The sequence below is a fragment of the Cynocephalus volans genome, chromosome 17, assembly GCF_027409185.1.
Source record: "Cynocephalus volans isolate mCynVol1 chromosome 17, mCynVol1.pri, whole genome shotgun sequence".
Classification (NCBI taxonomy): Eukaryota; Metazoa; Chordata; class Mammalia; order Dermoptera; family Cynocephalidae; genus Cynocephalus; species Cynocephalus volans.
This window is the reverse complement of record NC_084476.1, coordinates 14310351-14382439: the sequence shown is the minus strand read 5'-3', so window position 1 is coordinate 14382439 and position 72089 is coordinate 14310351. Positions and strand designations below refer to the sequence as shown.

The 72089-nt window shown below is 39.0% G+C and overlaps 2 protein-coding genes and 1 pseudogene across 2 annotated transcripts; 2 read left to right on the top strand and 1 right to left on the bottom strand.

The window, feature by feature from the left end:
* The first annotated feature begins 17097 nt into the window (after nt 1-17097).
* On the top strand, nt 17098-18030 carry LOC134365954 (olfactory receptor 1361-like). Its single transcript, XM_063082339.1, has one exon. It carries the CDS (start codon nt 17098-17100, stop codon nt 18028-18030), a length of 933 nt encoding a protein of 310 aa, XP_062938409.1.
* Nucleotides 18031-30047: 12017 nt separating this feature from the next.
* Nucleotides 30048-30974, top strand: LOC134365439 (olfactory receptor 1Q1). The gene has a single exon (XM_063081536.1). The coding sequence runs from the start codon at nt 30048-30050 to the stop codon at nt 30972-30974; it is 927 nt and encodes a 308-aa protein (XP_062937606.1).
* Nucleotides 30975-49474: 18500 nt separating this feature from the next.
* LOC134365538 (olfactory receptor 1M1-like) lies at nt 49475-50463 on the bottom strand (annotated as a pseudogene).
* Between the last annotated feature and the right edge of the window lie 21626 nt (nt 50464-72089).

The following is a 72089-nucleotide window of genomic DNA, read 5'->3' as shown; positions in this document are numbered from 1 at the left end:
CAGCTTATAGCACCCACATAGTGCAAATGCTATAGCTTGAACTTCTGGATCTTCATAGCCTGGCTAAGCCTACTTTGAATAATAACCTAGGCCTAGCACACCACATGCCATTGGCTAGACCCCACCTGGCAGGTATCACCCATGTGACAGCTGTTAGGGTATATTTCAGCTACACTGAAATATATTTCATCATACTTATTTAGGCTCTTCAATACCACTGCCATAGCCAGTCATTAGATGATTCCATAATTGTGGTCCCAATTCACTGGCAAATTTTTCTACTGTTTAAAGCAGACCCTATCAGTCATTTTGTATACACAAAGGCGTGACATCAGACAGGAGGCAGCACATATTGTTGTTGCGTGCCCCCTTGTTAAGCCTCTTGAATTAATGCTCCTATGCCCAGACTTCACCTCTCTCAATACATGTCAGACCACTAGTGAAAGCACACGGGAAGCCTACTGTGGAGGTGTATGCAGCGAGCTCCTTTGGAACTACAATATCCCTAACATGATGCCAATATAGAAGCATCTTTTCTGGCTCATTGAATCCCTCATTTTTCAACTACATTTATACATCTGTACATTTCTGTGACTCCCTGACCAATAAGGTTTTTTTGCCTGACTGTCCTAAATTCAGCCCATTATTATTACGAACCCAGTGAGGTTCATGACCTCACCCTCAACCAACACCGTGATCGCCTGATGGGCCGTCAGATGACATCAGATCCACAGCTGACCTTGATCCATCCACTGAACGCATCCCAGGTGGAAGCACCTACAATCTCAAGCCCTCTATTACTCCCATCCAATGCTTCCCTCCACCCCTAAATCCCTTTCTCCTCTAATACAACCCCCACCACCACAAGCTACTCTCCCTCTCTTTCCATCCTTGCATTTCCTGCTCCTTTCCAGACCTGTGCACTTCTAGCCCCACTCCCTGATATACCACTGCCTCCCAAGGATGCGTTACAAAATAATTTTTATTTAAACCTCACTGAGTGAACAGCCTGTTTTAAAGCACACCATTGTTGGGTATGTCATAAGACACCCTCTCAACTGCCTAGCCATATTATAGCCTGTCCAACCAATCTTGAAATAGTCTCAGTACCACGACCCACTACCTATCCATCTATCCAGCAGGCCATATCTCTAAACTTAAAACCTGGTTTTTCTCCTGAACTTCCCTTTAAAATATTAAGTTCAAATGTCCATAATGGCCCTATATTTTGTCCTGATCAAATTCTTACCAGAAACATATTAATTTTTAGTTGTCTATGCCAAAGGCTAAGTCCAAGATTTTAGCCCATGCAAGTTATTCTTTTATTGCCCTAAATATCCCTTAGTCCTGTATTAATTTATCCCTCTAACTCAGGCTTCTCTCACTTTGACTTGCACTATCTGCATTTTGAGGTTAAATGTAACCTTCTGGGCTCCTGCCCCAAATCAAAGCTCACCAACTTTATTTTTACCAAAAACATGCTATATTCTTGCCTATTGCCTTGATTCTGCTGATCACATTGTAGGTCACTGGTGCTGACTTATTATACAACAAATATTATAGGCCGCAACATTATACAACAAAATAAATTAATTGTTGCCAATCAGGAAATGTCCAAAATAACATCCAAATATATGATTCAAATTGCTACAACCTTCAAAGTGTTGAAGAAGAGGCAATGCTCCCTGAAAGATATGGTTTCTGATAATCACCTAACCTTAGACTACCTGCTAGACAGGCAAGGGGACACTTGTTCCCTTACAAGAACTTATTGCTACATGTGAATAAGCAACACAGGCAAAATTGCTCAGATAGCACAACAAATGGGCTGTTTCTCTGGTGGAAACATTCCCCAGTTCCACCTCTTAACCACTAGAAAGTCCCAAATCCACTCCGTCCGCTTTGCCAAAGCCAACTCCAACCTGCTTGCATCCACCCACCTCTCCCTGGGATTTCCATATGTGAGTAATAAACTTTTAAATTCTCCTGGTGTGTGAAGAGTCATTAGCCTCTGATCTCTGAACCAAATCATGTGCTTTCTGGTAATATGCATTGTGGTATACCTATCAAAGATCTATAGTCTGAATCTTCCATATATACATACATACATACACACACACACACACACACACACACTTACATTATGCATAATAAAGCAAACATAGTAAAATATTAGCCTTTGGAGAATCAGGGTGAAGGACATACAGAAATTCATTGATCATTTTTACAGCTCTAAGTCTGAAATCATTTGAAAATAAAAATTTTTTAAAATCCTGACTCCCAGCTGGAACCATGCCCAAGAAAAGTGTGAGTTTGAAAACATGCCCAAGAAGAAAGGAGTGCAAGGCATCCCTTACATCACGGACACTGTCCCCTGTGACTCCAGTGGTTCAGTCCTTTTGGCTCTTGGACACACAGTTCCCCAAAAGGCAATAAGAAATAGGCCAATTAGTTCATCACAGCTCCTCCCTTACTATGAAGAAAAGCCAAGGATGGATTTGGGCAACAGTCTGGAGCAGAAGGTGTCTGAGCTCAGCGAGGACAAGCACAGGTCAGAGGGAGCTGAAAATCTCTTGCAATAGATCTGCTTGTGTCCTTATGGGCATGCGGGCCTTTGTGTTCATAGGTGTGTGTGTGTGTGTGCATGCATGTATGCGTCTCTGTGTGTGTACTATGTATCTGACTCACCGACTGATCTTTTTCCTGAGTTTGACCCAATCTGGGCCCTGTTTTAGCACGTGTACACCTACTTATCACCCTCCTGAGAGTGTGATTTAGGGACTCCTAATTCATGCCTGTGATCTTAAATATTTGCTTCATTGTTGTTCCAACACTGGCATTTCCCCCACGTGCGGGCATCACAGCTGAGTGGATGAGATCTCAGCTAAGTGTTGTGCTCCTCTTCTGGAAGAAGATGCCTGAACTCAACAAGGAACCAAGGTTGTGGGGGGGACTCAAATCTCTGCTCAGCCATGTGTGCTAGTGTGCGTGAGTTGTGTTTTCGGGTGATGCACTCATGCGTGAGAGTGGAAATGTGAATTGTCTGCTTTTGTTTTGTGTGTATGTTACCGTGTGCACTGGTTGTTGTTGGTGGGCTTAACTCGCACACTGACTGCCTTCATCCAATAAGGGTGTGAATCAGAAGAGGCTGACAAACCCCTCTCAGTAATGGGAGTGTGTATGTGTGTGCGCGTGTGTGTGTACATGCACGCTTCCTGTTGCAGTGAGCGTGTGGCTAGGTGCTCATATGTGTTGGTGGTATGTGTTCCCTGTGAAATTTTTTAATTGTGTGTGGCTTTGTGTGGTTTTGATAATGGGTATGTATAGTGTTTGAGCTGAGCGTATGTGGTATGTGAGTTGCGTGTTTTACCAGGTATGTCATGGCTGTGTGTCAGTAGTGCACTGTATTTTGGGGTAGTACATCATCATGTATTGTGTGTTTTACCTTGCACGTTTTGCACGTTATTTATAACCTATATGTACATGAGTTGAAGATGAACCCTCTTTGACCTCATATCTATAAAAGGGACACTTACAGGCTCTCAACAAATATTTATGGCTTGAACAGAACTTAATGGGAGAGGGTTTTGTCAACTGGAAACTACACAACTAGGAATAAAGGAAATTACACATGGCATTTTAAAAAATCTGAACAGCTCCAGCTTCCTTACAGACCTAAAATATCATGGGGTATCCGGCACCACAACTAACAAAAAGGTAAACTTCATGAGTTTTGCTTAAAGCATGGGCTCTGATCACACAAATATTAGATCAAACTACATGAATTAACCAATATTTAATCACTTTTAACCTACAGAAAATGGTAATTATATCTAATATATAAATATATTAGATAAACTTTCAAAACAAATAAAAAAGAGAACAGAACTGTGGTTATTAGAGGTGGGAAAAGGGAAGAAGAGGGGGGGTTGGCAAGAAACTAGTTAAGGGTCACAAAGATAGATTATGTTTTATAAATATGAGTATACTAATTATCCTGATTTGATCACCACATGTTGTACACGTGTATTGATATTCGATTCTGTACTCACATGTATATATATAATCAATCAATCAATAAATAAAAATAAAATAAATATATTTGATACAGATGATATACAGATACAGAGAAACGTAGATGTGGATATAGATTAGGTATAGGTATCAGTACACTTATATCCCATATAGGAAAGCTACTGCTGTATGCCTATGGAATTTATATTATTCATCTTTCTATTTCCTAAGAGCTTAAATAGGTAAATAGCACTAATTCTTAGTGCAGCCATAAAGATTTTATCTGGAATGTAAGGTCAGTGTGTGGATTTAATCAGGAAATGTAAGTAAGGCCATTGGCATGGTGCCCGGCACATAGTATAATCCCCAAACTATTCACCATTATTATGAAAGATAGTTTGTGGGCTCTTCTGGTTTGGGAGATATTCTGGCAACAGGGGGGTTTAAATTACCACCTGTATTAGTCCATTTCTGTTGCTTCTAACAAAATACTTGGAACTGGGTGCTTTATAAAGAAAGTGAAATTTATTGCTTACAGTTTCTGAGGCTGGGAAGCCCAAAGTCCGTCTGGTGGTGGCAACCGTGACACAGGAGTTTCACATGACAAGATGGTGGAAGCAGAAAGAGCAGAGAGAGAGCAAGACAGACTCCTCTTCTTTTAAAGCCCTCAGAACCACGCCCCTGACCACCATTTTTAATCCATTCACTACTGCATGGTCCTACGATCCAATCAGCTCTTCAAGGCTCCACCTTCCAATTACCATAATAGGATTTCCCACCCCCTTAACAGTCACAGTGGGGGCTGTTTCTAATACATAAAACTTGGAGGGACACAATTCAATCTTTGGGGAGTTTTGGAGGGACATAATTCAATCTGCTACACCAACCATTTCTGGAGTGTCAATGAATTTACAGTTTTCGGTCAATAGGATACAGCCTAGTTCACAGGAAGAGTGTGACAATGTTTAGTAAACAACGCTGCCTCCATACTGGGAGTTTTACATTCTTTTAGGGAATAAACAATTGACACCTGTTTGCTATGGCCCATCTTATATTTATGCCACAACGAATTATTACAGTTTGACTCTGTCACGGTGTCATAAATTATCCCATTTTGCTCATAAAAAAAATCTATACTCATAGAAAGGAGGGACCTTGTTTTTCTTGTACTCTGTGCCATTCTCAGTTCTTAGTAAATATTAAGGTTCAGAGTCAATGTTCAATAAATAATAGTTAAATGAAGCAGTGAAAACTCTCTTGTTCCTGTGCGATGAGATCCTGTGGGTTGTTTTGGGGTGTGATGTTTTCCTGGATCCAGGCTGGAACAGAGTGAAGATGCATGCATCCACAGGTGTGAGAATTAATAGGAGTATAGCTAAAAATGCATTGTTTTCCCAGAGAATTGCAGTGTGGAATGTATTTCTATCATCCTTTCTGATATTTCCAACCCTCTTTCACCCCGTGCAGAAGAGCAGGATGAGGCCTGAAAACCAGAGCATTACGTCTGAATTCCTCCTCCTGGGGCTCCCCATCCTGCCGGAGTAGCAGGGCGTGTTCTTCGCCCTGTTCCTGGGCATGTACCTGACCACGGTGCTGGGGAACCTGCTCATCATGCTGCTCATCAGGCTGGACTCTCGCCTCCACACCCCCATGTCCTTCTTCCTCAGCCACCTGGCCCTCACTGATGTCTCCTTTTCATCTGTCATTGTCCCTAAGATCTTGATCAATCCATCCCCTGATGCAGGGTGCATTTCACAGGTGTATTTCATTATAGTGTTTGATTGCCTTGACAGCTTTCTTCTCACAGTGATGGCATATGACAGGTATGTGGCCACCTGTCACCCTCTCCACTACACCAGCATCGGGAGGGATGAGCTTTGTATCATCCTAGTGGCTGTGTCCTGGTTCCTCTCTGGTGCCCATACTCTGGCAGGCGAGTTGTCCTTCTGCACAGGGACTATCCACACTCCTTTTGTGATCTTGCTGTTGTGTTCAAGTCCTCCTGCTCAGACACTTCCCTCAATGAGCTGCTGATCCTCACTGAGGAAGGGTTGTTTTTCATCCTGCCTTTGTGTGGTATTTGGGGCTCATATATTCTCATGGCATTCACCATCCAACTGATTTGTCTATTGAAAAGTATCTATCACAAGTGGCATTAATTAAGCATTTGATAATAATATTTTTTATTTTTTTAATGAAAATTGGGTTGTTTTAGATCATTTATTATACATACATGTGGGGTACAATGTTGATTTTCAGTAATTGTGTACAATGTGTGGTGGATAAATCAGTATACTTAGTTTATTCATCATTACAGTATGCAATCATTCTTTGCGTCCGTTGACCAATTCCTCATTAGCCTCCCTCCCTCCTTTCTCCTCTCCCCTTTTCCACCTCTAGTTTTCTAAAAGTTCAACATATTACTGTGATTGTTGTTTGTTGCTTTCTTTCTCTCTGTCTCTCATATTGTTAATTTGTTTGCTTATGGATTCAGTTCCCTGTTATGAGTGAGAACATGTGGTATTTCTCTTTCTGTACCTGGGTTGTTTCACTTAGAATAATTTTTTCTAGGCTCATCCACATTGCTGCAAATGGTAGAAATTTCATTCTTTTTTATGGCTGAGTAGTATTCCATTGTGTATATATACCGCAGTTTCCTTATCCAGTCATCTATCAATGGACATTTAAATTGGTTCCATCACCTAGCTATTGTAAATAGAGCTCCAATAAGTATGCAAGTGCAGATATCCCATCAACCTGATGTTTTCCAATCCTCTGGATATCCCCAGTAGTGGGATTGCTGGGTCATACGGAAATTCTATCTGTAGTTGTTTAAGGAACTTCCATACTGTTCTCCATAATGGCTGTGCTACTTTACAGTCCCACTAACAGTGCAAGAGGGTTCCTCTTTCTCCACATCCTTGCTATAAATCAACCCACATATTTATAGCCAACTGATCTTCGACAAGGGCACCAAGAACATACATTGAGGAAAAGATTGCCTCTTCAATAAATGATGCTGGGAAAACTGGATATCCATTTGTATAAAAATGAAACTTGATCCATACCTCTCACCATATACCAAAATCAACTCAAAATGGGTTAGAGACTTAAATATAAGGCCTGAAACTTTGAAACTCCTAGAAGAAAACATAGGGGAAACACTTCAGGAAGTAGGAATGGGTAATGACTTTATGAATAAACCCCAAAAGCACAGGCAACAAAAGAAAAAATAAACAAATGGGATTATATCCAACTAAAAAGCCTCTGCACAGCAAAGGAAACAACAGTGTAAAAGACAGCCTATGGAATGGGAGAAAATATTCGCAAACTATGCATCCAACAAGGGATTAATATCCAGAATATACAAAGAGCTCAGACAACTTCACAACAAAAAAACAAATAATCCAATTTAAAAATGGGCAAAGGAGCTGAATAGACATTTCTCAAAAGAAGACATACAAATGGCCAACAGGTACATGAAAAAATGTTCAACATCACTAATCACCAGGGAAGTGAAAATCAAAACACACTGAGATATCATCTACCACAGTTAGATTGTCTATTATGAAAAAGACTGAGAATTACAAATTCTGGCTAAGAAGTGGAGAAAAGAGAACTCTTCTACACTGTTGATGGGACTGTAAATTAGTGCAGCCATTATGAAAAACAGTATGAATTTTTCTCAAACAACTACAGATTGAACTACCATATGATCCATCAATCCCACTGATGGTTATATAGTCAAAGGAATGGAAATCATCATGTCAAAGGGATACCTGCACTCCCATATTCATCACAGCTCCATCTACAATGACCAAGATATGCAACCAACCTAAATGTCCATTGATGGATTACTGGATAAGGAAAATGTGATATATTTACACAATGGAATACTACTCAGCCATAAAAAAAAAAAGAAATTCTTCCACTCGCAGGAACATGGATGAGTTTGGAGAAAATTATGGTAAGGGAAATAAGCCAGGCAGAGAAAGAGAAATACCACATGTCCTCACTCATAAGTGGGAGCTAAAAAAGAAAGAAAAGACCACAATAAAATGGTGAACTTTCAGAAAGAGAGAACAGACCTGTAGTTACTAGAAGTGGGAAAGGGGAAGTGAGGGGGTGTTACAGAGCAATCAGGTAATGGACACAAAGAATAATTACGATTTGTAAGGATGAATGTGCTAATAATATTAATCTGCTCATCGCACCCTATACACAAATGTTGATAGTCAACTCCGTGCTCCATAAATATGTATAATCAGTTATGTCTCCATTCAAAAAATAAATTTTAAAAAATCAGGCAAATATCAGGCAAAAATTCCACCAATATAGCCATGTTAATATCAAACAAAAAGCATCAATGGTAACAGAGTCTAACTCACCAGGAAGATATAACAATTCTAAATATGAATGCACACAGTAAAATACCACAACATATTTTGAAATTTGTAAACACAAAGAAACTGAAAACTACATCATCAATAGGGGAGACTTCAACATACCTATCTCAATTATTGATAGGCCAATCAGACAAGTCATCAAAGGTGTAAATGATTGGAACAACTCAATGAGCAAATGTAATTTAAAGAATATCTATGTAAATATGTATGCAACAAATATAGAACCACATTCTCTTCAAGCATACGTAGAATATTTACAAAAATTCATGAAATACTGGGCCATAAAGTAAGTCTTTCCAAATTTTCTGCCTCTAATGTAATTAAGTTGAAAGGTAATTTTAAAAGATAAATTAAAAATCCCAATGCATTTAGAATTTTGTTTTTAAAATGGACAAATTATCCTTGGGGGGGGATAAAAAGAAATCCTAACAGAAATTGATAATTACTTAGAAATTAATGTTGATGAAAATATTGTATATCAGGACTTGTGGAATACAACAAAAGTTGTGTGTATCAAAGAGTATTTTATAGCTTTAAATATTTATTTTAAAGAAGAAGCAAGGCTGAAAATAAATCAGATAAACTTTAAATCTTTTAGTAAAAATATGGGTGAATATCTTTCTTGGCTTGAGATAAGAGATGATCTCTTAAACAAAACATAAAACACTATCACCATTGATTAAAAATGTATAAATTTTATTATATCAAAATTGAAAACACAAGCGTATGAAGAGACATCTAAAAGGAAACAGAAAGATGAAATACAAACAGAAATATAGAATAATAGATAAATAAATCATAGTATATTCACACAATAAAATTTTATCTGGTATTTGAATAAATCAAATTAATCTAGGTTATGTTATTGAGGTAAATCCCTAAAACTTCAGTAATTTAATACAAATTTTATGTAAGAAATAAACTTCAATTTAGCAAGCAAGCCACTGAATTTGAGTGATTTACCTGTCATAGCAGCCAATAAATTTTACCTTGATGAACTTAATGTATATTTTATTAACCAATGAAATCATAAAAATATACTAAAGCTTATTAATAATCAGAAGAATGCTAGAGTGATATCAGAACAGTGGCAAAGTAGGAGTTCTCTGGCTTTTCTTCCCTCCACAGAAGTTCACCTAGCAACTATCCAGTGGCACATTCACCACTCTGAATATTCCAGAACTCAGGAGTGAAGCTGTGATGTCCCCTTGGACCACAGAGCCTAGAAAAACCACAATTAGAAGATACAGGAAATGGTGTTGGGTAACTGTGGTGCTTCTCCTTCAAGCTCACAGAGTGCCACAACAGACACGTTCCCTGGATGCGTGGTGGCTACAGTGGGAAAAGTGAGTGGGAGATGGGCATCTGGCTTCCCCCTCATTGTGAGATTCTTTGCAGGAGGATTCTGCTGTTTTTTTCCCATGAGAAGCACTGTAAATTCTAGTCTGATTAGCCCGCCAAGGATCAATTAGAAACAAAAAATGAAGGTCTAGCACACAGCAACCACAAGTGAATCATGGTGCAGGCTACAGCAAATCTGGGATTAGGGCACCCTCCAGTACTGCAATGGCTGCAGCACTCATGGGCTTGGAGACCAAAATGGTCTTCTCAGAATTTCTGGAAAGACCTACTACACAATGACAGGTCATGGACAAAGCCATACTGAGAAGACTGGAATATGTACCTACTTCTTTGATGCAAAGACATCGATGCACAACCATAAGGATGGAAAACAATCAGGCAAACATGATGTCATTAAATGAACAAAATAAGGTGCCAGCGACTGACTATAAAAAGACAGGGATGTATGATCTTCCTGATAAAGAATGTAAAATTGCTGTTTTAAAGAACCTCAGCAAACTTCAAGAAAATACAGAGATACAGTTCAGAAATTTATGAGTTTTGGGGGGTGTGAGATAAATAACTTTAAGAGAGAGACTGAAATAATGATAAACAGATTAAAGAGAAATCCTGTAGCTAAAAAATATAACGAATGATATAAAAATTGAAATATCATCAAAAGCATAATTGATCAAGCAGAAAAAAGATTCAGTGAGCTCAAGGACAGGCTATTTGAAAATATACTGTCAGAGGGGAAAAAGAAAAATGAAAAGGAACAAAGAAAGTTTACAGGATTCGTAGGAAAAAATTAAAAGAGCAAATGTTTGGGTCATCATTATTTAAGAGGGAGTTGGTACGTGAAGGTCAAAGGTCACCAATTTTTCTCAATCCAAGTAAAACTACCCCAAGACATGTTAGAATCAAACTGTCAATAGTCAAAGACAAGGAGAAAATTCTGAAAGCAGCAAGAGAGAAAAAGCAAATAACACATAAGGAGGTCGCAGTACACCTGGCTGCAGACTTCTCAGCAGAACCTTATCAGTCAGAAGGAAATGAGATGATATATTGAAAGTGCTAAAGAAAAAAAAAACTGCCAAGCAAGAGCACTGTACCCAGTAAAGTTATTCTTCAGAAATAAAAGAGAGATAAAGACTTTCCCAAACAAACAAAAGCTGAGGGAGTTCATCACTACCAGATCTGTCTCCTACAAAAAATGCTGAAAGGAGTTCTCCAAACTGAAACAAAAGGATGTCAAAAAGTAACATGAAAACATCTAAAGGTAAAAAATTTACTGGCAAAAGTAAGTATACAGTTAAATTCAGAATATCCTAATACCATAATTATGATATGTAAACCACTTATATCTTTAATATGAGGATTAAAAGATAAAACCGTTAAAAATAATAATAACTACAACAATTCGTCATGGAATATGGTATAAAAAGGTATAAACTTTGACTTCAAAATTTCTAAATGCGGGCAAAAGTTAAAGTGTAGAGTTGCTTGGATTTTTTTCACTTTTTTAGCAATAAAAGTTAAGTTGTTATCAGTTTTAAATAGCCTGTTATAATTATAAGGTATTTTTTGTAAGCCTCACAGTAACCACAAAGCAGAAACCTATAATAGATACACTAAAAATAAAAAGCAAGGAATTAAAACATACGCTAAGGAAAACTACTTAACCCCAAAGGAAGACAGTAAAGAACTAGAAAACAACTAACAAAATGGTAGTAGTAAATTCTTATCAGTAATCACCATGAATGTGAATGGATTAAATTGTCCAATTTAAAAACACAGAGTGGCTGAATAGATTAAAAAAAGAAAGAAAGAAAAAAAAAGAAAGAAGGCCCAATAATATGTTGCCTACAAGAGACTCACCTCATCTGTAAGGACACAGACTGAAAGCAAAGGAATGGAAAAAGATATACCACGTAAATGGAAACCAAAAGAGAGCAGGAGTACCTTATTTATATCTCATAAAATAGACTTTTAGTCAAAAACTGTAAAAAGAGACAGAGAAGGTCATTATGCAATGATAAAGGGGTCAATTTAGCAGGAGGATATAACAATTGAAAATATAGGTGCAACCAACATCAGAGCACCTAAATATATGAAGCAATATTAATGGATCTAAAGGGAGAGATACAATGCAATACAATAATAGTAGGGGATTTAACATCCCACTTTCATCAATGGACAGATTGGACAGAAAATCCACAAAGAAACATCAGATTTAAACTGTACTCCATACCAAATGTATGCAACAGACACTTACAGAACATTTCACCCAGCAGCTGCAGAATACACATTCTTCTCAGCTACACATCGATCCATTCTCTGGGATGAACCATATGTTAGGCCAGAAAATAAGTTTTAACAAATTTACAAAGATTAAAATTATATCAAGCATCTCTTCTGACCACAATGGTATAAAACTGGAAATCAAAACAGAAGGAACTTCAGAAATTATACAAATATACAAAAATTAAACAACATGCTCCTGAACAATCAATGGATTAATGCATACATTAAAAAGTTTCTTGAGACAAATGAAGATGGAAACACAACATATTAAAACCTATGCAATGCAACAAATGCAATTCTGACCAAGAAGATGATAGCAGTAAATGCCTTCATTAAAAAGAAGAAAGATTTCAAGTAAACAATGTAACATTCTACCTCAAGGAACTAGGAAAAAAGAATCATGCCACAGATTACAAGAAAATATTTATAATACATATAGCTGATGAAGGATTTATATACAGAACATATGAATTAAAAATTCCTAAAAATCTTTATTAAAAGACAGCCCGATAAAAACAGGCAGACAACTCTACTTAAAAAAATATGCAAATAAGTACATGAAAAGGTGCTCAACACCATTAGTCATTGAAGAAATGCAAATTAAAGCCACAATGAGATACTACTTCATATGCTCTAGGATGGCAAAAATGTTAGATGTAAGATTTCTACTGCAAGAGAATATATGTTGTTATTTATTTACCTGAAGAAACCAAAGCCCAGAGAGGATAAGTGAACTTTAAAAGTCACAGAGCAGTTCATTTAGAGTTTCAGGACTGGGATTGGACCGGACTTTTCCCACAATGAACTGGGACTTTTCCCACAATGAATACTTCAGAGACTGATGTTCCCAAATGTCTCTGCAACTTCCATCGGGGAGCCCTGGGGATTGTGCCAGAAACTGCATGTACATAACTCCTCTTTTCCTGGGTTTCTAATCCGTCTGGCTGACTCAGGACCTGGGGTGGTCTGCTCTCATTTCTCCTTCCTTGGAGCAGATGAGGGGTCCATGTCCCAGAAGTCCCTCCTACCTTAAGCATAGAGGAAGATGCTATCTTTGCATCTGGATCTCAAGCATGCCTTGTCCACTCTTAACAAGTTAGAACCAAGAGAACCAAATCTCTACCTTAACACGAAGAACTGAGTAACTCTTCTTGGCTCATTTCGGGACTAACAGTAAGTAAGTCCTTGGTCACACATGTCCCTATTTGGTCAGGCAAGAGAAGCAGAATGGTCCACTAGAAATAGTTTTTGAAACCTTGTTTTGGGTTATCAGTTATAGAGCTAATTTTGGATAGATCACAGCATCTCTTTGACATTGTTTGTCATTCATAAAATAAGAGGGTTGTATTAGATGGTTTAGCATCCTTTAGTCCCTAAAGGGTGAAGTGGGAAGGCAGCTTTGATCCAGAGGACTATTTTATTGGGTTGCGAGTTGAACCTCTAGTCCCTGAAACTACCCTGAAATCTCCATATACCCCTGAGAGGGGATTGATATGTGGATGGAATATGTCAGGTCAAGTTGGTTGAGTTTTCAAATGTGGAAAAGCAAAAGATTTGGTGGAACATTTATCAGCATTGGTAAGGGTCACAAAAAGGCAGATTCAGACCTACAAGCAGATATGTTCATATTAAATCTGAATCCTAAGCATTAATTTTCCCTGTATCCTATTTTTAATTAAAATGAAACCATATTTAATTCAAAAGTAAAATATAAATAAGCCATACACTCATCACACATGCAGCCAATTAGACTTACTAATTCAACATTCAGCAATGCTTTTTTCCATTTTTGCAAACAATTTTGAATACGTTCTATGTACTAGAACCCATGCTAGACAAACTAAGATCTCCATTAAGGACCATCTTAATGTTATATTAACCATCTCTATAAGTAAAAGGCCATGCTGGGAGCTAAATAATTATACCATACAATTTATCATAGCTGAAAAAATCATTTTACTGTATTTTGTTCATATGTAATTACCAAGTCCACACTCAGAAGCAATAAGATGAATAAAAATGAGTCCCTCATTCAAAGGGACACATAGTCTAATGGGAATAAATGACCAAGTATAAGGCAATATGTCAAGTGTTCTACCAGAGACCTATAGAAAGAGCTGTGGGAGCACAGAGGATAAGATGATACACTCCAACAGGAGAATATAAAATCTTCCTGGAAGTTGACATCTGAACTCTTGCCTGCTGGAGAGGAGGAGGCGACATCCAGGCATGTGCAATAGCAGTAGCAGATCACAGAGTCAGGAAGTTGAATTGTGTGGGGACTGTGAGTGGCTTCATGGCTGTGAAGTGGTCTGGTATGAGGGGGAGTGTTGTTGTATAGACAGATGGAGTCTGATCGAAAAGGGCTGATTCTGTCATGATAAGAGATAGCTTGGACAGTTTCCTGATGGCAATAAGGAGCTTCACAACAGCCTGTGACATGTATTTAGTTATTCCTCTTCACAGAGAGGGGAACCAAGCTTCAGAGAACTCGAATGAATTCTTCGAACCCATTTTACTAGGCTTGATGAAGAAGGCTAAACAATATTTTTTTAGTGCAAACAAGTCTTTTTCTTGAGTCTATGCAACCTAAATATTCTCCTCAGAAATAAATAAATAAGTTGAAGCAGTGGTTTTAAGTGCATATATACAGTGGGGATCACATTTGGAGGAGGAGTATAAGAAATGTTCCCCAGGTAATTGTGATACATACCTTTAGCTTGGACCCACTGGCCAGGGTATTAGAGCATTTATCATAATAATAAAGTTGAAACCAAATGATGTATCTTTTTCCCAAAAGTCAATTGTTTAAAGTTTTATTAGTTTATTGGGCCAGAATATCATAAAAATTTAGAATATGAATTCATTTTTATAAAATTTTCATTTAGAATCAATGTAATTGTTTATATTAGGCTGCGTGTTTCTATCAAATAGTGAAATTCCTGAATGTTAATTACCTTTGAGCATGAAAAGTGCAAACTGGAATAAATTTTCACTTCTAATACTTATTGTAAAAGTTATGTAATTGAATGCGTATAACAAAACACATCACTGTACATCCTGCCATCTGCTTAGCTTCTGAATCTGGACTTGGTTGCAATGGAGGGGAGAGAAGGTAGAGATACCAGACAGGAAGGAGACTGGGACTTTCAGGACAGCTTCACCTCAGAATAGAAATCATGGTCCTAGCCCACTAGCTTTCAAGTACAGAAACCAGATTTTATCCAGACACTGGATTGGACCAAAGTGGACTGACTCACATCAATCACTTTTACCAAAGATTGAAGCATAAGCCAAAAATATCCACATTCTCATTTGCGATGAGAACTATAAGTGCCAAATTGAGTGGATATTTAAATTCCCTGATGGTGCATCCTCTTCTTGTGTAAAATATGCAGAAGGCTGAGCTAGAGTCAGAAAATGGTTTTGTGAACATTGAAAAGCAGCATAGCAGTGTGGTTAAGCACTTAGACTTTTCACTCGGACACATTTCACTTCAGTATCTTGTAAACTTCAGCAAGTTGTTTCACCACTCAGAACCTCAGTTTCTACATCTTTAAATAAAGAAAATCATCCTACTAGTACACAGGGTTATCATTTAATGGAATCCAGTGCCTGGCAAGGGTAGTGCTCAGCCAGTGTTAGCTATTATTGTCACTCTGACTTTTTTTTGTTAAGTCAGAGAAAGGGCAGTGAATAGAATAAACTTAAAGCCCAATATTATCTATTTATGAGATTCTGGTGTATCCTCACTGTAGCTGCTATGGGGGGAAAAGATATGCAAGTCTCAAATCAGGACATCCTCTTGTCCCAGCAGAGCCAGAGAAAAACTAAGGTGTGGCTTTGGAAGGCAAACTAGATATTTGACATCTTCTATTTAGATTTGAAATACATTCATCTAATACATAAATGTAAAAGGCCATCTTAGAGCAAAGAAGGGCTCAGGAGCTGAAACAGACCATTTAAAACTTAGGTTTTTAAATCCAAGGAGCCAAACTGGACAGAGAAGCACCTGTAAGTGACAAGCATCAAGGTTGTCAGAGAAAAAGCACAAGTAATTCCCGGCCACGCTGGGAGAAATTGGAGCAGTATTTTATACATTTGCTATAGCTTTTCTTAGGGAAAGCTGGGAACATTAAAAAGGGCCCAAATAGAGTAGACTATGATAAAAAAAAAAAATTCTTGCTGTATAACGTTTTTAAATATTAACTTACATGTTCTAATCATACATAGTTAGGGCTACAATCTAATGTTTTGATACATATATAGGTTTTTCTTCACACAGAGTCAAAGTCATTTGGTTTTTGTTCTGTTTACTCCTCAGAGCTATATTTTAGAGATGACACCCTGGTTAACTTGTCAGAACTCTGGGTATCCCAAAATTTCCATAATGTCTTCTGGATCATAACTTGAGTTAATTCCGTCGCACTTAAAAATAATCTTTTAATTACAAAAATAATGCATGCTGGTAAAAATATAAGTTATGCAGAAGTTGATATCCAGCACCCATCAACCCACACTCACTCCGCAGAAGTAAACACTGTCAACCTTAGGTGTGGGTTCTTTCAGACAGGTTCTTACTCATATGCAAGCATTTATTTATTTTTTTACTAAAATGGAATTATATATATACACGCTTCTGGTATTTTACCTTTCTACTTATTAGAAACATCTTATTTACTTAATTATATTCTTACTAAGTGTTAAACATTAGTGTATACTGATAGGATATGTACGATCAATAGCACACTTTTATCTGGTGCCTGACCTGTGTATCATGCAGACACTGAAATAGTTTGAAGGAGCCTTGGATAGCTGATCAAGCACTGACAGCCACCTATAACTTTACAAATGATCTGATCCAAACTGTCTTTTTTTAACATGCACAATTATAAATGCAAGCTTTGCTAAAACAGAATTGTTGAAACCACAGAATTTTTTAACAAGAGTTTGAAGTACTTTCAACATAGCGTTATTTTACTTTTTTGCTATTTATGCTATAATAAAATTTATTTCACACAGAATTCCAGACATGGACAGAAGAAACCAGACCAGCATCTCTGAATTTCTTCTCATGGGCTTCTCTGAGCACCCGGAGCAGCAGCTTCTCCTGTTCTGGCTCTTCTTGGGCATGTACCTGGTCACTGTGTTGGGAAACCTGCTCATCATCCTGGCCATTGGCTCTGACCTGCACCTCCATACCCCCATGTACTTCTTCCTGGCCAATCTGTCCTTTTCTGATATTGGCTTCATCTCTACCATAATTCCTAAGATGCTAGATAATATTAGCTCAGGAATTAAACTAATTTCTTACAGTGCGTGTCTGACACAACTCTACTTCTTTGGCCTATTTGCAGATCTGGACAACTTTCTCCTGGCTGTGATGGCACTTGACCGCTATGTGGCCATAAGCCACCCCCTTCATTATGCCATGACCATGAACTCCCAACGCTGTGTCTTGCTGGTGGCAGGGTCATGGGTAATCACTACCTTCCATGCCCTAGTGCACACCCTCCTCATGACCAGGCTTTCCTTCTGTGGTCCCAATATCATCCCCCACTTCTTCTGTGATCTGGTCCCACTCCTGAAGCTGGCCTGTACCAGTACCTATGTCAATGACCTGGTGCTCACCCTTGTGGCAGGAACATTGCTGATCGGACCCTTTGTCTGCATCCTCACATCTTATTTTTACATTGCATTGACTATCCTGAGAATTGATGCCCCAAACGGTAAGCAAAAAGCCTTCTCCAACTGCACCTCCCACCTCTCTGTGGTCTCTCTGTTCTACAGCACAGCTATTGGGGTCTATTTATGTCCTCCATCATCCCAATCAGATGGGAAGGACAGAGTCTTCTCAGTAATGTACTCGGTGGTGACTCCCATGTTGAACCCCTTCATCTACAGCATCAGAAACAAGGATATGAAAGGGGCACTAGAGAAACTACTCAGAATAAAAACATCCTAACATTCTTTCTCAGGACCTTAGGGTCCTGACTCCTAGATGTAGAGCTGAGGGTTGAAAATTAGTCTCCTGAGAGCCCAATCCCTGTAGCTTCCCTGAATCTGAGACGTCTCTGTTTTTGTGTTTACATTCTGAAATACAGGTTGATAACTGAGGACAGGGAGGGAACTAGTGATATCAGTAACCTCTAGTCATCTTCATAAAGGGCCCATGCTCCAAGCAGTTTACTACCCACTGTCAGAATGGTTCTTGTTCTTTTTTGCTGGGTGCCTAACAGAAGTCCACAATGTGGGAGATGTGTATGCATATAAAATGAAAATGAACATCTAAATTTTTGCTTAGCTCAAGTTATAAAGGAAATATAAAAGATACTTCTAGCCCAAGAATATGGGATTAATTGTCTCTGGTAGAATTAAATACAAAGGAAACATTCTGCTGTGTAATGATTGAATTGTGTCCCCCAAAGTCCATATATTAGAAGTTTAATTCCCACTGTGACAGTGTTGAGGGGGTGGGAAATCCTATTAAGGAGGCTTGAAGAGGTGATCAGATTGTAGGACCATGCCGTAGTGAAAGGATTAATAATGGTGGTAAGAGGCATGGTTCTTGGTGCTTTAAAAAGAAGAGCACATATGATACAGAACTTGAGAAAGGGATTTAAGTTCAAGTAGTTGCTTTAGGAAGTAGTTATATCAAAAAGAACGCCAGCAGTAAAGTGAGACAGAAAAGGAAAGATAGCCAAAAAGAGTATATTATCAAAAAAATTACCACTGTGATAACCAGTGTTTAATCATACTAGAAAATTCTAGGAGTCAGTATAGAAATAAGAACGTGAATGTTATTCCATCCACAAGGTATCTGGGAATTTCATCTACAAAATATATTCAGTCATTGGTTGAAGGTTTCTCTTTGTGGGAGGTTAATTCTTTGGGACCTCTGGCCTCCTGCTCTGCGCACTAACAGAGACGCTCTGGCTGCCAGAGAAAGCCCTCAGGCAAAGAGATACAGATGCTGGAAAATGAGAATAGGACATTGTGTGCACTGCAGTGGTGAGGTATAGGGGAACATGAGCAGAACACTGATAGAATAAGCTCCAGAATATTTTCTCTGGCATCCTTCCAATGTCAGTCACCATGGAAGCCCACGTGATAAAATGGACAAGGGCAAAAGAGGTTCCTACATAACCTTGTTCAAAAACTTTATATTCCGTGGTATGCCATATTTTATTACAACACCATTAAGATCAACATTATGCTATGAAAACACAAAATTACCAGAGTTTTCTTAGTCAACAAAGTTGATTCCTGACAGACAGAATGTTAAAAATAACAGAAAAAAATTGTAAAACAATTAACAGGAGGTGAAAGAAATAGAAAAACAATGAAGAAAATTTCTAACCATTCATAGTTATTCAGCTTTTAGTAACTATTACAAAGAGTGAAAGGAGAGGGAGGTGGTGATTTTCTAAATTTTACTTTTTAAATTTTAAGTTTTAAATTTCATTGTTTACATCAGGTTTCTGTGTTATTTTTAGTATTTCTCAATAATTTCAATTTGCATTACCAAACACTTAATTTTTAGTATGCATGACAGTTTTATCAATGAATTGAAATAGGATAAGCATGATTTTGACAACTTTTAGGTAACATGAAACTGGGAGGAGTATTGAATACACTACATAAAAGAATCAAGTTTCAAATAAGTCTCTTAAGATTGGAATGATGAACCAATTCTATAGGAAAATGTAAAATGAATGTGTGTAACATTCTACACTGGATTTCAAAAATGGCTCCATACATATGGCACTGGGAAGAGAAGACAGAGAAAATGGTAGCATGAAAGCAGCACGTATGAGTCAACCCTAGAGTTTTCATGGATTCAAGTTTATTCATAGCTGCTGAAAAAAATAAGTGTGAAAAAAAAATCTTTATAATCAGAGGCACAGACCAAAGGAAGTAAAAGACTTCTAGTCAGTCCTGATTAAGACCGTAAATTTGGGTACTATCTTGACGTTCTTATCTCCCTCATCCCCTCCGTCTACTCCACCATCACATATTATCAAGTCTTATCTCCAGAACCTCTTGTGAATCTGCTCACTTCTCTCCATCCATGTGCTATTGCCCAGGTCTAATCACCATCCACGTTTTCCTGGGTAACTAAAATAACCTCCTAACTGGTCTCTTTGCCCCCAGTTTTATGTGCCCACCTCAGTCTTCCAGATTGCTCTTCACATAGAAACCAAGAGAATTTACAGAAATGCAGATCTTTGTGTTCTATGCTGTTATTTATAACTAATCCTTCAGAGGTTTTCCCCATTGCTGCTAGAATAAAGAGCAAACATGGTTATATGGATTACAAGGCCCTGGATGGTCCAGACTCTGCATCTTCTTTAGCCTCACCTCACAACACTTACTGTTTTTCTCTTGTGATCTTTAACCATGCTGATCTCTTTCCACAAGTATACCAAGCTCCTTCTGGCCTCAGGGATTTCACATAGATTCCTTCTGCCTGAAATGTTTCTTCATTGTCTTCTAACTCCCACATATTGTTTAGATCTCAGGTGTATGGCCTGAATATTTGTGTTCCCCCAAAACTTATATGTTGAAACCTACTCACCAACATGATGGTTTTAGGAAGTAGGGCCCTTGGGAGGTTATTAGATCATGAAGGCCAGGCCCTCATGAATGGGATTAGTGCCCTTGCAAAAGAGGTGCCAGAGAACTGCCTTGCCCTTTCCACCATGTGAGGACAGAGTGAAAAGACACCATATAGGAGCCAGAAAGCAGCCCTTCACCAAAAACAGAATCTGCTGACACCTTGACCTTGAAATTTCTAGCCTCTAGAACTGTTAGAAATAAATTTCTATTGTTAATAAGCTACTCAACTTATGTTATTTTGTTATAACATCCCAAATTGACTAAGACAAAAGTTCATACTGGAAGTAGGATGCTACTGTAAGAAATACCTAAAATGTGGAAGTAGGATGCTACTGGGTAATGGGTAAAGGCTGGAATAGTTTGGGGATGCATGCTAGAAAAATACCATATTGCTGTGAATGGATGGTAAAGCGCAATTCTGGTGAGGGGCCAGAAGGAGAGAAAGGCTACAGAAAATGCCTCAATCTTCTTAGAGAATATCTAAGTGGTTGTGAACAAAATGTTAGTAGGAAAATGGATGAAAAGGGCTATTCTGGTGAGGTCTCAGATGAAAATGAGGAACATATTATTGGAAACTGAAGAAATTTTTAAGCAAAGTTTTGAAGGTGTAGCTTGGCTCCTCTTGAATGCTTATAGTAAAATGCAAAAAGTGAGAAACAATTTCAAGAAGGAATTTTGAACCAAAAGAGAAAGAGAACTTAAAGATTTGGAAAATTCTAAGCCGGTCCATATTGTAAAAAATGAGAAAGATGTTTGGGAAAGAACACAGAGGGGGGTAGCCAAGCAATCATTTGATAAGATTAGTATTGATCCACCAGGTGCTATTCATCAAGACAATGGAAAAATGACCCTTAAAGACATTTCAGAGATTACTAGGACTGCTGCTCTCATCCCAGGAACAGAGTTCAACGGCCTGGAAGACAGAACCATTTCAAAGGTGGGGCTGTAGGCACCTGTGGGTACTGGCACTCACTGCCTGGTGCCACCTGAAGACTCTGCTACCTGCACTTCATTTTAGTTGTCCCAAGTTTAGCTCTAGTTGCCCAAGTGCTGCATGGGCCACAGTTGCTGCCCCTCCAGAGGCACAAGTAGTAAACTTTGGGGAGTCTGCACAGTACCATCTCCCCCAGTGGGCAGAGTACACAAGCCATGGGAGCATGGCTGCCTCCACTTGGATTTCAAAAGATGTCCCAAACAGCCATGGGGCCCAAGAAGAGAACTGCTACAGGGCTGAGGCCACCACAGAGATCTCCCACTAGAAAAATGTTCAGCAGAGCCATGGGGTAAGGTCTGACCCCACGATACCAGACTGGTAGAGCCACTGGCATGTGACTCTAACCCATGAAAGCTATAGCGTAGCATGCACTCAGCAGAGCCATGGGAGTAGAGCTGCCCAAAGCTGTGGGGACAAGGCTTCCCAGAGCTTTTGATGACTTAACCCTAGCCTATCAAAGCTTTAGAGGTAGGACCTCTACCCCAGTGGGCCTGGAAGGCAAAGCCTCAAGGCAAAGAACATTATTCTTGAGTCTTAAGATTTTGGACTTACATAGGACCTGCTACCTCTTTTTTTTTTTTTTTTTTTTTTCCTATTTTTCCCTTTTGGAATGGGAGTGTTGATCCTATGCCTGTCCCACTATTGTATTTTGGAAGCACATAACATGTTTGATTTCACAGCTGGAGAACAATTTGCCTCAGGATAAATCATGCCTTGAGTCTCACCCATATCTGATTTAGGTAGTATTTGGGTGACATCCTGGACTTTAGAATTTTGAATTGATTCTGGAACAAGCTAGGACTTTGGGGGCTCCTGGGATGAAATAAATGTAATGTATTTTGCATGCTAGAAGGACACGAATTTGGAGGCCAGGGGCAGAATGTTATGGTCTAAATGTTTGTGTTCCCCCAAAATTCATATGCTAAAACCTAATCACCAATGTGATGGTTTTAGGAGGTGGAGCCTTTGGGAGGTGATTAGGTCATGAAGGTGGATCCTTCATCAATGGAATTTGTGCCCTCAAAAGAGGCCTCAAAGAACTGCCTTGCCACTTAAACGATGTGAGGACACAGCAAGAAAGCACCATCTAAGAACCAAAAAGCAGTCCCTCACCAGATACAGAATCTGCCAGCACCTTGATCTTGAACTTCGCAGTCTCCAGAACTGTGAGAACTAAATTTCTGTTTTTAATAATCTACCCAGTTTATAGTATTTTGTTTTACAAGCATGAATGGACTAAAACTCTCAGGAAGGTTAGGTTAGATCTCTGCGATTTACATTTTCTAAACTCCCAGTGTTTCTCTTTCAATGCACTTATCTTAATGATATTTCAATAAGTAATTTCCTAAGCAGCTATTTAATTTATTCTTCCATTTATTCTACAAGTATTTACTAAGTTCTTATTATGTGCCTGGCACTCTGCTAGATTCTAGAGCTATTTGTGGAGAACAAAACATACTTGGCCCTGTCTTCATGGAGCTTATAGTCTAGTGTATAACATCTTTTATGATGTACTGTAAGTTCCATGAAAGCAGGAATTCTGTCTCATTCACTATAATATCCCCTCAACCCATATGATTTATCTAAATAAATAAAGAAATATACAGACTAATGAGTAAGTGATGGCATTCTATTACGAATGTTTATTTTAAAAGGGTCCACATCCAAAATGCTTATCACTCTGCCATGCTGATCTTCTTTCTGTAGAGAATCATTGCACCAAAGCATTGAGGTCATCGTTATGACAGTATTTGCAGAAAGGCTATGTGATATATTAGAATAAAGCCCCAACCTTGTAGCAAGAAGATCTGGTTTTAAATTCTCCCAAATACTTATTCAATGTGATGTTTTAACAAATTTCTTAATCTGATCCTCAGTTTCTCTAGTTATTTTAAGGATTTAATAAAACCTAAATTATATGTTTATAAGGATTAAATTAGATGATACATGCAAAATCATATGATATAATACCCATGCATAATAGGCACCAAAGAAATATTAATTGAAGCTAATGTTGAATTGTCAAGCACTTATTGTGCATCATGGAATAGTATGGTTACAAGTTTAGTCTCTAGATTCAAACAAGAATATCCACCCACCTATCCACTTAGGTAGGTAACATTGAGCAAGTCACTTAATTTCTCTAAACCTTAATTTGTTGGTCTGAAAAATTGAGATAATAATATTTAATTCATATAATTATTGTGAGGATTAAATGACATAAAAGCATTTGAGCAATTTAACAGAATGCCTGACACAGAGTAAGCACTCAGCAAATGTTAATAAGTATATATACTTAATGTCTGTGTGCATGTGCGTTTCAGATTTTTGAGACCTGACTGACATGAAAGTTGATACGAAACATCCCCCTTCACTTTCTAAGAAACTAATGATTTGTGCTGCCAGAATGAACAGAGCATAAATAAGCAAAAGAGAAAATGTCCATCCAACCTGGATACTGAGAAAAGTTACAGAACTACAAATCAGATCAAGAAAGAAAGCATATGACAATATTTCTTGACCACATAATCACCCCTACAAAACAATAATAAAAACAGAACAATCATATAGAAAAAAATGGGCAAGGATATGGTCAGAAAACCCAAACAAGGAAAAATTAAATGGTTAAAAAATATGAAAAATTGCCCCCATCAACCAGGAAAATAACAAGTGAAACTATCATAAAGTGTTATTTCTTTTTTCCTTCTTTGGGAATCTGTAGAGAGTTTTCAAACAGTACTGTTAGACTGTGTGGGAAAGGACACTTTCATATGCTCTTAAAAGTTTTGTACATTGGTACAAACTTTTTAGAGGACAATCTGGTGGTACCAATTAAAACTAAAACAACATATATACTTTCATCTAGCATTTTCATTTGTAGAGGAATGTATCTAGACAAAAATTCCTGTCAAAGAATAACCATTGTGGCATTTTCTTTGTATCGCCAGAGAAAAAGGAGATAAGTGACTTGTGCAGGAAAATTTTATAACTTGTGGTATGTCTAAAACTCTATAAACTATCTTTAAAAAATGAGGTAGGTCTGACGGTGCCATGGGAGGTCCGTGACATATTGATGAGAGAAACAAAGAAAGCTCCAGAGCAAATGATGTCATTTCTGTAAAAATAAAATTTTGTATGAACATGTTCACATGTGCATAGAAAAGTGCCTGAGTGGAAACGTGTCAAAAATGTAACAGCAATTATCCCTGGAGAAATATGGGGAGAGTGAGAAACAGACTCTCACTTTTTACTCAATACCTATTTTGCTGCTAATTTTTTAGATATGAGTGTGTGACATTTAAAAGAAAATAAAGCAAGAGTCTGCCTCTCCAAGGACTCAGGGCAGGGAGAAACCCCGCCCTGTCTTGACCATGTCTAAGTTTCCGTGGGCTTCATTCCCAGAGCCAGTTTGGAGTGCATATAGGGAACTCAATGTCCAGACTGAATTCCAGGCCCTGGCCATTTTCCTGGGATCAGCCGAGCTGTCAAGCCACAGTCACTAATACTGACATTGGAAGCACTGCCTCATGGGCCCCACTCCCCAGAGAAGGCCCCCGCACTGTCCAACCCTTGACTCCCAATGACACATTTGGGACTCTGTGCTGGCGAGAACCATGGGACCCATGCAAAAGCATGTGATAAAAGCCCAGCTCCCAGTGCCTTCCCCAGACACGTCCTCCTGTCCCTGACCAGCAGAAGCACCATCAGGAGCCTGGAAGCTCTACCCCTTCAGCTCCTCCCTGATGCTTTTCTTTCTTCTGTGCTGGCCAACTTCACCTGTCTTCCCTGAGTGGTCTTCTCTGTGCTGCTGTCAAAACAAGATATGGTGGCACATGCTCTCTTCAGGGGGATGGAAGTGCCAGGCCCAGCCCAGAGCAGTGTGGCAGAGAGTCCATGGTAAGGTGAGGATCTGCACGTAGAGAGCTGCACCCAGCACACAGCAGTTTCTGGACACCCTAGACAATTCCTAGAATTACAGAAATTCCATAATTTCTGGAAGGAGGACCATCTTTCTAAAAATTGATCCCTTGCACAATATTGTGAGTATTGTAAAGTTTGTCTTTGACACACCCTAGATCTTTTGTCTTTTCCCTCCCTTTGTAGTGTCTCTTCCCTACACTGTCCTCAGATATACTGCGTCTTCCTGGACTCTCTCACCTCCCTTTGTTAAAACCTATCCACAAGAAAGAATAAATTATTTACAAGGTCAAGAGTAATCCCCTTCAGGGAGATTTCCCCTGCATCAGAGAAAATATTTAATGGAATTCCAGAGTTTCAATCAGTTGGAGAGGTATTATGAGCAATCAGGGTTAGGTGATCCATAAATTATCCCCTTGACATGGTTGTCCATTTTGTCTTCTCTTAACAACTTATCCTGAGATTTCTTCTCACCTTCTAGGAATTAATGATCAAACATGGAAACTCAGAGAATAGACTACATAGTGTTATCTAAGTGCCTCCTTTATTTACAAAGGGCAGTTTATGGATCAGATTGTCAGCAATTGTAGGGACCTATTCTGTGATAGGGAACCCAAGTTCCTATAGGAGTAGAAATAATCAACTCACTGTTTCACAGGATTTTTAAAGGGCCTTCATGTCTATAATCTCCTGGGGTTTTTTTTTAAATAAAGCTTCTGTATTGAAAGCAGGTATTATTCTTCCCACTTTCCAGATACAAAAAACAAGGTCCCCAAGAAGGGAAGTGATTTTCCCAAGGTCTCAGATAATTCTCATGGCAGACTTGGGACCAAAGCCTAGATCTTCCATTTCCTGAGTCAAAGCCCATTCCTACACACCACATTACTGTTACTTTAATAACACCCTTTCATAATGCAAGATTTTCCTCTAACAGTTCTCAATTCTTGGCTTTCCACCTCCTTGCCCATACCTCCTGCCTCTCGCCTACCCATAGTGGATGGATATGCTGAAATGCTGCACTATGGGTCAGGCACAATAATCTCTGCCAGCGATGAGGGAGACAAGGCGGGCTCCAAGGTTCCAGGCAGCTCACCCTCTGACCACTCCTGGAACTCTCTCTAGCCTTATGAGTAGCATTGTCACAGGAGCTATGTAGGTGTTGCCCCAGGTAGCAGCCATCTACTGCTGTCAAGTAGAGATTAGTCCATTCTTAGGTCTTACCTAAGACCTGAGAAGAGACATACCATGTTTTTGAAACCATAAACTCAAGGCCGCCTGATGCCCAGCCATGGAGGCTAGAGTTGCAAACTTTCATTTGAATAGTCGAATTACAATGACAGGCTAATAAGGGAAAACAGGCCCAGCAAGAGTGGAACACGGGTGTTAAATGGGTGAAGTAAGATGGAAAGAACATTGATTCTAAGTTAGACACATCTAAAATCAACCCGGCTCCAACCCTACTCTCTGTGACCTTGCAGAAGTTAATTCATTCCCTTCAGTGCTCAGTTTCATGATCTAAAAATGGGAATAATAATATCTACTCTCTAGTTTTATAATGAGGATTAAATGAGAAAAAAAATGACAGGTGCCTATCATTGGCCAATGCCCAGGATAGCACAAGTGGAAAAGCAAGAAACAAAGAGGAAAGTAGCAACTGGAATAGTGAGGGAAGGTTTAAGAGGTGGCTTGGCCCAGTGGTTAAGATCATGGGCTTTGAGGTCAGAAAGAGCTGAATTCAAATTCCAGTTCTACCACTTACTATGGCCTTGAGCACATCACAGAACCCATCTAAGCTTCAATTTCTTCATCTATAAAGTCAAGATAATAATACTTACATCACAGAATTGCTGTGGTCACCACATGAAAAACATATATAAAGCTTTTAGAACAATTCCTGGCAGATAGTAAGTGCTCTGTAAATGTGGCTACCACTTTTTGTCCACAATCATCATGCTATATTGAAGTCAATCCAGGATATTCAATGTCATATTATGAATTGTCATGCTTTCTATGCTTGAAAAACCTAATGTAACATGGTGACATCCTTTAACAGACAAACTAGGAGTAATAAATAAATCCAATTCCATGGAGAAGAAGCTAAGTAAATGAAATGGGGAATCAGACACGTATGAGCTCCCAAGGTATCCGGACATAGTGTGAAGTCCAGCCACTATTTAATACTAAGATATGCTGAACAAATCACCTCGCCTTCCTACATTTTGATTTTCTTGTCTATGAAATAAGGATAATAAGTGATTGTTGCAGGAACACACAGCTAGAAATGTCCTGGAATTGCTATAACAATTATGTGAGATAATATATGAAAAGGTGTCTTAAACAGGGACACTTCTCCGTTGTTTGCACTTTTTCTCCTAAAGACCAGATTGCAAAGGCTAAGAACTCTTTGAATAGCCACGGGTACAGCTTATTTGTGGACTGCCAACTCTGATCCCCACTCCAAAAAGATATTTAGCTACTATTCATGACCAGACAAAATCATTACGATTACCCTGTCATGAAAGACCAGACTCATAGAATTTTACTGAGTTCTGGGAAACACATTTTAAGGGCAGTGACAAAGTGGAACGAGTATGTAGTAGAGAGATTTGAATGACAGAAATTAGGGAAAAATTGTCCGTACTTACTGAATACCTGCCAGGGACCAGGTACTCTCATTTAATCCCCATACCAACTTTAATAGTATGTACTATTAATATCCCCTTTATATAGATGAGAAAACTAATGCTGGCTTTTAACCATGGCATAGTGCTTCCTTTATTGATTGATGTTTAGATTTCTCAATGGCTTTCATGTTAAAGAACAGGCTTATTCTATGAGATCCAAATCAAACTTGTGCCAGTGGACAGAGATGAGAGGCAATCATACTTCGGCTTCTATAGAAAAATATTCTGACAACTAGAGCTTTCTGCCACTGAAAGCATTCAAGAAGTGGAAGGATGTTAATTGTACTGTGATCCTATAAAAGGAGGTCCAACATTGATTGAGAAGTTGGGTCAAGTCTCTGATCAATATAGTTTTTGCTCATGTACCTCCTAATTAAAACTTCTGCACTTTTTAAAACCAGCATATAAAATTATTCTTAGATATTTAAATAGCTATAGGGATATAATATGTGGTATATTGTACTTTTAAAACAAAGCTTTACATTATTTTTTAAAGCGTATCAATGGCTTCTAAATACCACAGTTTTTTGATACATACATTACCCATTTTTAAAATTTAAGAATAAAGTCATCCTTAATAGCTCTAGTTTTACATCATTTCTTTTCAATTTAAAGATATACTTTTATTCTTCTCCCCCAATACAAATTTTATTATGTTGTTTGTGCTGACAAGACTTTTATAATCACCTGTCTTACTTTTTGCAATAAAAGAGAATATAAAATTAGTTATTTTTAATTTTTTGTGACCATAAAATTTTAAGTGTTAAAAACAATCAGAAAAAAATTATGAGTTGAGTTATTATTATAATTATTAGTAGTAGGCAACTGACCAAAATTATATAATTATTAGCTTCAACTGTACTAAGTTGCCAATATTTACCTATTTTGACTACAAAAATCAGAATTTCATAAGGTAATATATCACAAATTGTGCAAATAATTATTAAACTTAAATAATAGTTTTACATAAAGTCATCTAATGAAACAATGTTTTCTTTAAACAAGTTCGTATGTCCAGAAATATATATTACTTATTGGTAGAATAAATCAAAAATCAGCATGAATTCCATTATTATTTGTTTTTCATTTCTTACATGTGAGACAGTGTAATGCATAGGAGACATACTGAAGACAAGACGTGTTTAAAAAAGAGAACTATGGAAATTAAGAACCTGGAAAGTTATTCTTCTAAAATAATGTCTATGTGCTCTTTAAGAACTTTGGTTACCAGCAAGGGTATGCATCCCCAAAGTGAAAATTGCTGAACCAAACGACCTCTGACATCTCTTTCAGCAGGCATATTCCTTGATTAGTTCATCAGCAGGTCTTATTACCATGAATAAGATGTCTTGGTCTTAATTTAGGGGGTCATGTTACGTAGTGGTTAATAGTATAGCCTTTGGAGCCAGATAAACAGGACTTAAAATTCAGATTTTGTCCTTTATAAACTTCAACTTTCCAAGTCAGTTTTCTAATTTTTAAAACTGAAATGATGATGATGATAATTGCCTCATGGTGTTACTGTAAAATTTAAATGTGATAATTCAGCAAAGTCCCTAGTTCAAGGTAAATACTCTGTAAATGTCAGCTATGGTGATAACGATAATGTTAATGATAATAAAAAATCCATATTATTTTGGAAAATTATTAAATACTTGATCTCTTTATTAGCACCATGTGCATTCTATACAACAGAGACAGTAACTAAACAGCCTACTCATATGTCCAAGTCTATAAAAGTAATCTTTTTTGTTCTTATGGCAACAGATGGGCAACACCAACTGGACTAGTGTGTCCCATTTTGTTCTCTTGGGCATTTCTACCCACCCAGACGAGCAGATCCCACTCTTCCTTCTTTTTCTGCTGATGTACACAATCAACATTTCTGGCAACTTTGCCATCATCACACTGATTATCTCCACTCCACACCTCCATACCCCCATGTACATCTTCCTCGGTAACTTGGCCTTGGCAGATATCTGCTTCACCTCCACCACGGTCCCCAAGATGCTGCAGAATACTTTCTCGCCTACAAAGGCCATTTCCTACTTGGGCTGCTTAACCCAGACTTATTTCTTCATTTGCTTTGCAGCCATGGAAAACTTCCTCCTGGCTGTGATGGCCTATGACAGGTACATCGCCATCAGCCACCCTTTACGCTACTCTATGATCCTGACCAGAATGTTGTGTGCGCAGATGGTGGCTGTGTGCCATGTCCTCTCCCACCTTCATGCCCTGCTGCACACCTTTCTCATGGGCCAACTGATCTTCTGTGCAGATAACAGGATCCCTCACTTCTTCTGTGACCTCTACCCTCTGATGAAGATCTCCTGCACCAGCACCCACCTCAATACCCTGATGATTCACACGGAAGGTGTTATCATCATCAGTGGAGCTCTGACCTTCATCACCGCCTCCTATGCCTGCATCATCTCGGCAGTCCTCCGGATCCCCTCAGCAAAGGGCAAGTGGAGAGCCTTTTCTACCTGTGGCTCCCACTTCACGGTGGTAGCCATATTCTACGGCACCCTCACATGGGTCTACTTCCGGCCCCTTTCCAGCTATTCAGTGACCAAGGGTCGCATTGTGACAGTAGTGTACACAGTAGTGACCCCCATGTTGAACCCCTTTATCTATAGTCTGAGGAATAAGGATGTCAAGGGAGCCTTCAGGAAATGGATGAGCAGAATATAGACTTCTTTCTTTTGATAAAACCCCAAAACACAGTTCAGAGCCTTACCTATGATTCTGGGGAAACAGTTTTGTCCCTCACAGATCTGATTCCTTTAGAACTTCCCAAAAATATCTAAATTAAGTACATATCATGGATTTTGTCATTAGATATTGTCCTAAGGTATCTCTTAAACCCAAAGCACATGAAACAAAAGGGAACCACCATGCACTTAGTGCAGAACACTAGCATGGCTTTAGCTATAACTGAGGGTGGTCTCTGGGCTTGCAATTAAACAACAGGGTTGTAACTCTCAGAGTTCTTAGATGCAGGCAACAGAAACCGATTAGTGCTGATTCATGAGGAAATGAGTTTATTAAAAGGATATGTAGAACTCATGAATTTCCAAGGTTAGGGAACCAGGCTCAAAAAAAATGGACAAGAAAAAGGATGATTATATAGTCAAAACCACAGTCAAAATCATATCCCAGAACTACTCTGTTGAGAACACAACTGTAGTTTCCAAACTCAGTTTACTGCAGTTTGTACCCCTACCAACACTGCCAGCGACAATCACTTGGAGGCCTGAAAACTGGACATTATCACCTCCAGAAAGAACTGCCCACTTCTTATTCTATTCACCACTACCTCTAGATTCAAAATAAAGTGGTGCGTCTGACTGGCCAAGAATTGGTCACTCACCCATACTCTAGCTGCCAGGGAAACTGGAAGATCAATATCAGTGCTTCTATTTTCTGTAAGTTTCTACAGGAGAGGCGTAATAGATAGAGTAACTATTCCAATATAGGAAGAGGAGCATAATGATTGTGTCCACTATATGAGGTTGGAATTTATAGAAGCTCCAGAATTAAGCACTGTCACAGCTCTCCAACTAGCCTTTTCTCAATCTTTTTTAGCCGCATCATTCATGGGTAACTTAAACTCCTTTTTTCTCGGCATGCTCCTGGTCTTTTCTGTAGGTGATAGGTGGAACTCGTTTAATCCTGGGTGTTTATGTGGTTATCTATCAATGTTGAGCATGGAGAACAGGTTCAAGAGCCAAGATGTCTACTAAAATGCTGACTCTCAGTCTCATGGATGTAGGATGAAAAAGAAATGTGAGAGGGGCCTCCCAGGACATAAGGCAAAAGTTGCAAGCAAAGACTGATTTAGTCCACCTGTCTGGATAAAGTTTCTCTCATACGTATAAGTGGTTATGACACTGAGTTGAAGAGGAGCTAAAACTGTGGGAATTTTATGTAATGTGCTAGAATAAGGGTTTCTTGTAACCTATATGTAAGTGTTAATCAAGATGTATACCATTGAAATAGGTTTGAGAAGTCTTTAGCTGCACAAGGATTAAAAATTCTTCCAAGAGAAGCCCAAGACCCGAGGCAACCACACACACAAGACACTAGAGGCCAACTGAGCAGTCACGGCGGGAGCCATACCAAATTGGCAACCACAGCAACATCCTAGTTAGTCATTAGTCTCAAACCGGTGGACTGTGAAACCCCCTGCCACAATGAATAAACACCAAAAAAAAGACACCAGAAATACAAAAAATCAAGAAAGTACACCACCAAAAGTTAATAAATCTCATACTCTAGATCCTATAGAACAAGAAGCCCTTGAAATAACTGACAAGGAATTTCGAGTGATAATTCTAAGGAAACTGAATGAGATACAAGAAAACTCAGCTAGACATCATGATGAAATGATGAAAGGTATACAGGATCTGAAAGAGGAAATATACAAGGAAATCAATGTCCTGAAAAAAAATGTAGCAGAACTTGCTGAACTGAAGAAGTTATTCAGCGAAATAAAAAACACAACGGAGAGTTTAACCAGCAGGCTTGTCGAAGTTGAAGAGAGAACCTCTGAACTTGAAGATGGGCTGTTTGAAATAACACAAGCAGACAAAAAGAAAGAAAAAAGAATCAAGGACATGGAAGAAAATCTGAGACAGATATCAGACAACCTCAAGCGCTCAAATATCCGAGTCATGGGTATTCCAGAAGGGGAGGAAAATGGAGAATCCATTGAAAACATATTCAACAAAATAGTGGCAGAAAACTTCCCAGGTATAGGAAAAATCACAGATCTTCAGATCCAGGAAGCTCAACGATCTCCAAACGTATTCAACCCAAAAAGGCCTTCTCCAAGACATGTCATAGTCAAATTGGCAAAACTCAGAGACAAAGAGAGAATCTTAAAAGCTGCAAGAGAGAAGCGTCAAAGCACCTATAAGGGAGCCCCAATCAGGTTAACATCAGACTTTTCATCACAAACCCTAAAAGCTAGAAAGGAATGGGAAGATATTTTCAAAATACTAAAAGACAAAGATTGCCAGCCAAGAATACTCTACCCTGCAAGGCTATCCTTCCGAAATGAGGGGCAAATAGTATATTTCTCAGACAAACAAAAACTGCGGGAGTTCACTACCACAAGACCACCCTTACAAGAAATCCTCAAGGGAGTACTGGGTTTGGTTCCTGAAAAATAACTACCACTGCCATAAAAACCTAAGAAAAATCTAAACCCGCTAGTACAATAAAAATGGCATTCATGAAGAGAAAACAAGCAAACAAAAACGCTATCTACAACCTAAGGAACCAACAAACAAAGAAACCAAACAGTAAATCAGAAAGCAAGGAACGAAAGACACCTAAGACAACCAAACAACCAATAAAATGCTAGGAATAAATCAACACCTTTCAATAACAACTCTTAATGTTAAAGGCTTAAATTCCCCAATTAAAAGACACAGACTGGCTGACTGGATCAAAAAGCAGGACCCAACTATATGCGGCCTACAAGAGACCCACCTCACCCATAAAGATTCACAGAGACTAAGAGTGAAAGGATGGAAAAAGATTTACCATGCAAACAGAAAAGAAAAACGAGCTGGAGTGGCTATTCTTATATCTGACAAAATAGACTTTAAACTAAAAACCATAAAAAGAGACAATGAGGGACACTACTTAATGATAAAAGGACTGATCCATCAAGAAGACATAACAATCATAAATATGTACGCACCCAATGTTGGAGCAGCCAGATTTATAAAACAAACTCTATTAGACCTAAAGAAGGAAATAGACACTAATACCATAATAGCAGGGGACCTGAACACTCCACTGTCATTATTAGACAGATCATCTAGGCAAAGAATCAGTAGAGAAACACAAGATCTAAACAAGACTCTAGACCAATTGGAATTGGCAGATATCTACAGAACATTCCACCCAACAACCTCAGAATATTCATTCTTCTCAGCAGCACATGGATCATTCTCCAGGATAGATCACATATTAGGTCACAAATCAAGTCTCAATAAATTCAAAAAAATTGGAATTATCCCATGTATCTTCTCAGACCACAATGGATTAAAACTAGAAATTAATAACAAACAAAACTCTGGAAACTATACAAACACATGGAAATTAAACAGCATTCTACTTAATGACATATGGGTCCAAGAAGAAATCAAGAAGGAAATCAAAAAGTTTATTGAAACTAATGAAAACAATGATACATCATACCAAAACCTGTGGGATACTGCAAAAGCAGTATTGAGGGGAAAATTTATTGCATTAAATGCTCACTTCAGAAGAATGGAAAGATGGCAAGTGAACAACCTAACACTTCACCTTAAAGAACTAGAAAAACAAGAACAATCCAATCCTAAAGTTAGCAGATGGAAAGAAATCATTAAGATCAGAGCAGAACTGAATGAAATTGAAAACCAAAAAACAATTCAAAAGATCAACGAATCAAAAAGTTGGTTTTTTGAAAAGATAAATAAAATTGACAAACCATTAGCATGGCTAACAAAAAAAAGAAGAGAGAAGACTCAAATAACAAAAATTAGAAATGAAAAAGGCGATATTACAACTGATTCATCTGAAATACAAGGAATCATTCGAGACTACTATAAACAACTATACGCCAACAAATTTGAAAATCTGGAGGAAATGGATAAATTTCTGGACACACACAAGCTCCCAAAACTGAACCATGAAGACGTAGAAAATTTGAACAGACCAATAACAATAAAGGAGATTGAAGCTGTTATCAGAAGGCTCCCAACAAAGAAAAGCCCAGGACCAGATGGATTCACAGCAGAATTTTACCAAACATTCAAAGAGGAATTGACACCGATTCTTTACAAACTATTCCAAAAGATTGAAACAGACGCAAATCTCCCAAACTCATTCTATGAAGCAAACATCATCCTGATACCAAAATCAGGTAAAGATATAACCAAAAAAGAAAACTACAGGCCGATATCCTTGATGAATATAGATGCAAAAATCCTCACTAAAATACTAGCAAACAGAATACAGCAACACATATGAAAAATTATTCATCACGATCAAGTGGGATTCATCCCAGGGATGCAAGGTTGGTTCAACATACGCAAATCAATAAATGTGATACACCATATTAATAAACTCAAACACAAGGACCATATGATCATCTCTATAGATGCTGAAAAAGCATTTGATAAAGTTCAGCACTCATTCATGACAAAGACCCTCTATAAGTTAGGTAGAGAGGGAAAGTATCTCAACATAATTAAAGCCATATATGCCAAACCCACTGCCAATATCATCCTGAATGGGGAAAAGCTGAAAGCTTTTCCTTTAAGAACAGGCACTAGACAAGGATGCCCACTCTCACCACTCCTATTCAACATAGTGTTGGAAGTACTAGCCAGAGCAATCAGAGAAGAGAAGGAAATAAAGGGCATCCAGATTGGAAAAGATGAAGTCAAACTGTCCCTGTTTGCAGATGACATGATCCTATATATCGAACAGCCTAAAACCTCTACAAAAAAACTGTTGGAATTGATAAATGATTTCAGCACAGTAGCAGGATACAAAATCAACACACAAAAATCAGTAGCATTTCTTTTCTCCAATAGTGGACATGCAGAATGAGAAATCAAGAAAGCCTGCCCATTTACAATAGCCACCAAAAAAATAAAATACTTAGGAATTGAGTTAACCAAGGAGGTGAAAAATCTCTATAATGAGAACTACACACCACTGCTGAGAGAAATTAGAGAGGATACAAGAAGATGGAAAGATATTCCATGCTCTTGGATTGGAAGAATCAACATAGTGAAAATGTCCATACTACCCAAAGTGATATACAAATTCAATGCAATCCCCATCAAAATTCCAAAGACATTTTTCTCAGAAATGGAAAAAACTATTCAGACATTTATATGGAACAATAAAAGACCACGAATAGCCAAAGCAATGCTCAGCAAAAAAAATAAAGCTGGAGGCATAACACTACCTGACTTTAAGCTATACTACAAAGCTATAATAACCAAAACAGTATGGTACTGGCATAAAAACAGACACACTGACCAATGGAATAGAATAGAGAATCCAGAAATCAACCCACACACTTACTGCCATGTGATCTTTGACAAAGGCACCAAGCCTATTCACTGGGGAAGGGACTGCCTCTTCAGCAAGTGGTGCTGGGATAACTGGATATCCATATGCAGGAGAATGAAACTAGATCCATACCTCTCACTGTATACTAAAATCAACTCAAAATGGATTAAGGATTTAAATATACACCCTGAGACAATAAAACTTCTTAAAGAAAACATAGGAGAAACACTTCAGGAAATAGGACTGGGCACAGACTTCATGAATATGACCCCAAAAGCACGGGCAACCAAAGGAAAAATAAACAAATGGGATTATATCAAACTAAAAAGCTTCTGCACAGCAAAAGAAACAATTAAAAGAGTTAAAAGACAACCAACAGAGTGGGAGAAAATATTTGCAAAATATACATCTGACAAAGGATTAATATCCAGAATATATAAGGAACTCAAACAACTTTACAAGAAGAAAACAAGCAACCCAATTAAAAAATGGGCAAAAGAGCTAAGTAGGCATTTCTCTAAGGAAGATATCCAAATGGCCAACAGACATATGAAAAAATGCTCAACATCACTCAGCATCCGGGAAATGCAAATCAAAACCACATTGAGATACCATCTAACCCCAGTTAGGATGGCTAAAATCCAAAAGACTATGAACGATAAATGCTGGCGAGGCTGCGGAGAAAAAGGAACTCTCATACATTGTTGGTGGGACTGCAAAATGGTGCAGCCTCTATGGAAAATGGTATGGAGGTTCCTTAAACAATTGCAAATAGATCTACCATACGACCCAGCCATCCCACTGCTGGGAATATACCCAGAGGAATGGAAATCATCAAGTCGAAGGTATACCTGTTCCCCAATGTTCATCGCAGCCCTCTTTACAATAGCCAAGAGTTGGAACCAGCCCAAATGCCCATCATCAGATGAGTGGATACGGAAAATGTGGTACATCTACACAATGGAATACTACTCAGCTATAAAAACGAATGAAATACTGCCATTTGCAACAACATGGATGGACCTTGAGAGAATTATATTAAGTGAAACAAGTCAGGCACAGAAAGAGAAATACCACATGTTCTCACTTATTGGAGGGAGCTAAAAATTAATATATAAATTCACACACACACATACACACACACACACACAAACCGGGGGGGGGGGGAAGAAGATATAACAACCACAATTATTTGAAGTTAATACAACAAGCAAACAGAAAGGACATTGTTGGGGGGGAGGGGGGAGGGAGGAGGGAGGGAGGTTTTGGTGATGGGGAGCAATAATCAGCTACAATGTATATCGACAAAATAAAATTTAAAAAAAAAAATTCTTCCAAGGTGAAGGGGACCCTGGAACTTACAAAATGATAATAAAGAAATAATACCAACTTTTGATTAGTTAATGCTGATTCTTCACATTTGCCAGAAAAAATATCTTACATAGCAACATTTTTCTTCTCGACCTCACTGTTTCCTGCCTCCTTGGCCCACCTCCCCCTTTCTCTGTCTCTAGGTGGCAGTTCCACTACCAACCCCCTTTATTCTTTACCACATGATTAACCTCACCTCTCGCACTGCAGCCTCTTCTAAGAACCCCCTCTGCTCCCATCAAAGAACTCTCTTAGGATGGAGAGACGGACAGGACAGTAAATGAATACAACAAGAGCAATTGGGCAATTTTATCAAGAAAATTTGTATTTAACAATTGTCATGGGTCAATTAAGAAAAAGATAAATTAAGAAGAAAACATTTCAGAGACAGAAGTAGATTGGAGATTACAAGAAATTAGAGGTTTATGAGAAGTTATTGCTTACTGGGTACAGAGATTATGTGTTGGAAAGTGACAGAGGTAATGGTTACACAGCATTGTGAATATAATTAATTCCATGCAGTTGTGTGTTTAAAAATGCTTAAAATGGAAATTCTTATGTTATATATGTTTTAACGCAGTAAAAATATTATATTTAGATGATACCTTTCCTCTTCTAGGAGTTTATCTCACAGAATGAATATATACAATAAATAAATGTATGTTATATGTAAAAATACACACATATTTTATGTTCAATTCACTATTGTTCATGATAGTGAAAATTAGAGGTAGTCTTCATATAGAATGGGAGCTTGGTTAATTTTGTTTGGTGACTAGGTAGACAGTATTATCTGCTCACAATTCTTTCTTCCTTTCCCATCCTTGCCAGGGATTCACTTCGGGCAGAATACAAATGTCCATCCAATTGCATTTGGACTTGTTATAGCCAGCACTTCATGAACAGCATACCAAAAGCTGCTTCCAATCAAAAGCTTTGAATGGGTTTGGATCATTTAGTTTGCCTCTTGAGCTTGACCTTAGCCATGAGAAAAGCTCAGCCCATGCAACTGGGGCCCCTTAGCCTGGCTCTCAGAATGAGGAATACAGAGGAGAGCAGAACTGAACCTGACCCAGAGTCTGAAGGACAGTTGCCTCTTCCAACCTGCAGGCTTTTGAGTGAGAAATGCCTGTTGTTGTAAGCTACTGAGATTTTAGATTGTTTCTTATGTAGTATTTTGAAGAAAATCCTAACCAATACAATGAATGTATACTATCAATTGCTGTGTAGTCAATAAAAAGAATGAGGCAGATTAGTTCCTAGCCTAACTCTTATGTCATCAGTAGCCTGGAGGTGTACATATGAGGGTACATCAAAAAGTTAATATTATCTTTTAATTTTATTTTTCCATGTATGTTGTGAAGTACCCCGTATATGGTACTTACTATGAGCTGTTCACGTTTTACTCATCAAATCCTTACCTAAATTATAGGTGCTGTTTCTCCTTTCTTTACAAATGAGTATCTGAAGCAGAGAGTAGTAGAATAATTGTATAAGAACACACATAAAGACAAAGTTAAGATCCCCTATCCACTTCCTTCTACCACCCTTTAGCACTTTCCCTTCGGCTTCTGAATTCTGTTTCATTCTGATCTCTTTAAGTAGAATAATTTCTGGGAGATCATATGGCTGCACAAAAAGAGGTATATACTCCTTGTTTCAGTGAAATTATAAATACTGCCCCTTTAACTCTCCAAAGTGTGTTGGTCTGGACAATAAATGTTATGGCCATCTTAGTCATAAAGCCTTTCTTGACTATACCCCAACTCTCCACTCCAAAGGGATCCCATGAATCTTTCTCTTCATCCCCCTCTATTCTTTTGTAAGCTCTTTTAGAATACATACTCCAATCACTGAGCACAAGGTCTGGCACACAATACATTGCTGATAAACAGGCGTTAAATAAATTTAAGAAATAAATGAAAATCCCACTGCTGCCAAAACAGTGCTCAAAGGCTACAATGATAATTCCAGGGCAGATGCATTTCCTGATGAGCACAGTATATTGTGGTTATCTCTAAGGGTCCATGATTTGTGTTGCTTTGGACAGTCCTTTGCATCCACAAACACACTCAGTCCCAATCTAGGCTTTGGGTGTCTGACATCTAATCACTGGAATTGGTGCTCTGGCTAGAGCTTTGGTCATTTTCACAGGAGCTTTGACATCATGCCATTCCAGCCTTGAATGCTGAGGATTGGACTATGGTTATTCCCAATTACACCCAGATCAAAACCAACTTATTTCCCCACCCAGTGTTCCATCTGCCCCTCACACTTCCAGTCCCCTTTCGTTCACATTGCTGATGTTCCATTAGGCCTTGTACTGAATCCTGAGTGATGCAGTATACTACAGGTATAGAAGGTGATTATCATAGTTCATTACATGTTTCTATAACAGATTACCTAAGACTGGGTAATTTATAAAGAACATAAATTTATTTCTCACGGTTTTGGAGGCTTAGAAGTCCAAGATCTAGGCACTGTCAGGTTCAGCTGTCTGGTGAGGACCTCTCTCTTCTTCCAAGATGGCACATTGACACTGCATCCACTGGAGGAGGAGCTCTGGGTTCTCACATGGTGGAAGAAATGGAAGGGTGAAAGGGATAAACTCCTCCTGTCAAGTTTTTTTTTATATAATGGCATTAATCCATTTGTGAGATGTGTGTTGAAACAAGTTTTATGGCCCAGCATATGGTCAATCCTAGAAAATGTTCCATGTGCTGATGAATCCCTCATGGGTGAAAATAATGTGTATTCTGCAGCTGTTGGATGAAATGACCAAACATCTGTTAAATCCACCTGGCCTATGAAGCCATTTAAATTTGATATTTCTTTCTTGGTATACTGTCTCAATGATCTGTTCAATGCTGAGAGTGAAGTATTAAAGTCCCCAACTATTAAAATGTTGACATCTATATCTCCTTTTAGGTCTGATAATTTTTGCTTTATATATCTGGGTAGTCCAGTGTTGGGTGCTTATATATCTATAATTGTTATATCCTCTTGCTGTGTTGATCTCTTTATCATTATATAATGCCCTTCCTCATCTCTTAGAACAGATTTTGATTTAAGGTCTGTTTTACCTGATGTATGTACAGCTATTCATGCTCACTTTCATTTTCCATTTGCCTGGAATATCTTTTTCCGTCTATTCACTTCCAGCCTGTATGTTGTTTTGTTAAAGGTATACTTCTTGTAGGCAGCATATTAATGGGCCATATTTTCTTATCCATCCAGCCAATCTGTGTCTTTTAATTGAGGCATTTAATTCATTTACATTCAAGGTTATTATTGATATGTGAGGTCTTATTCCTGTCATTTTGTTGGTTGTTTTCTGATTACTTCTGTATCCTTTGCCCTTTCCCTCTTACTGTTTATCTTTGCATTTTGATGGTTTTCTGTATTGATAAGGTTTGATTTCTTTCTTTTTCTAATTTAGGTATTTACTCTACTGGTAAGTTTTTTATATATTCGGGTGTTTTCATGATGGTTGTTAATGTTCTTTCTCTTGTAGATCTGGGACTCCCCTAAGCATTTCTTATAAGGCCAGTCTAGAAGTAATAAATTCTCTTAATTTTTGCACATCTGAGAAAGACTTTATTTCTCCTTTATTTCTAAAGGTTAGCTGTGCTGGGTATAATAATCTTGGCTGGCAAACTTTTTCTTTTAGTACTTTAAATATATCATTCCATTCTCTCCTGACCTGTAGTGTTTTTGCTGAGGAGTCTGCTGTCAGTCTAATGGAAATTCCCTTTAAAGTGACTTGATGCTTTTCTCTCACTGTTTTTAGAATTCTCTCTTTGTCTTTAATGTTTGATGGTTTGACTACAGTGTGTCTTGAAGAGAACCTTTTTGGGTTGAATCTATTTAGGAACCTTTGAACTTACAGGATTTGGATGTTTGTATCTTTACCAATACTAGGGAAGTTCTCAGCTATTATTTCATTAAATATGTTTCCAGTATCTTTTTTGTGTCCTCCTTTTTCTGGAATGCTCATAATTCAAATATTTTTTTACTTAATAGTATCCCATAAATCTGTAGGCTTTGTTCTTTTTCTATTCTTTTTTATTTTATTTTTTTGTCTTCCTAGGTTACTTCAAAATAGCTGTCTTCAAGATCAGAAATTTTTTCTTCTCCATTACTTAGTCTGTTGCTGAGATTCTTGGATGTACTTTTTATTTTTGTTAATGAATTCTTCAACTTCAAGATTCCTTTTTTTATGACTTCTTTTTAAATTTCCATTCAGATCATGAATTGTTTTTTCTGATTTATTTGAATTGTTTGTATTTTCTTGTACCTCAGTGAGTTTCCTTAAGATAATTAACTTGATTCCTTTTCCAGCAAATGGGCAATTTCTAATTCTTTGGGAACCATTACTGGAGCATTGTTGTGTTTCTTTGGTGTTGTCATGTTTCCTTGGGTTTTTTTCATACTTCTTGTTTCCCTGTGCTGATATCTGCACATCTGGTGGAACAGTCACCCCCTTGAATTTTATAGATTGGCTTGTGTGGGGAAGGACTTTCACCTGCAAATGTGTCTTTGGTGTTGATTGGGTAGAGTACAATGGCTTTGTTCTGGATAGGTGCAGTAGTATAGACTCTGCATAGTTTCTTGAGCTGTAATCCACATTTGGTATGTCTGTTCATGCCTCAGTGACTTATGTGTGGGAGCTTTGTGGTGGTGGCATGGCTTTACCAGGAGCAGGCTCACCATTTTGGTTCTCAGGCTGGGGGGAGTGCATATGCTCATTGAGGGTCAGTCATCTTGGGAGTTGACTCACTGAGGGTCAAGTTGCTGGACTTTCAACCTGGGGGTGTGAGTGTGTAATGTGCTAGAGATTCCAGGGCTAGTTCACCATTGGCAGGATCACCATGCTGATCCTCTGACCAGGGGCAGGCCCACCAGGGGCACATTAATCAGGTTGTTTCTTACTTGCATGTGATGACTCAGAGATTCAGGGACAGGTCCACCAGGGCTGTTGCTCTGAGTTGAGGGCATGGACACTCTTTGGCTTGGCTAGCTGGGTTTGGGTCTTCTGGGAGCCAGTTCATTGTGTCACTCTTCCAGGCCAGGTGCAAGGTCATGCTTCCCTTGGTGGTTTGGAAATGGGTCTGCCAAATGCAGGCCTGCTGAGCTACTTTTTGAACAATGCATGAGACTACTAGGTGGGCCTGCAGAGAGGGAATCTGGCCAGCCATTTCTTGAGCAATGGTAGAGGCTGCTAGACAGACCCACAGAGAGGGCCCAGCCAGCTCTTCTACAGCAGTGTGTATGTCAACCCAGCTGTTTCCTTTCCTTTTCCCTAGACATATTTGATTGGACCATGGTAAACATGGTTCAATCATGGCCAATCAAATTCTCTCTTTGGAGCAGCCAAGCACAGGGAAGAAGAAAAAAGGCTAGCCTACTGAAAGAAAGAGGAAATGATTCATATTTACAATAGGAAGCAATATCAAGAAACAAAGTTATTCCAGAGTGATGAAAGAAGATCTATTTTGTTTCCTATGGCTTTCCAGTTCCTGGTTCCAATACAGTATAGGACCCTTGCACCTCACATCTTCAAAAATTCAAAATTTCTTTGAAGTTCTTTCAGACAGACTTTTCTAATCTTGTTGCTATAAGGTATTGATTCTCTGGTGGTTTTCCCTCGTTTGTTGATGACTTCGGCATCTGATTCTCTATCTCTGTCCACGAGTATTTAATTGTCATTTTTTGAAACGTCAACATCAGTATACATGGTCTATGGGATTCTCAGTTTCTCACCTCTGTAGCTTTAGCAATCTTCTACTTTCCCTCATCTCAGCCACCCTCTTATATGGTCATATCTTAGGCATTGCAATCACCAATAATTGCAACACTTTTGGAATCTAGATTTTGACATCCCATTTCTTATCAGATTCTATTCTTTCGCCTTATTTAATTTAGTTCTCAAACTTCAACAGTTCTCTGACACCATTAAGATCTATTATCTCCCCAGTATTATCATTGTACACAGTATAAATGTACTCAGATATCATATTGTACTCCATAAATATATGCAATTATCTTAGAACAATTAAGAAAAATAAATTTAAAAGAGAAGGGAAAAAAGGGAGAGAAATAGAGAGTAGAATAGTGGTTACCAGAGTCAGTGAAAGGGCGGGGGATGGGTGACAGGGTAAGGTTGATAGACTGGGACAAAGTTACAAAGTTACAATTAGATAAGAAGAATAAATTTTTGGTGCTCTAGGGTGATAATAGCTAATAATATTGTGATGTGTATTTTAAGATACGCATAAATGAGGATCTTGAATGTTATAACCACAAAAAAATTAAACATTTAGGTGATAGATATGCTAACTATTCTGATTAGCTCATTATACAATATATATATATATTGAAACAACAAACTACTCCATAAACATGCACAATGAAAAAAATAAATTAAATTTTTTTTAAAAAGATGAAGTTTGCCTTCACATCTTGGGCACGAGGAGTGACAATCAGCTTTGTAACTCATGAATATTCATAACCAGTAAAAATAAATAAATAAATAAAAAGATGAAGTTCGAACTCCTCAGCACAGCAGAAAATACCTGCCCACCTTTTCAAATGCATTCCCACCCCAACTCATGGCCCATCCCCACTCACCCCATGCTCCAGCTGCACTGCAAGATTTGCCACCACGCCAGCAACCTGCATCCTCTTGCACCTCAGTACCATGTGTGGGACAGTCGCTCATCTTGAAATATCCCTTCTGCCTTTTCTACCTGGCAAACTAGCATTCACCTTCTAACACTCAGCTTGAGCATACCCACCTCTGTGAAGTTGTCTCTGAGCCCCTCCCCCAGCCCTGTTGTACATCAAGTTGTCTCCCCTAATAAGTTATGATGCCCTAAAAGTAGTATAATTGAAGCCACTGTGTCTCTTATTCCTATTAGTAACTTCAGCCCCTAACACAATGCCTGGCACGTGATACATGTTCAACATGTTTGCTTACTAAATTTTAAATCTGAAATAAAGATACCTACATGAAAAAAAATCTATTATCCCTCCAAATTGTTTTTCATTACCTATAGCCTAATTTGTGCTCTTCCTTCCCACCTTAACAACAATAAATTTCACCGTCCAGAATGATAATTACCACCTTCTTGTAAACCCTGTTAATTATTTTGACCCTTATTGCTCTACCTGGCAAAATCCAGGCCCTGTGTAAATCCAACATTTGTTTTATTTATGTCTGTACATGAGTACCTAAATATCATAGGGGAATATTCCCCAACCAAGCTAATTTGACTGATATTAAACTTGGTAACAAAATACCCAAATGGGTACTGGATATTGACAGATGATTCCACCACATTCCCTAATACTTTACTTTCCCAAACTCCAGAATGATTATTTCACATATTCTCTTTCTACAATTCTCTGAAACAACCCTGCTCCCACCACTCTAAATTGAAATCTCTTCAAGTATATATCATCTTCCCACCACAAAATCCACCAGTCACCTACATCTAAATCCACACGTGTTGCTGCATTCTATTTACTAATATTATATTAAGGATTTTTGCATCTATGTTCATCAGAGATACTGGCCTGTAGTTTTCTTTTTTGTTGTTGTATCATCTTTGTCTGGTTTTGGTATCAGGGTGATGCTGGCTTCATAGAATGAGTCTGGCAGAATGGCCTCTGTTTCAATTTTTTGGAATAGTTTGAAGAGAATTAGTATTAATTCCTCTTTAGTGGTTTGGTAGAATTCAGCAGTAAAGCCATCTGGTCCTGTGCTTTTCTTTGTTGGGAGATGCTGATTAATTCTTCAATCTCGTTGCTTACTGGTCTGTTCAGGTTTTCTATTTCTTCTTGGTTTAGTCTAGGTAGTTTGCGTGTGTCCAGAAATTCATCCATTTCCTCCAGGTATTCAAATTTGTTGGTGTACCGTTGTTTATAATAGTCTCTAGTAAAAGGCACCAAGAACATACATTTGGGGAAAGACTGCTTCTTTGATAAATGGTGCTGGGAAAACTGGATATCTGCACGTAGGAGAATGAAACTAGAAACTTTCACCATACACCAAAATAAACTCAAAATGCATTAAATAGTTAAATGTAAGACCTGCAACTATGAAAATATCTTCAGGAAGTAGGAATGGGCAAAGACTTTATGAATATGACCCCCAAAGCACAGGCAGCAAAAGAAAAAATAAACAAATGGGATTATATCAAACTGAAAAGGTACTGCACAGCAAAAGGAATATTTAACATAGCAAAGAAACAACCTACTGAGTGGGAGAAAATATTTGCAAACTATGCATCTGACAAGGGATTGATATCCAGAATATACAAGGAACTCAGAACTTAACAGTAAAAAACCAAGTAACCCAATTAAAAAATGGGCAAAAGAGCTGAATAGACATTTCTCAAAGGAAGATATACAAATGGTCACAGGTACATGAAAAAATGCTGAACATCACTCATCATCAGGGAAATACAAATAAAAACTGCATTGAGATACATCCCACACCAGTTGTGGAGGGTACTAACATTAATAAAGCACATATATTTTACATGGCCTAACTTTTTAGAATTACATATAGAAATGTTAAGCTTGTGAAAGACAGAAAACTTTCCCCAGACTAAAGTCTCTGTTGTAGATAAAGAATTGTAACACAGTAAACTTGCTGGCTCTAAGGGCAGATGTCCTTGGTGCAGCTAAACCTAATGATTGTTGCCATGACAATTATTTTACTGTTCTTTTTGTAACCACACATGTTCCTTTTCTGTAACTTTCCTGCCTGGAGAATAAATACTGAGAGAAAACCCTAGTTTGGGGTTATTTTTCCGAGGAATGCTGCTCTCTTGAGGGTTCCTGGAAATTAACCCCTTTGGGGCCTCTCACTGCTCAGAAGAAATGGGCTTTGAGTAATCCTTTGCATCTCCATCACCCTGGGAGAGGTGACAACCAGTTAGACTAGCTATTATCAAAAAGATGGAGAACCACAAATGCTGGCAAGGATGTGGAGAGAGGGGAACTCTCCTGCAGTGTTAGTAGGATTTTAAATTAGGGCAGCCATTATGGAAAATGGCATGAAGTTTCTTCAAACAACTATGGATAGAACTGCCAAACAATCCAGCAATTCCACTTCTGGGTATATACCCAAAGGAGTGGAAATCATCATGTCAAAGGGATACCTGTACTCCCATATTTATTGCAGCTCTATTTACAATAGTCAAGAGTTGGAACCAACCTAAATCTCCATCATCAGACAACTGGATGAGGAAAATGTGGTATATTTACACAATGGAAAACTACTGTTCCATAAAAAGAATGAAATACTGCCATTTGCAGCAACATGGATGAACTTAGAGAAAATTTTGTAAAGTGAAATAAGCCAGGAACAGAAAGAGAAATACTGCATGTCCTCACTCATAAGTGGAAGCTAAAAAATAAACAAATAACTTTTTAAGAAAAAGAAGAAAGAAAGACAAATAAACCAATCACAATAATATGTTGAACTTTCAAAAGGAGAGAAGAGAACAGAACTGAGGTTACCAGAGGTGGGAAAGGGGGGAGGGGAAAGGGGGCTAAGGGAGGAATTGGTAAAGGGCCACAAAGAACAATTACATTGTATATTGTTGAATATACTAATTATCTTGATTTGAACAGCATGTATAATACACAGGTATTGATATTTAACTCTGTATCCCACAGAAACATACAATCAACTAAGTTACAATAAATAAATAAAATAAATCCACACACTCCAACTTTCTTTTTGTCACAGGGGAAAAGGTGGCTCAGCTCCTAGATAAAATCATTCCTTCGATAGATGTGCAAACCCTTTCAAGGACTTTGTTCTTGCAATTAATTACTTTCTCTCTTGAACCATTAATGTTTTGTTCTTTACTGGGACAATTCTATCAGCAAACAAACATGCTGAATGTCACTATTCTTTATGAAAATTATAAGAAACTCTCTCTTGACTTCATGTTCTTCTCAACAATTCTACTTCCAGTCTTGGAATTTTATTGCAAAATGACTGTATTAGTCCATTTCTGTTGTAACAGAATACCTGAAACTGAGTGATTTATAAAGAAACAAAATTTATTTCCTACAGTTTGGAAGCTGGGAAACCCAAGGTCCAGGGAATACATCTGGTCAGGGCCTTCTTCTCTGTGGCAACTCTACAGAGTCCCACGGTAACCAGGGTATCAAATGGTATGAAGGGGCTGAGCAAGACAGAGTTCATCTGCTCAGTAGTCCTCCTTTTAAAGCTATCAGAACGATGCCCATTGCTACATGAATGGATCAATCTACTCACAATCTAATCACCTCTTAAAAGCCCCTCCTTTCAATTATCATAACAGGATTTCCCATCGACTTAACACTGCTACAGTGGGGGTTAAATTTCCAATATATGAACTTTTGGGGGGACACATGTAACCCATAGCAATAACAATAATTAGAATTTTTCCCCTAACACTTCACTTACCTGCTCTTATCAAACTTTCCAATAATCTATATCTTGCCAAATCTGATAATTAATTATCTGCTCTCATTAATAACCTTTTAACTACTTTTGATAGAATGACCACTCCTCCATTCTTGAAATACTCTTTTCTAAGATTCTGACATATACCAAACTTACCTGCTTCCTTCCTACCAATGGCCACGACTCAGTTTTCTTTGCTATCCCCTCGCCCAGATCTCTAAATGTTCCTGAATTCCTGCCCAACTCAGGGTTCTGCCCATAGTTCTCTTCTCTTTTCTATACTCTCTTAGTAGGTGATTTTATCCAGTCCCATGGCTCCATATTATCTACATTTTGTTGCCTCTGATATTTCTATCTCCAGACAGGATCTCTCCATTAACCTCAACAATTATGTATTCAACTGTCTATAAAACTCCACTTGGATATCTAACACATATCACAAAATTAACATGGCCAAAATAGTTATTGATCCTCCCCCCCCAACTAAATCTGCATGTTCTCCACTCTCCAGAGTCTTCCACATATAAATAAATGGCATAATCATTCCACCCATATTCATAGTCCATCCTTGATTATTCTTTTTCCCTTACACGTTACATCTAAAACATCAGGGTCTGAACAGTTCTACTTCCCATGTAACCCAAATCTGACCATTTGGTCCTGGTGGTAGAGCCACCGTGCAGACTCTGCTCCAGTTTCTATTATCAATGACCTACACTATCTTCTATGGGTTGGCAAAATGGTAGAGATGGAATAGTCAGTCACTGTAAGTATTGAACTGATTATTATTACTTTGAATTGAGAGGTCATTGAAATGAGAGACTACAAAGATATTACAATTTCAAGAAAGGCTGAGGCTATTCTGTGGTTTACTCAAAACTCTTTTCCGTATAATGATATTGTAACTCAATCCGACTTCTGTCTGGAAGATAGTACCTGCCACACCAACCCCGAAATGATTAAAGTTCTTCAAGCCATACTGATTTGCTAAAAATTTGCTCATTAGTCTTCCATGTTCCACTTTAGATTTGAAAGAGGAGATGTTCAGATTTGATGATTTAAAGTATTCAGTTTCAATGTGATGAGATTCTAGGTCAGTCAACAGGAACCAGAACCACTGTTCATGAAATCACTTCTTCCCAAATTCAACCAAGAGGGAGCCAACAGGGAAGATCATTCTACAGAAATGTGATTCATGTCAGTTGTTAAAGGTACACCCCATCTACCCTGAGGTGTTTTCAGGTAAGATCTGAACGCTTGGGTCTCAGGAGATGTGCTGCCATTCTTTCTTTGCCTGTGAGCCAGGTGGGAAGTTTCCTGACACGCAGAGTTTCTTGAAAAGCCTTCGCAGAGCTCCTTTAACTTCCTGGTTCCGGAGGCTGTAGATTAATGGGTTTAGTGTAGGGGTAACTACTGTGTAGAAGATGGCGACCTGGCGATCCTGGACCAAGTCGTAGCTGGAGGTTGGTCGGAGGTACATGCGGATCACAGAGCCATACAGGAGTAGCACAACCAGGATGTGAGAGCTACAGGTGGACAGAGCTTTGCGCAGGGCGGAAACTGAGTGCATGCGGGCCATGGCAATGCCAATGCGGGCATAGGAACCCAAAATGAAGAAGAAGGGGCTGACCACCACAGCTACACCCTCAGTGAAAATTAGCATTTCATTAACCACTGGTCGGGTGCAGGAGAGCTGCAGCAGGGGAGTGATGTCACAAAAGAAATGGGTGACCTGGTTGCCACAGAAGGTTAAGTGGCTGACCAACACACTATAAAGGAGGCTATTGAGGCTGACGACCACCCACGAGGTCAATGTTATGCACAAACAGAGGCGATGGCTGACAATGGCAGAGTATCTTAAGGGGTCACAGATGGCAATGTAGCGGTCGTATGCCATGGCAGCCAGCAAATGGCCTTCCATGCTGCCCACAGCCATAAAGAAGAACAGTTGGACCATGCAGCAATTATAGGAGATAGTTCGATTCACAGACAGTGTGTGCACCAGCATTTGAGGAACGGTGATGGTTGTCAGAAATATGTCAATAAAGGAAAGCTGGCTGAGCAGGAAATACATGGGGTCTGAAGCTTGGAGTCCAAGTGGGCAACAATTACTAATAGGGCATTGCCCATAACTGCAACCAGGTACATGGTAAGGACAATACCAAAAATAACTGGCTGCATCTCCAGCCAGCTGGACAAGCCCAATAAGACAAATTCAGTCACATCTGTCCTGTTTCTAGTGCCATATGACATGGTCTACATTGACTGCAAAGAGGGAGGAACAGAGGTGAAAGGGAAGAGAAAGATGTCAAGGCTCAACCAGACCTTAGAGTCTCTGCATCTTAGATGGGCCACTGGAGTGAGGATCTGGTCCTAACTTTACATGCTGAGAAGTTCAATTTTGTTATTTTGTAATATACTTCTTTCCTGCATTTCTGTCATTTCCAGATCTCTATACACTTTCCCTGTGTTGCTCCATTAAGTCAACTAAACTGACCTGGGATAAGAGTAGAAATGATTAATATAATCATTGATTTTATTAATGATTAATTTTCAGTGAATTATCTGGCAATGGATGGGATTTTCATGTCTTTTTATCTCAAGTTTTCCCTATAGGTAGATCAACAGGGCACATCAAAAAAGTAACTTTTGAGGCTGCTATACCAATAAAGATATTTGATGAAATACCGTATTTCTACATGAATGTGAAAAAATAATTTTAAAATAGTAGATTATATATATAAGAGAACATGTGAGAAAAAGCAGAGGTTCTTACCCTAAGTTTGCCTACCTCCACATTTAGTTTTAACTCTTCTGGTGGTTTATACCTCTGTGCCTCTAAACAATATGCATCTACATTCATGTTTTATCAATTTAAGGTATCTTTTGGCTTGCCACTATGAAAGTTTTTTATTAATTACATTATCCCCACTCTTCTCTCCTCCTTTCCCCAATTATTGAAAACTTCATTCTTCAGTTAGTTGCTTTTCTGCTTTTGAATGGTGTGCTTAAATCTATATTTCTTGTTCCATCAACTTTAGACTCCACCTCTCTTCCCCTCCCCACCCTGTACCCTGCCTGAACTTTGGAAAGCTTTACATTCACCTGTACACTGCACACCATTATACCTTTGGGACCTACATTTTCTAGGATAAATATATAGCACTTTTATAATAAGATAAAAATTTAATGTGATAAGCAAGCAAGTAGATAAAAAGTATTAAGTGGCAATTTCCTTATTTACACTCTGTCTAAGGGCAAAGTCTAAGTGCTAGGTTTTTATTTTGGTTCATTTCTTTAAGGTTTGATTATTTCTACCTTTTCCAGAAGAGAAAGACACAAATTATATCAAATTCAAAAAGCGTACCAATTACTAAGACAGTCAGTATTGTGGGATGGTAGAACAGCAAGTTACTCCCAATAAAGAATCAAAATTCTATTTTAAGGATATCTAACTTGACACTCTCTTTATTGTAAAGATCATACATGGAACAGAAGCTCAAATATAAAACTTACATTTTCCAGTGTCTGTTATTTTGTCTCAGTTTCTTTCTGTATCCTCCGTGTCAGTGGATGTAGCTCAGACTGTATGGTCTTGTAATCCTATTACTCATTCAAGGCAGAGCCACACACAGATGTTAGCATAGATGTATAGATAAAGGTGCAAGAGAAGAATAGGTCAGAAGGAAGAGAGAATAGGTCCCTTTGCAGGAAAAAGGTGAGAGACAATGGTCTCCAAGAAGGAAAAAGTGACAAAAACTAGATTTATCCATTATGTGGATAAGAGCATAATAACGTAGAGAGTCCATTTTCTTCCAAGCAAAGCAAAACTGTATTTTTAAACTAATTACATGCAATAAGAGTGGTAAGCAGTGGTCGTGTTCTTGTCAAGGATTCATTTCTATACCTTCCTACTTTCAATATCTCAACATTGCTTCCACTGGGGCCAGAGCTCTGTCGATCCTAGTCAGACAGTTGAATCCAGGACGGGGAGGCTAGGGAAAGCCAGAGAGAGGAGTGGTTCTTTTAAGAAAAATATGAAGATACTCACATAGGCAGCACTTGAACACCTCAAGACAGTAAAATAAACTGAAATCTGGAAGAAGAACAGAAATGAAAGGAAGAATCCCTGGAAAGGGACAGATAAGCATCTCAGTTTTCTCAGTCCCCACCTGGTGCTTCAGGGACATCTTTTTGTCCCATGAAGGAGGGAGAAAGCTAGAGCCTCAAGCACCAACAACCCTGCTTATTCTTGGCTTTCCTATTTGATGAAAGCACCAAGGGACATACTATGGGTCTTTGCCATTTTATCGATATCTAAATGTTCAGATAGGGTCTATTTAATGTCTTCTTCATCTAAACCCTATTTCTAGTGTGTTCCCCCTCTTTGGTTAATGAATCACAAAGGTCGAATCTGAGATATCTAAATAAGAACCTCCTTTTTATTCTCTCAAAAATAGATCCTCCAAACTCTTACAAAATAAATTAGGCACTCTGCCATGTATTTCTTGCACCTGGGAACCATGAAATGTCTCTCCATACCCTCCCTGATCACATGACTATAGTCTCTATCTCAGCCTTCATATTTTTACCCAAAAAAATAACTTTCCATGTTTTAATTAACAATCCTTCCACCCTATTGCTTCACCTGACTATAATATTTGTACCTCATTCTAGTCTCCTTGGTCTGCTTGGTAGCAACATCATGCTATTTTCTACAAGAAGGTTACGATTTATTATGTTCTGTTTCCTGTCCATTTACTATTAGGGCAGAGTTTAACTTTAGTCTCACCTTTTCTCTGTATCTAACATCATGTACCCAAGTTAGAAAGACTGGACAGAGCTGCAGTCCTCCTTGCCCACACCCTCACGAAATTATGGATCCCCTTTCTGTCATTTTCCATGAAAGCCTTTCTCTAGGGAAGCTCATCACAATGAAGCAGTCTCACTTGCATGCACTCACTCTGGGACTCTACCAACCCCAGGAGGCTCCAATGTGTTGAGATGAAACACTAATTAGAATGGGACTGCACACTCAGGAGTCTGCTCATTCTCCTTCCTTATACCTAGATCTCACTGAGGCAAAGACCATAAAACTTTCAAAAAAAAAATTCTGACTGCAGGGAAGGTCTACCCTTTGGGGGTCACCATAGCCTTGTACAATGTCAACAGTCAGACAAGGAGAAACTCCAAGGAGAGACTGATTCCCATTTTATCATTGCAAGAAGCGATCTTTTCTAACCCATTCTTTCTGTAATTATTGAGCGTTTGCTATTAATACAAACATCTTAATTCAGCTGAATTTGGTGCATGGCATGAAGCTTTCATGACATTGGGATGACTCTGATCACTGTTATCATGTTTCCATCCTGCTCACCAGTGGTTTTTTTTTCTTTTTTCCATTTCCTACCCTCACCCAATTCCATCCTTTTGCTGGATTTAATATAGTCATTTTGTTTATCTATTTTAGAACTATCATGCTCAGAATATCTGATTTAAAGTCTTTGCAAAATAAAAGAAACAGCAGAAGGTGTAGCACAATATTGAACAATCGGAGATTATATGCAAATGTAGAGATTCGTGGTCACATTTTTAAGTATAATGATAATGCGAAAAGTTGTTCCCATAAAGATAGAGAATAGAACAGTGGTTACCAGAGGCGGGATAAAAGCAATTACTCAGAAAGAACTCTAGTTAGTGCTCAACATCACTAATCATCATAATACTGCAAATGAAAACCACAATGAGATACTGCCTCATGCCTGTTAGAATGGCTTTTATCAGAAAGACAAAAGCTAACAAGTGTTAAAGAGGGTGTGAAGAAAGGGAACTCTGTTGGTGGAAATAAAAATTAGTACAGCCATTGTGGAAAACAGCATGGGGATCCTCAGAACATTAAAAACAGAACTACTATATGATCCATCAATCCCACTACTGGGTATATAGTCAAAAGAAATAAAATCTCATGTCAAAGAGCTATCTGCAATCCAATGTTTATTAACACATTGTTCACAATACCCAAGATACGGAATCAAACTAAATGGCCATCAATGAATAAACGGGTAAAGAAAAGGTGGTAGAGGAATTTATAGAGGATCCTAAGATGGCGGTGGCTGTGGCGGTTGGCACGGAGTAGCTGAGGTGGAAAAGGCGGCCACTAGGCCTTAGGCAGCCGGGAAACTTGTGGACCTTCCTCTTGCCGTCTCTTAAGGGAGGACCGCTGCTGGTGGCCGGTCGTGGGGGCTAACCATCACTTTGCCCTTGGCAGGAGAGGCTGCCTCGTTTACAGGCAACAGCTTTGAAGTGTGGAGCAGGAAAAGAACTGTTTCTTAGCTGCAAAAGTGAGTCTCTAAACAGGGAACACGGTGCCGGGGCTGCTGTTGATGCAGCCAGGATCCCGGAGGCCGGGGCTGTGCTGAAGGCAGCCAGCTGCCCTATTGAGGATTCGAGGTTTCATGCTGGCATAAAAGAAGATTCCTGGGAGTGCCTGAGCTGCACCCCGGGACCGACTGAGCAAACCGGGGCAGCGGCGGCCGAGAACGGGGACGGCAACAAAGCAGAGGCAGAGAGGGAGCAGCCTGACCTGGCACAGCCCTGTGAGTGACCCCCGGCCTGGCCATGCTCGGGGGGTGGGCGGACGCCCACCCGGCTTCCGCCTGCCCCACCGGGCTACTCACCGGAGACGCGACAGAAACCACACACCCTGTGGGGTCGCCACTGCACGATCCAACAGCCCAGGCCAGAGCACACGGAACAGGGAGAAGTCCTGCATGGGAAATGAAAGCTCAGCAGAGATCACACACCCTGCAGTACCACCCCGTGATCCAGCAGCCCAGCAGAGTCCAAGCTGACCAGAGACGTGGCTCCCCGGAGAGTCCCAAGACCCGAGGCAACCATACACACAAGGCACTAGAGGCCAACTGAGCAGTCACGGAGGTAGCCATACGAAATTGGCAACCACAGCAACATCTCAGTTAGTTAGTAGTCTCAAACTGGAAGAAAGTGAAACCCTCAGCCACAATGAATAAACATCAAAAAAAAGATACCAGAAATACAAAAAATCAAGAAAGTACACCACCAAAAGTTAATAAATCTCAAACTCTAGATCCTATAGAACAAGAAGCCCTTGAAATGACTGACAAGGAATTTCGAGTGATATTTCTAAGGAAACTGAATGAGATACAAGAAAACTCAGCTAGACATCATGATGAAATGAGGAAAAGTATACAGGATCTGAAAGAGGAAATGTACAAGGAAATCAATGTCCTGAAAAAAAATGTAGCAGAACATGCTGAACTGAAGAAGTTATTCAGCGAAATAAAAAACACAACGGGGAGTTTAACCGGCAGGCTTGTCGAAGTTGAAGAGAGAACCTCTGAACTTGAAGATGGGCTGTTTGAAATAACACAAGCACACAAAAAAAAAAAGAAAAGAAAAGAAAAAAGAATCAAAGACATTGAAGAAAATCTGAGAGAGATCAGACAACCTTAAGCACTCAAATATCCGAGTCATGGGTATTCCAAAAGGGGAGGAAAAGGGAGATTGCATTGAAAACATATTCAACAAAATAGTGGCAGAAAACTACCCAGGTATAGGAAAAATCACAGATCTTCAGATCCAGGAAGCTCAACGATCTCCAAATGTATTCAACCCAAAAAGGCCTTCTCCAAGACATGTCATAGTCAAATTGGCAAAACTCAGAGACAAAGAGAGAATCTTAAAAGCTGCAAGAGAAAATCGTCAAATCACCTATAAGGGAGCCCCAATCAGGCTAACATCAGACTTTTCATCACAAACCCTAAAAGCTAGAAAGGAATGGGATGATATATTCAAAATACTAAAAGACAAACATTGCCAGCCAAGAATACTCTACCCTGCAAGGTTATCCTTCCGAAATGAGGGGCAAATTGTATATTTCTCAGACAAACAAAAACTGCGGGAGTTCACTACCACACGACCACCCTTTCAAGAAATCCTCAAGGGAGTACTGGGTTTGGTTCCTGAAAAATAACTACCACTGCCATAAAAACCCAAGAAAAATCAATACCCACTAGTATAATAAAAATGGCATTGAGGCAGGAGAGGCTGCCTCATTTACAGGCAACAGCTTTGAAGTGTGGAGCAGGAAAAGAACTGATTCTTAGCTGCAAAAGCGAGTCTTGAAACAGGGAACACGGCGCCAGGGCTGCTGTGGATGCAGCCAGGATCCCGGAGGCTGGGGCCGCACTGAAGGCGGCCAGCTGCCCTATTCAGGATTCGAGGTTTCAGGCCGGCATTAAAGAAGATTCCTGGGAGCGCCCGAGCGGCGCCGCGACTGAACAGCCCGAGGCGGCAGCGCCGAGAACACGGAAGGCAACAAACCAGAGACAGAGCAAGCGCCCAACCTGACACAGCACTGTGAGTGATCCCTGGCACAGCTCTGTTCGGGGGGTGGATGCCCACGCGGCTCCCCGCCGGCACCACCAGGCCACTCACTGCCCCGGTGCTGCCTCCATTTTCCCAGGTGCGGGCAGCTCCGCCCTGCTCGGCCATCACTGAGCCCATTTGCTTGGCCTGGCACGGGGCTTTCCGGACCCTGCGGGCCGGCCTCCTCTCCCACTCCCTCCGCGGTTCTCTGGCGGGGCTGGGGGGGTTGGGCGTCCCGACCAGTGTTGGGAGGGCAAGGAAGTACGGGCGGGCCGACTGTCACTCCACCACACCCTGGACTCCGCCCCGGTAAACTTCCTGTTACTGGGAGGCAGATACCATCTCTGCGACCACCAGTTTGGAAAAAAAAGCCTAACGAATTTCTGGTGGGGAATAGTGTGGTAGGAGAGTTCCCAGGTCTGCTTGAACCTGCCGGAGAGCAGGCTGCAGGCGGGCACTAGACTAGGTTTATACCGGGGGGATACAAAGGTGAACAAGACCCGAGAAAGATCTACACAGTGCTACAAAGGCACCCAGAGAGACCGGTCGTCTGTGCCTAGCAGAAACCTGGTAGACTTCCTGGGCGAGGTGGTGCTGAGCAGGGTCTTGAAGGCCCAGCTCATAGACGAGGGGTGCAGAAGACACACCCCAGCCCAGCACAGTGTGCACAGAGGGGGGAGACGTGCGGCCAGGGAGGCGGAGACTCGACAGAACCCACACACCCAGTGGGGTCGCCACTGCACGATCTAACAGCCTGGGCCAGAGCACACGGAACGGGGAGAAGTCCTGTACAGAAAGTGAAAGCTCAACAGAGATCACACACCCTGTGGTACGTGATACACCAGCCCAGCAGAGTACAAGCTGACCAGAAAGGTGGATCCCCGGAGAAGCCCAAGACCCGAGGCAACCACACACACAAGACACTAGAGGCCAACTGAGCAGTCACGGCGGGAGCCATACGAAATTGGCAACCACAGCAACATCCTAGTTGGTCATTAGTCTCAAACCGGTGGACTGTGAAACCCCCTGCCACAATGAATAAACACCAAAAAAAAGACACCAGAAATACAAAAAATCAAGAAAGTACACCACCGAAAGTTAATAAATCTCATACTCTAGATCCTATAGAACAAGAAGCCCTTGAAATAACTGACAAGGAATTTCGAGTGATAATTCTAAGGAAACTGAATGAGATACAAGAAAACTCAGCTAGACATCATGATGAAATGAGGAAAAGTATACAGGATCTGAAAGAGGAAATATACAAGGAAATCAATGTCCTGAAAAAAAATGTAGCAGAACTTGCTGAACTGAAGAAGTTATTCAGCGAAATAAAAAACACAACGGAGAGTTTAACCAGCAGGCTTGTCGAAGTTGAAGAGAGAACCTCTGAACTTGAAGATGGGCTGTTTGAAATAACACAAGCAGACAAAAAGAAAGAAAAAAGAATCAAGGACATGGAAGAAAATCTGAGAGAGATATCAGACAACCTCAAGCGCTCAAATATCCGAGTCATGGGTATTCCAGAAGGGGAGGAAAATGGAGATTCCATTGAAAACATATTCAACAAAATAGTGGCAGAAAACTTCCCAGGTATAGGAAAAATCACAGATCTTCAGATCCAGGAAGCTCAACGATCTCCAAATGTATTCAACCCAAAAAGGCCTTCTCCAAGACATGTCATAGTCAAATTGGCAAAACTCAGAGACAAAGAGAGAATCTTAAAAGCTGCAAGAGAGAAACGTCAAATCACCTATAAGGGAGCCCCAATCACGTTAACATCAGACTTTTCATCACAAACCCTAAAACCTAGAAAGGAATGGGATGATATTTTCAAAATACTAAAAGACAAAGATTGCCAGCCAAGAATACTCTACCCTGCAAGGCTATCCTTCCGAAATGAAGGGCAAATAGTATATTTCTCAGACAAACAAAAACTGCGGGACTTCACTACCACAAGACCACCCTTACAAGAAATCCTCAAGGGAGTACTGGGTTTGGTTCCTGAAAAATAACTACCACTGCCATAAAAACCTAAGAAAAATCTAAACCCGAAAGTACAATAAAAATGGCATTCATCAAGAGAAAACAAGCTAACAAAAACACTATCTACAACCTAAGGAACCAACAAACAAAGAAACCAAACAGTAAATCAGAAAGCAAGGAACAAAAGACACCTAAGACAACCAAACAACCAATAAAATGCCAGGAATAAATCAACACCTTTCAATAACAACTCTTAATGTTAAAGGCTTAAATTCCCCAATTAAAAGACACAGACTGGCTGACTGGATCAAAAAGCAGGACCCAACTATATGCTGCCTACAAGAGACCCACCTCACCCATAAAGATTCACACAGACTAAGAGTGAAAGGATGGAAAAAGATTTACCATGCAAACAGAAAAGAAAAACGAGCTGGAGTGGCTATTCTTATATCTGACAAAATAGACTTTAAACTAAAAACCATAAAAAGAGACAATGAGGGACACTACTTAATGATAAAAGGACTGATCCATCAAGAAGACATAACAATCATAAATATGTACGCACCCAATGTTGGAGCAGCCAGATTTATAAAACAAACTCTATTAGACCTAAAGAAGGAAATAGACACTAATACCATAATAGCAGGGGACCTGAACACTCCACTGTCAATATTAGACAGATCATCTAGGCAAAGAATCAGTAGAGAAACACAAGATCTAAACAAGACTCTAGACCAATTGGAATTGGCAGATATCTACAGAACATTCCACCCAACAACCTCAGAATATTCATTCTTCTCATCAGCACATGGATCATTCTCCAGGATAGATCACATATTAGGTCACAAATCAAGTCTCAATAAATTCAAAAAAATTGGAATTATCCCATGTATCTTCTCAGACCACAATGGATTAAAACTAGAAATTAATAACAAACGAAACTCTGGAAACTATACAAACACATGGAAATTAAACAGCATTCTACTTAATGACATATGGGTCCAAGAAGAAATCAAGCAGGAAATCAAAAAGTTTATTGAAACTAATGAAAACAATGATACATCATACCAAAACCTGTGGGATACTGCAAAAGCAGTATTGAGGGGAAAATTTATTGCATTAAATGCTCACTTCAGAAGAATGGAAAGATGGCAAGTGAACAACCTAACACTTCACCTTAAAGAACTAGAAAAACAAGAACAATCCAATCCTAAAGTTAGCAGACGGAAAGAAATCATTAAGATCAGAGCAGAACTGAATGAAATTGAAAACCAAAAAACAATTCAAAAGATCAACGAATCAAAAAGTTGGTTTTTTGAAAAGATAAATAAAATTGACAAACCATTAGCATGGCTAACAAAAAAAAGAAGAGAGAAGACTCAAATAACCAAAATTAGAAATGAAAAAGGCGATATTACAACTGATTCATCTGAAATACAAGGAATCATTCGAGACTACTATAAACAACTATACACCAACAAATTTGAAAATCTGGAGGAAATGGATAAATTTCTGGACACACTCAAGCTCCCAAAACTGAACCGTGAAGACGTAGAAAATTTGAACAGACCAATAACAATAAAGGAGATTGAAGCTGTTATCAGAAGGCTCCCAACAAAGAAAAGCCCAGGACCAGATGGATTCACAGCAGAATTTTACCAAACATTCAAAGAGGAATTGACACCGATTCTTTACAAACTATTCCAAAAGATTGAAACGGATGCAAATCTCCCAAACTCATTCTATGAAGCAAACATCATCCTGATACCAAAACCAGGTAAAGATATAACCAAAAAAGAAAACTACAGGCCGATATCCTTGATGAATATAGATGCAAAAATCCTCACTAAAATACTAGCAAACAGAATACAGCAATACATATGAAAAATTATTCATCACGATCAAGTGGGATTCATCCCAGGGATGCAAGGTTGGTTCAACATACGCAAATCAATAAATGTGATACACCATATTAATAAACTCAAACACAAGGACCATATGATCATCTCTATAGATGCTGAAAAAGCATTTGATAAAGTTCAGCACTCATTCATGACAAAGACCCTCTATAAGTTAGGTATAGAGGGAAAGTATCTCAACATAATTAAAGCCATATATGCCAAACCCACTGCCAATATCATACTGAATGGGGAAAAGCTGAAAGCTTTTCCTTTAAGAACAGGCACTAGACAAGGATGCCCACTCTCACCACTCCTATTCAACATAGTGTTGGAAGTACTAGCCAGAGCAATCAGAGAAGAGAAGGAAATAAAGGGCATCCAGATTGGAAAAGATGAAGTCAAACTGTCCCTGTTTGCAGATGACATGATCCTATATATCGAACAGCCTAAAACCTCTACAAAAAAACTCTTGGAATTGATAAATGATTTCAGCACAGTAGCAGGATACAAAATCAACACACAAAAATCAGTAGCATTTCTTTTCTCCAATAGTGAACATGCAGAAGGAGAAATCAAGAAAGCCTGCCCATTTACAATAGCCACCAAAAAAATAAAATACTTAGGAATTGAGTTAACCAAGGAGGTGAAAAATCTCTATAATGAGAACTACAAACCACTGCTGAGAGAAATTAGAGAGGATACAAGAAGATGGAAAGATATTCCATGCTCTTGGATTGGAAGAATCAACATAGTGAAAATGTCCATACTACCCAAAGTGATATACAAATTCAATGCAATCCCCATCAAAATTCCAAAGACATTTTTCTCAGAAATGGAAAAAACTCTCCTGACATTTATATGGAACAATAAAAGACCACGCATAGCCAAAGCAATGCTCAGCAAAAAAAATAAAGCTGGAGGCATAACACTACCTGACTTTAAGCTATACTACAAAGCTATAATAACCAAAACAGTATGGTACTGGCATAAAAACAGACACACTGACCAATGGAATAGAATAGAGAATCCAGAAATCAACCCACACACTTACTGTCAGCTGATCTTTGACAAAGGCACCAAGCCTATTCAGTGGCGAAGGGACTGCCTCTTCAGCAAATGGTGCTGGGATAACTGGATATCCATATGCAGGAGAATGAAACTAGATCCATACCTCTCACCGTATACTAAAATCAACTCAAAATGGATTAAGGATTTAAATATACACCCTGAGACAATAAAACTTCTTAAAGAAAACATAGGAGAAACACTTCAGGAAATAGGACTGGGCACAGACTTCATGAATACGACCCCAAAAGCACGGGCAACCAAAGGAAAAATAAACAAATGGGATTATATCAAACTAAAAAGCTTCTGCACAGCAAAAGAAACAATTAAAAGAGTTAAAAGACAACCAACAGAGTGGGAGAAAATATTTGCAAAATATACATCTGACAAAGGATTAATATCCAGAATATATAAGGAACTCAAACAACTTTACAAGAAGAAAACAAGCAACCCAATTAAAAAATGGGCAAAAGAGCTAAGTAGGCATTTCTCTAAGGAAGATATACAAATGGCCAACAGACATATGAAAAAATGCTCAACATCACTCAGCATCCGGGAAATGCAAATCAAAACTACACTGATATACCATCTCACTCCAGTTAGGATGGCTAAAATTCAAAAGACTCTGAACGATAAATGCTGGTGAGGTTGCAGAGAAAAAGGAACTCTCATACATTGTTGGTGGGACTGCAAAATGGTGCAGCCTCTATGGAAAATGGTATGGAGGTTACTTAAACAATTGCAAATAGATCTACCATACGACCCAGCCATCCCACTGCTGGGAATATACCCAGAGGAATGGAAATCATCAAGTCGAAGGTATACCTGTTCCCCAATGTTCATCGCAGCACTCTTTACAATAGCCAAGAGTTGGAACCAGCCCAAATGCCCATCATCAGATGAGTGGATACGGAAAATGTGGTACATCTACACAATGGAATACTACTCAGCTATAAAAACGAATGAAATACTGCCATTTGCAACAACATGGATGGACCTTGAGAGAATTATATTAAGTGAAACAAGTCAGGCACAGAAAGAGAAATACCACATGTTCTCACTTATTGGTGGGAGCTAAAAATTAACATATAAATTCACAGACACACATACACACAGACACACACAAACCGGGGGGGGGGGGAAGAAGATATAACAACCACAATTATTTGAAGTTGATACAACAAGCAAACAGAAAGGACATTGTTGGGGGGGAGGGGGGAGGGAGAAGGGAGGGAGGTTTTGGTGATGGGGAGCAATAATCAGCTACAATGTATATCGACAAAATAAAATTTAAAAAAAAAAACCAGAAATTAAAAAAAAAGTAATAATAATAATAATAATAATAATAATAAAAATGGCATTCATGAAGAGAAAACAAGCAAACAAAAACACTATCTACAACCTAAGGAACCAACAAACACAGAAACCAAACAGTAAATCAGAAAGCAAGGAACGAAAGACACCTAAGACAACCAAACAACCAATAAAATGTTAGGAATAAATCAACACCTTTCAATAACAACTGTTAATGTAAAAGGCTTAAATTCCCCAATCAAAAGACACAGACTGGCTGACTGGATCAAAAAGGAGGACCCAACTATATGCTGCCTATAAGAGACCCACCTCACTCATTAACATTCAGATAGACTAAGAGTGAAAGGATGGAATAAGATTTACCATGCAAACAGAAAAGAAAAACGAGCTGGAGTAGCTATTCTTATATCTGACAAAATAGACTTTAAACTAAAAACCATAAAAAGAGACAATGAGGGACACTACGTAATGACAAAAGGACTGATCCATCAGAAGACATAACAATCATAAATATGTACACCCAATGTTGCAGCAGCCAGATTTATAAAACAAACTCTATTAGACCTAAAGAAGGAAATAGACACTAATACCATAATAGCAGGGGACCTGAACACCCCACTGTCAATATTAGAGAGATCATCTAGGCAAAGAACTACCGACTGCAGGCATAAAACTACCCGACTTTAAGCTATAGTACAAAGCTATAATAACCAAAACAGTATGGTACTGGCATAAAATCAGACACACTGATCAATGGAATAGAATAGAGAATCCAGAAATCAACCCACACACTTACTTCCATCTGATCTTTGACAAAGGCACCAAGCCTATTCACTGGGGAAGGGACTGCCTCTTCAGCAAATGGTGCTGGGATAACTGGATATCCATATGCAGTAGAATGAAACTAGATCCATACCTCTCACCATATACTAAAATTAACTCAAAATGGATTAAGGATTTAAATATACACCCTGAAACAATAAAACTTCTTAAAGAAAACATAGGAGAGACACTTCAGGAAATAGGACTGGGCACAGACTTCATGAATATGACCCCAAAAGCACGGGCAACCAAAGGAAAAATAAACAAATGGGATTATATCAAACTAAAAAGCTTCTGCACAGCAAAAGAAACAATTAACAGAGTTAAAAGACAACCAACAGAGTGGGAGAAAATATTTGCAAAATATACAGCTGACAAAGGATTAATATCCAGAATATATAAGGAACTCAAACAACTTTACAAGAAGAAAACAAGCAACCCAATTAAAAAATGGGCAAAAGAGCTAAGTAGGCATTTCTCTAAGGAAGATATACAAATGGCCAACAGACATATGAAAAAATGCTCAGCATCACTCAGCATCCAGGAAATGCAAATCAAAACCACACTGAGATACCATCTAACCCCAGTTAGGATGGCTAATATCCAAAAGACTCTGAATGATAAATGCTGTCGAGGTTGCAGAGAAAAAGGAACTCTCATACATTGTTGGTAGGACTGCAAAATGGTGCAGCCTCTATGGAAAATGGTATGGAGGTTCCTCAAACAATTGCAGATAGATCTACCATATTACCCAGCTATCCCACTGCTGGAAATATACCGAGAGGAATGGAAATCATCAAGTCGAAGGTATACCTGTTCCCCAATGTTCATCGCAGCACTCTTTACAATAGCCAAGAGTTGGAACCAGCCCAAATGTCCATCATTGGTTGAGTGGATACAGAAAATGTGGTACATCTACACAATGGAATACTACTCAGCTATAAAAACGAATGAAATACTGCCATTTTCACCAACATGGATGGATCTTGAGAGAATTATATTAAGTGAAACAAGTCAGGCACAGAAAGAGAAGTACCACATGTTCTTACTTATTGGTGGGAGCTAAAAATTAATATATAAATTCACACACACACACACACAAAAAAAAAAAAAAAACCGGGGGGGGGGGAAGAAGATATATCAACCTCAATTACTTGCAGTTGATACGACAAGCAAACAGAGGGGACATTGGTGGGGGGGGGGAGGGGGGGGAGGAAAGTTTTGGTAATGGGCAACAATAATCAGCCACAGTGTATATCAACAAAATAAAATTTTTTGAAAAATAAAATAAAATTTTTGACAGACTGGTAGGTGGAAATTTTTTTTTAAAAGGGAAATATAATTTTTAAAAAATAAAGAAAATCTAAGACAGCTATCAACAACTGTAAGTGTACAAACATCCAAATCATGGGTGTTCCAGAGGGGAGGAGAAAGGAAAATGAATTGAAAACCTATTCAACGAAATAATAATGGAAAAATTCCCAGGTATAGTGAGAGTCATGGGCCTTCAGATCCAGGAAGCTCAAAATCCCCAAGCAGATTCAATCCAAAAAGATCCTCTCCAAGACACATGATGGCCAACATAGTTCAAGGACAAAGAGAGAATCCTAAAAGCAGCAAGAGAAATGCATCAAGTCACCTATAAGGGAGTCCCCATCAGACTAACAGCAAACTTCTCAGGAGAAACTTTACAGGCCAGAAGAATATGGGATAATATATTCAAAATGCTAAAAGAAAAACTTTGCCAGCCACTAATTTTATACCCAGCAAGGCTATCCTTCAAAAATGAGGGAGGAATAATGTATCCCAGACAAACAAAAACTGTAAGAGATTACCACCACACAGGCCCTGCAAGAAATTCTCAAGGAAGTCCTGCATCTGCAATCAGAAAAACAAAAATCACTACCGTGAACACAACAAAGAACATTATGACTGGTAAAACAAAAATGCAAATGAGAAAGAAAAAGAAACTAAATCTTCCCACCTCAAAAAACAAACAAACATTGAAGACAAAAAAATCAAAGGGGAAGAAAGGAACAAAAGATATTTAAAACATCTTAATAAAACCTGATAAAATGCCAGGAGTAAGACAATACCTTTCAATAACAACCCTAAATGTTAAGTGGATTAGACTCCCTGCTCAAAAGCCACACGCTGACAGACTGGATTAAAATGCCAGACCCAACTATATGCTGTCTTCAAGAGACTTCCCTCACCTGTAGACACACACAGACTAATAGTAAAGGGATGAAAAAAGAAATACCATGCCAATGGAAACTAAAAATGATTAAGAGCAGCTTTTCTATGTCACATAAAATAGATTTTAAACCAAAACCATAAAAAGAGAGAAAGAAAACTATTAGATAATGATAAAGGGACCTGTACAAGACAAAGACACATCATCATAAACATATATACACCCAACACCAGAGCACCCAGATATATAAAGCAAACATTATTAACCCTAAAGAAAGACATAGATCCTGATGCATTAATAGTTCGAAACCTGAACACCCCTCTCTCAGCATTGGACAGATCATTTAGGCAACAAATCAACAGAAAAACACAGGATTTAAATTATGCTTTAGATCAATTGGACATAGCAAACAGAACATTTCACCCAAAAGCTACAGAATATACATTCTTCTCATCAGCACATGGATTCATACCCCAGGACAGATGTGATTTAGGTCACAATTAAAGTCTCAACAAATTTTTAAAAACTGGAATTATTTCAAGTATCTTTTCAGACCACAATGGATCAAAACTAAAAAGCAGTAACAAATGAAACTTCAGAAATTATGCAAATAAATTAAAATTAATCAACATGCTCCTGAACCGCCTATGGGTCAGAGAAGAAGTTAAATAGGAAATCAAAAACTTTGTTGAAACTAATGAAAATAAAGACACATCATACCAAAACCTGTGGGACACTACAAAAGCAGTACCAAGAGGGAAGTATGTTACAGTAAATGCTAGCACCAAAAGGATAGAAAGATTTCAAATAAGCAAGCTAACATTACCCCCAAAGAACTAGAAAAACAAGAACAATCCAACCCCAATATCAGTACATGGAAAGAAGTAATTGAGATCAGAGCAGGGCTAAATGAAATAGAGACCAAAAAAATGATACAAATGACCAATGAAACAAAAAGTTGGCTTTTTGAGAAGATAAACAAAATAAGTAAACTCACTAAAAGAAGATAAATTAAAATAGCTAGACTAACTAAAAAAGGAAGAGAGAAGACCCAAATAACAAAAATCAAAAATGAAAAAGGAGACATTACAACTAATAATAGGAGAAATATAAAGCATCATTAGCCATTATTATGAACAAGTATATGCCAACAAATTTGAAAACCTGGAGGAGATGGATAAATTTGGGGTTACATACAAACTACCAAGAATGAACCAAGAAGACATAGAAAACCTGAACAGACTAATAACAAGCAACAAGAACGAAACAGTAATCAACAGTCTCCCAATTTAAAAAAAGCCCAGGACTGGATGGCTTTACTGCTGAATTCTACCAAACTTTAAAGAGGAATGAATACCAATTCTCTTCAAACTATTACAAAAAATTGAAACAGAAGTCATTCTCCCAAACTCATTCTATAAGACCAGACAAAGATACCACAACAAAAGAAAACTACAGGCCAATATCACTGATGAACATAGATGCAAACATATTCTCAACAAAATATTAGCAAAAAATAAAATAAAACAGCACCTTTGATGAATATGCCAGTAATAATAAAAATATTTTTTAATTATATTCAAAAAAGACATGCAAATTGATCAATATAATGCACTTGAATGTACTGTGTGGAAAATAAATAAAAATAATAATAAAATCTCCTTTATGATTAAAAAAAATACTGTACACCATGATGAGGTGATGCAAGGATGGTCAAACATATGTTAAGTCAATAAATGTGATACCACACCAAAAAAATCAAGGAAAAAAACCATATGATTATCACAATAGATGCAAAAAAAGCATTTGACAAAATTCAACATCCCTTCATGATAAAGACTATTAGCAACTTAGGTATAGAAGGAAAGATTCTCAACATAATAAAAGCCAAGCCATATATGACAAACTCATTGCCAATATCATCCTGAATGGGGAAAAGCTGAAAGCATTTCCCTTAAGAATGAGAACAAGACAAGGATGCCCACACTCACCACTTCTATTTAACGTATTATTGGAAGTACTAGCCTGAGCAATCAGGCAAGAGAAAGAAATAAAGAGCATCCATGTTGGAAAAGATGAAGTCAAATGGTCCATGTTTGCAGATGACATGATCCTATTTACAAAAAAGCCTAAAGACACTACAAAAGCATTCTTAGAGTCCATAAACAATTGTAATTATGTTGCAGGATACAAAATCAACACACAAAAATCATTAGCATTATTATACTCCAAAAATCAACCAGCAGAAAAAGAAATTAAGAAAGCTAGCTCATTTACAATAGCCACCAAAAAAATAAAATAAATAAAATACCCAGAAATAAAGTTAACCAAGGAGGACAAAGATCTCTACAATAAGAACTACAAATCACTGTTGGAAGAAATTAAAGAGGAACGAAATTAAAGAGATAGAAATTAATCAAAAATACAGAATGACATTCCACACTCTTGGATTGGAAGAATTAACATTGTGAGAATGTCCACACTACCCAAAGCTACCTGCAGATTCAATGCAATCCCCATTAAAATACCAATGACATTCTTCACAGAAATATAAAAACAATCCCAACATTCATCTGCAAGAACAAAAGACCCCAATTAGCCAAAGCAATCTGAGCAAAAAAATAAAGCTGGAGGCATAACACTACCTGATTTCAAATTACACTACAAAGCTATAGTAACAAAAACAGCATGGTACTGGAGTAAAAACAGATGCTTGGACCAATGGAACATAATAGAGAACCCAGAAATCAACCCACATACTTACAGCCAACTGAACTTTGACAAAGGCACCAGAAACATACATTGGGGAAAAGGCTGCTTCTTCAATAAATGGTGCTGGGAAAATTGGACCTCCATATGCAGAAGAATGAAACTGAACCTGTACCTCTCACCATATACCAAAATCAACTTAAAATGGATTAAAGAATTATATATAAAGTCTGAAACTATAAAACTCCTAAAAGAAAACATAAGGGAAACATTTCAGAAAGTAGGAACATGCAAAGACTTTATGAATCAGATCCCAAAATCACAGGCAACAAAAGAAAAAATAAACAAAATGGGATTATATTTATATCAAGCTAAAATGCTTCTGCACAGAAAAAGAAACAATTATCAGAGCTAAAAGATAACCTACAGAGTGGGAAGAAATATTTGCAAACTATGCATCAGACAAGGGATTAACATCAAGAACATACAAAGAACTCAAACAACTCAACAGTAAGAAAACATGTAACCCAATTAAAAAGTGGGCAAAGGAGCTGAATAGACATTTCTCAAAGAAAGATATACAAATGGCAACAGATGCATGAAAAAAGGCTCAACATCATTCAGCATCAAGGAAATGCAAATCAAAACCACGCTGATACATCATCTCACCCCAGTTAGGCTGGCTATTACCAAAAAGACAGAGAATAACAAATGCTGGTGAGGATGTGAAGAAATGGAAACCCTCTTACACTGTTTGTGGGACTGTAAATTATGGAAAACAGATTGGAGTTTCCACAAACAACTACAGATAGAACTGCCATGTAGGGGGCCAGACTGTGGCTCACTTGGGAGAATGTGGTGCTGACAACACCAAGTCAAGGGTTAAGATCCCCTTAGCAATCATCATTTAAAAAAAAAAAAAGAACTGCCATGTGATCCAGCAATCCCACTACTGGGTATATGCCCAAAGGAATGGAAATTGTCATTTTGAAGAAATACCTTCACTCCCATGTTTATTGCAGCTCTATTTAGAGTAGCTAAGAGTTGGAACCAACCTAAATGTTTATTGACAGATGACTGGATAAGGAAAATATGGTATATATACTCCAAGGAATACTACTCTGCCATAAAAAAAAAGAATGAAATTCTGCCATTCGCAGCAATATGGATGAACTTAGAGAAAATTATGTTAAATGAAATGTCAGGCCCAGAAAGTGAAATACCACATTTCCTCACTCGTGAGTGGAAGCTAAAATAAATAAGGAAGGAAGGAAGGAAGGAAGGAAGGAAGGAAGGAAGGAAGGAAGGAAGGAAGGAAGGAAGGAAGGAAGGAAGGAAGGAAGGAAGGAAGGAAGGAAGGATCACAATAATACACCGAACTTTAAAAAAAGAGAGGTGAGAAAGGGGGAGGGGGAAGGGGTTAGTGAGAAATTAGTTAAGAGTCACAAAGATTGATTACATTGTATAGTGTTGAATATACTGATTATTCTGATTTGAGCATCACATATTGCACAAAGATATTGACATTCGACTCTGTACCCCATAGATATGTACAATCATAAATTGTTTCAATAAAAAATAAAAAAGATAAATTCCTGTGCTTCATGTTGTGTTTATGACGTCTATGATTACTTGAGAAAACTGAGTTCTTTCTATTAAATTGCTAAGTTTTTCTACTACTATGTAACTTTGTTTTGGCCATCGAAGTCTGAAGTCTTTCAATTATTACCATGGGTAAACAAAAAAGTATTGCTTCACGGTGACCTTATGTAATCAAGTATTTCAAACTTTTACAAAATAAGATTCTAAATCATGTATTTTTTTGACATTGAAATACTTTAGGGAGTTGCCAGAGGCCCCTAGAATAACTGAAAATAATTTGTTCTCCTTTGCTTATAAGGAGATGAGATGTTGAGCTAATTAGGCTTATTTTAAATGTTAAATTGCAGAGTTTCAAGATGGCGGCGGCTGCAGCGGCTGGCGCGGAGTAGCTGAGGTGGAAAAGGTGGCCACTGGGCCTCAGGCAGCCGGGAAACTTGTGGACCTTCCTCTGGCCATCTCTTAAGGGAGGACTGCTGCTGCTGGCCGGTCGTGGGGGCTCAACGCCACTTTGCCCCCGGCAGGAGAGGCTGCCTCATTTACAGGCAACAGCTTTGAAGTGTGGAGCAGGAAAAGAACTGATTCTTAGCTGCAAAAGCGAGTCTTGAAACAGGGAACACGGCGCCAGGGCTGCTGTGGATGCAGCCAGGATCCCGGAGGCTGGGGCCGCACTGAAGGCGGCCAGCTGCCCTATTCAGGATTCGAGGTTTCAGGCCGGCATTAAAGAAGATTCCTGGGAGCGCCCGAGCGGCGCCGCGACTGAACAGCCCGAGGCGGCAGCGCCGAGAACACGGAAGGCAACAAACCAGAGACAGAGCGAGCGCCCGACCTGGCACAGCACTGTGAGTGATCCCTGGCACAGCTCTGTTCGGGGGGTGGATGCCCACGCGGCTCCTGCCTGCACCACCAGGCCACTCACTGCCACGGTGCTGCCTCCATTTTCCCAGGTGCGGGCAGCTCCGCCCTGCTCGGCCATCACTGAGCCCATTTGCTTGGCCTGGCGCGGGGCTTTCCAGACCCTGCGGGCCGACCTCCTCTCCCACTCCCTCCGCGGTTCTCTGGCAGGGCTGGGGGTGTGGGGCGTCCCGACCAGTTTTGGGAGGGCTAGGAAGTACGGGCGGCCGACTGTCACTCCACCACACCCTGGACTCCGGCCCCGGTAAACTTCCTGTTACTGGGAGACAGATACCATCTCTGTGACCACCAGTTTGGAAAAAAGCCTAACGAATTTCTGGTTGGGAATAGTGTGGTAGGAGAGTTCCCAGGTCCGCTTGAACCTGCCGGAGAGCAGGCTGCAGGCGGGCACTAGACTCGGTTTATACCAGGGGGATACAAAGGTGAACAAGACCCGAGAAAGATCTACACAGTGCTACAAAGGCACCCAGAGAGACCGGTCGTCTGTGCCTAGCAGAAACCTGGTAGACTTCCTGGGCGAGGCGGTGCTGAGCAGGGTCTTGAAGGCCCAGCTGATAGACGAGGGGTGCAGAAGACACGCCCCAGCCCAGCACAGCGTGCACAGAGGGGGGAGACGTGTGGCCAGGGAGGCGGAGACTCAACAGAAACCACACACCCAGTGGGGTTGCCACTGCACGATCTAACAGCCTGGGCCAGAGCACACGGAAGGGGGAGAAGTCCTGTACAGAAAGTGAAAGCTCAACAGAGATCACACACCCTGTGGTACGTGATCCACCAGCCCAGCAGAGTACAAGCTGACCAGAAAGGTGGATCCCCAGAGAAGCCCAAGACCTGAGGCAACCACACACACAAGACACTAGAGGCCAACTGAGCAGTCACGGCGGGAGCCATACCAAATTGGCAACCACAGCAACATCCTAGTTAGTCATTAGTCTTAAACCGGTGGACTGTGAAACCCCCTGCCA

What these genes read in the sequence shown, in the direction of transcription:
- LOC134365954 (XM_063082339.1), top strand. Translation starts at nt 17,098, where the DNA reads ATGGACAGAAGAAACCAGACCAGCATCTCTGAATTTCTTCTCATGGGC.
- LOC134365439 (XM_063081536.1), top strand. Translation starts at nt 30,048, where the DNA reads ATGGGCAACACCAACTGGACTAGTGTGTCCCATTTTGTTCTCTTGGGC.